General features: G+C 37.1%; 3 protein-coding genes across 3 annotated transcripts; 1 reads left to right on the top strand and 2 right to left on the bottom strand.

The window, feature by feature from the left end:
• Nucleotides 1-684: 684 nt before the first annotated feature.
• Nucleotides 685-33,195, bottom strand: sotv (exostosin glycosyltransferase sotv). Its single transcript, XM_071589143.1, has 11 exons — nt 32,524-33,195; nt 28,528-28,776; nt 25,507-25,713; nt 24,345-24,537; nt 18,210-18,349; nt 15,902-16,127; nt 12,101-12,284; nt 10,159-10,325; nt 5,320-5,463; nt 2,186-2,314; nt 685-1,150 (listed from the first exon to the last, which is right to left on the bottom strand). The coding sequence occupies exons 1-11, from the start codon at nt 32,868-32,870 to the stop codon at nt 929-931; spliced, it is 2,208 nt and encodes a 735-aa protein (XP_071445244.1). The 5' UTR covers nt 32,871-33,195; the 3' UTR covers nt 685-928.
• A 12,588-nt stretch (nt 33,196-45,783) lies between these two features.
• Nucleotides 45,784-54,744, bottom strand: atms (RNA polymerase II-associated factor 1-like protein antimeros). The gene is made up of 9 exons (XM_071589180.1): nt 54,536-54,744; nt 54,330-54,422; nt 54,064-54,264; nt 53,842-53,977; nt 53,586-53,729; nt 50,525-50,628; nt 48,418-48,660; nt 45,863-46,095; nt 45,784-45,818 (listed from the first exon to the last, which is right to left on the bottom strand). Exons 1-9 carry the CDS (start codon nt 54,595-54,597, stop codon nt 45,784-45,786), a joined length of 1,251 nt encoding a protein of 416 aa, XP_071445281.1. The 5' UTR covers nt 54,598-54,744.
• A 980-nt stretch (nt 54,745-55,724) lies between these two features.
• On the top strand, nt 55,725-58,006 carry LOC139691362 (uncharacterized). Its single transcript, XM_071589146.1, has 2 exons — nt 55,725-55,900; nt 55,998-58,006. Exons 1-2 carry the CDS (start codon nt 55,873-55,875, stop codon nt 56,291-56,293), a joined length of 324 nt encoding a protein of 107 aa, XP_071445247.1. The 5' UTR covers nt 55,725-55,872; the 3' UTR covers nt 56,294-58,006.
• The last annotated feature ends 2,942 nt before the right edge of the window (nt 58,007-60,948 follow it).

Genomic DNA, 60,948 nt, shown 5'->3' with positions numbered 1-60,948 from the left:
TATTATTTTGATTAATATTATGAGAAAAATGAAAGAAAATAAAAAATACATGCAATCATTATTTAACACTATTGCTGAGGTTTGGCCAGCATGTGTGTGGTTACAAATAAAAAGTTAAAAACTAAATGTAAAATTTTGTCTGAGTGACAGTTGTTTCTTTCATTTAATAACAATGATATTATTCATAACATCATTGTTAATAAATTATTTATTACACAATAGCAGACCCATGATATTCCACTATTTTAGTTTTGCTAACTACATCCTTATCTTCCCACCTTCCATATGTCCAATTAGTGGAAGCAATTGGTGCATTTCGCTAGTTTCTGCACACCATGGCCCACTTATTTGATAATCGTAGTTCTGATTGATGGAACAACCACATATGACTATAGAATAATTGAATAACTCATCCTAGTCTATTTATCATTAAGTTTCATTGCTCTTTTTCCATCTTTATCTAAGTGGAATAAAAGTATTCCTTCTCTAAGCGAGCAAAGCCATAATTTACATCCTTCATGGCAATGGATGAATCTAAATATACAATGATTTCCTTATGCATTTTTCCATATTAATTTTGATTCATTGCTTTGGGATGCACAACGTTAGCATCCTCTATAGAGTGCAGTTATTGTAAATCAGGAGGTTCTTTTTACGATCAAAGTTAAAAAATATAAAACAATATGTATGTACCAATTTATTTTTTACTCTTAATCTGGACACCATAAATTGGTTGACATGGGAAATAATTACTCTGTCCCTCACTTTTGCCTTCCACTAAGTGTTTAACATATTAGTGTTAAAATCGGGTAAGTTGTTGTTAGTTCATCTACACTCTTCCCGAATAGTAGACTGCATGATACTTGTAAAGATACTGCTCCGCATACTTCACTGAAAGTTAACACCACGTACTACTGATGAATTCTCTTCAGAGGCTGCCAATATCATTAAAACGTTTCAGTTTCTCGGGGAAATTGTCCCTATAGAGAACAGGGTCAGCACGAAACTCAACAGACTGCAGAGGCATGGAACCATACAACGATGCAAATCGATCGATGCAACGAGATCGCTCCAGCATATGATTGAGATCTGCTGACAGCATTTCAGTGTTTGTGCACTCTGGACATTTGAATTTCTTCCTTGGAGTCACCTGATGTTGGAACGGAAATTAGCATTATATGAGATATTTTCGGTTAGACAAACATTGTAATTGATTTTGACACTTGGATCATATCTGTACTCAATGACAGTGCTTGTATGCTGAAAACATTACCAAAACAGAAAAAAACTGCCTTTAAGTTGAGTCTGGCAATTGAATTCATAGAATCATTTATTTTGTTATAAATTTACCATAAAGACAATATATTGCAAGTATTTAATTGTAGGTAACAGGGCAAATGCTTATTTCTCATAAATGTGATGCGTACCTGTACAGCAACAGCACATGATATAATGCTTGTAGGTAGTAATGTAAAGAAGTTTTACAACATTTTTTTTGTTCATGTAGCAAAAATGTAGCATAAACTTTTACATTGCATGTAGTTATAATGATATGGTATTCTGAATAAGTTGCTTACTAATCTCAGAAAAGTAATTTATGCATGTACCATTTTTTTTAAAATGTTGATTGCTGGGAAAATGAACTGTTACTATTATTACATACATAATAATTAGCGAATGCAAATATTATCTTTACCCAAAAGTTATAAAAATTAAGTAATTGGAAAAAAATGTAGGATGCTTCATAAATGCATACTGTTACTTGATTGTGGCAATCGCAATATAATGAAACATTAGTAAAAGGAGCAGTTTTCTGGTAATAGCCTTAAAACCTTTTTTGTGAGTCTATCATAAAAGAATGATTACGATGATGGCAAACATAACTTCTCATTTATAAATTAAATTACTACTGATAAAGGATTGACCAGAAAAAAATCTATTAGCCAAGATGAAAGTTTCATTTAAAGAGCAAGCTTTACAAGTGGAAAATTTCTGGTAGGTGACAAAATTCAAACTTCAGGAGGAAGGTTGGTGAGGAGAGGGCAAGCTGGAAGTCCCAGCCATCACTCTACTCTTGAATGACTAATTTTAGCATTACAATCCTACATGGAAAATTAAAGGTTTCCATAAGAATATAAATATATCACAAAGGAAGAAAAGAGAAATGTGATTGCATCTCAAGTACCTTGATGGGAGCCTTCCCTGTCACATTGGCCACAAGGAAATTCATGGCAATATCCTCGCAGTTCATGTGGTCATCCACCCAATCCCGTATGTTTCCAGGCATCGATGTTGTGTACATGTAGCTCCAATACTGAAATTATACATGTTTGTCAACAAATTTCTGGGCGCTAATTATCTTCAGTGAATCTACCTCAGCTTGATAAAAACAGTCTCAATTTACAATATGTAAACAATTTCACCAAAACCACACGAAGTGAAGGTGGGAAAATTATAACTTCTACAGATGAAGACTTCTGTTGGAATTAAAGGCAGCATCAGTGGTGAGGAATCACAGGACAAAACTGCACATACTTGGAACAAGGAAATCATAAACCAAAGTTAAGCCCCTGCTGAAATACTAAAAAACACACAAACAAGGGAAACACTTATCTTCTTACTGGTAGCAGTAGTATTTAGGGGAGGCGACCGACAGCTTAGGTCATTATCACCATTAGGGATTGACAGGAAAGGATGAAGGGTGGAGAGAAACCCGGTGTCAGCATTAGCCTACTCTTTATGAAAGGTGCCAAGGGGTCCGCAGCTTTACATCCCATCCGACGGACGGTGTACTCAAAGTGCCCTCCATAAAGCACCTCAAGTAGGGATCGAGATACCACTGAAAAATATTCAACACGCCGGGATTTGAACCCGGGACCTCAGGGTGAGAAGCCAGTATGATAGCCACTGCACCATCTTGATCTCCCTTCTTACTGGTGGCCATATATTGTTTGTTGAGGTAACGGAATAATATTTTATGATGATGGTGCCGATGATGACAAAGATGCAGATACATGATTGCAGTAAAGGTGGGATAGAGATATCTAAAGATGAAGCACTGTTCTCCATCAGCGGAGAAATACCAAGGTATTCTGGTGACAAGAAGACTGCATTGGCTGGCCGGCAACCTTAGGCTTCTCATAGACTCAGAGATGACAGCAATAGTTTGGGGGGGACATACTGGTTCAAACAATTAAGAGGTGGCAGCTGTCGGGTGGTGGATCTTGATAGCTCCCAGACTCCAAAATGCCAAGCAAGCACATAAATTCCCATCAAACCCTAAGAAAACATGCACTACAAATGTGCTAACAAAATGGAGCAAACCAATAAACACAAATTCACATTAACACTGAGCAACTGAAGGTATAGTCCCACACATACCAGTACCAAAGTCACTCCAGTTAAAAGAAAAAGATCATCATGAAAACACTAAAACAAGGGAGCTTGCTATGACACAATGGGTCACCCCAGTCGCCGTTCTTCCCATTTCTTTACATTATATATTGATTTATAGATCAGGTTTTTATGGCCACTTTAGATTTTTCCAGAAGCACCAAGTATATTTCAAAATTTTATTACGTTGTAAGTGGTGGAAAATGACCATTATTGTCAGTGTACAAAAATATCTTCCCACCTTTACTCCTCAATAAATTTTGAGATATCTTGATTAAAGAATCAATTAAAATTTCATATGTCTAATTCTAAATGAATTTATACATATTACCATCATAATTACTCAGTGTTGCATTATGGCATAGTACTAGCACATGGCACAAATAGCATCTTGGTTCATTTCATTTAAGTTCTGAGTTCATATTAAAACTAAAACACATGGAACTTTTCCAAATATGTTTTGAGGTATTACACATTTCACTATGCTATGGCATCATCAAGTTTAAAGACTCAACTTGGAGTTTGAGTATATAAACATAAAATTTGAGGTGGGGATTTTTCATGCATTTTTTTAGACATAATTGGTGTTAATTGTTGAGAAGACCATTCGGGAATGGCATGCTGGAAGGTTTTCTTGAGTGGGCGTGAGGGGTTAGACATCGTTGAACTGAAAGGTAGTAGGGAGGTCTATGGGCAGGAGGAGTTGGAGGGGGCAAGTTGCTGTTTGCCCAACATTTAATTCCAACATTTTTTTTTGCCGACCCCGGTGGTGGCGGGGTAACGTCCTCGTCTGCCATTCCAAGGGTCGCGGGTTCGATTCCCGCCTGGGTGAGTTTCCCTCCATCTAGGGCTTGGGTGTTTGTAAATGTGTCCATTGTTATCGTTGTTAATAGTTCGATGTAAAGGCCAAAATGTGCTGTTTTCGGACTTATACTGAATAAATAAATAAATTTATTTTGCAGAAAGTAGTTGGGAAGGGTGAGGAAATGATTGCTAATTGTAATTATCCATGGGTCGATTACGGAGAGAGAAAAGATAGAACTGTTTTCATTGTCACAGAAAATACATTTTACCCTTGGAAAATAAAAGGGGAGAAGGAGGAAGCAACACCTTTGACATAAAACTGCAAATTTCCAATTTACAGTTTGTAGGTCGGCCAATATCCCACAGGCAAAGTCGTATTCTGGAATATAATTCAAGCCTGTAAAATAAATTATTACAAAAACGACTCCAATTATGAATGGACAGACAAAAGTCCCTTATAGATGATTTAAGATCAATTTGTAGAGATTTTTTTCATCGTGAGAATGATGTATATTGCCTTTTACGGAAGTTATTTTCTGAGTGTAATTAAAAAAATTCCTCAAATACATTTATACCAGGCATATCCCTGTAACACTAAGTAAAAATTTAACACATTCAAAAGATAAACACATTGAACCAATAAATACTGTACCCATCTATTGAATGCTTGGCTCATTATGCTTGGGCATTGAGTGATTGTTTAGCATGTGAAGGGAAGAATGTAAGAAGTATGTTGTAAATGATAAAGAGAGTTCTACAAACATGCATGGTGATGTAACCAGTCACAGTAATCCCCATACATACTTTTCCATTGTGATGCATGCATACATCATATTTATTGGTGTAACATGAAAGAAGTGAAAAGATCACTCAACTAATATACGATTCAAAATATCAAAGGATGCACTTGATCAATATGTGATTATTCACTCACGTAGTAAGCCATGAACTTCCACATGGTACACAGTGAATTACCATAACGAGAAATCATAATTCAGCAGGAATGCACCCTATTTTATTTCAAAGGATCTGAATAATCCTACATCCTTTAAAATAATAAGTCAATATAAGAAGAATCAAAAGAATGCCCATATGAAATGTATTCTCTGGAACTTTTCTTACTTTATGATGAAATGCAGCACCGGTGAGCACCATGGAGATGTGGTTGGTCCATTCAGACTCATATTTCCAACTGTGACTAACATTTTCCCATACATGGGTTCGAGACGGGAACCCAACAATGCGATCAGGAAATTCACGCCAAACCTAAAAAGAACAAGAAATGAAAAAATGAGCAAGTAGCCAGAATCAAAATGAACCAACATGGCTACCAGGAAACTATCTCGGTAGCCATCTTACTCACAGAGTCTCAATTGCAGGAATTTTATATCCCACCAAATTTTGGGATTGTATGGTCATTTAAAAGGGGTTCTTGAGCAATATAATTGGCATTAACCTAATGATGCCATCATCAACCGTAATTCAATCTTAAGATTGAAATACGGTTGATGATTTCAATCTTAAGATGAAATCAGGTTTACTGCAGCACTTCATTCTTCTCTGATCAGTATTAATTGCCTCACACCCGGATAGCTTTCCTGCTTTATGGCCTTCTTAATTTTTCATTTGTACTTGTGTCTTGGTCTTCTTCACAGGATCTACCCTTCAATTGTTTCTAATTAGTCCATTTTGGTATATTACAAGAAGCGAAAGAATTATTTACCGAGAGAAGGGAACTGAAATTACCAGGAATATATATTGAAAATCACAAAATAAATACTCCATTTCTCTGAAATAGTCTCCTCCCATTTCTAGAACTTCTGTTTTGGAAAAAAAGATTTAAATATCACAACAAAACTAACATTTATAATTCTAGAAATGTTACCACCATTTTATTTAAAAAATATAATTATTGCTCCATATACTTCAATCCATGCCATTTTTATTACAGTCCAAAGTTCACAGAGGTAAATTAACAACTAAAATATACATACTACATTAAAAAATAATTTCTAAATCATATGGTTGAGTGCTGAACTAATTATCAATCACAATAAACACTTGAATGACCTTCTTAAAGGAAACATATCACATCACAGCATCAAATGAGATAACCTGGAAACTAGAATTGACCAATAAAATGTTTACATTATCAAGAACACTTGGGCTGTGACTATTTGAACAACTATAAGACATAAATAAATGAAAAAAAGAGTTATTCACATACAAGTAAATTAGGTGATTAAAATTATCACATCATAAAATGAAAATAGCACTGCTGCCTTAACTCTTCAAGAAAATCATTCCATACTCCTGCAATATTGATGTGATGTGTTCCATACATGTCTCAAACATGCTTTCATGCACAAACAAACATCAATCTATCAATATTCATGTATGTAGTCCAACTAAGAGAATAATAATATTAGATTTTTACGACCTATGACCCAAGACTTCATCCAAAATTAACTGTACTTGATAATAGTGTTAACATACTCTTGATTGCTTATTTTTTGATCAAAAATATGGATCTAAATAATCTTTTCTATTAATGCTTTGGGTTGAAAGTGAGAGAAGACTATATTCAGAGAATTAGAGTAAAGGTGAGATAGGATAAGACTTTACCGCTATGTGGTTTTCAAAACTCTCAATCAAGGAAATATAATGCATATAAATTGGAGTTATTAAGTCCTGGATACAGAGAAGAATTGAGAAAATAAACTGATAAGGGTGGAAGACAAACAAAAGAAAAGTGTTGGGGGGAATTTAAGCGAGGCAGAAGAAGTGGCTATGGGAAGATGACTGAGAAGCATCATTTAGGAACCCATACCAAATAAAATGATAAGATACCGAGACACGGTGGGATATTGAAGTGAATGGTAGAAGGGAGGGTGCTGGGCAAACTGGAAAGATGGAGGCAAAGAATGGGTATTTTTAATGACATGAAAAGGGGTATAAAATATGACACAATGCTCTAGAATTTCCTAACAGGATGGCCAGCATTTGGATGGTTTTGATTCCAGGTTTTGTAAGAATAGTAAATAAGGATTTAGAAATTTCCTGAATTATTAGTACATTCACAAATTAATACAAATAAAAGTAATAAATGATTCAATATAATTTAAATAAGTAAAAAATAATTTATTAGGTAATTATACCTGTAGATCCCCTTGACTGCCCTTGATGAAAAGCCAAGAGATAACATTACCTCAGGACAAATACTATTAAATAATGCCAGATTTGGCTTGGGCAAGGATATATGGGTTTTGTGTACGGTAAAAGTAGAATGCCTGTACAGAATAACCCCACATTATCATTTATACGTTAAAAATGCTGTAGAACTTTATAAATGAATAAATGTCTCAATGGAGGCAACTCTAAATGAAAGAAAAGTGGAAAGGGGCTTTCTAAATGGCTTATTTTTAAAGAATACTCCAATTAATCTTTTTTATAGAAAAACGTCATGTTTTCATTTGTTAAGATGAGCCAACAGAATTTAAGTTATTAGTTCCACCCCCGCAGAATTTACCATAGGGTAGTCTGGAATTAACCAAGACATTACATATTAACCTCAAGAAATGTTAAGGATATTTATTTCAAATTCAGTAAAAATGCTCAAGAGTTTGTCACATCACCTTTGCGTTACTCTTAATAGGTTTTTGCCATTTTAAAAATTCACCTGGCTGTAACACTCCTCAGTATTTAAAACTAGACATTCAATGCCAGATTTTGTCTGTTTGGCATATTATACATGGGAAGGCCCAGAAGTACCCAGCCTGACCTAGAGATGGCAGTAATTGTTTGAAAAATATCACTGAATTAGAAAGTATGCAATCTATAAAGCATATGGTTCAAGTTTGAAGATGCCACGTTGTTTAGTATTTGTTTGGCAGCCATCAATAGTGAATGTTTTCAGTGAATTTGGGAAAATGGAGAAAATTGGTCATCGTTAGGTGATACAATATTTTATTTGAAAGGCCTCAGCCCAACCAAGATAAAAACAGAACTGGATTCTACTCTGGGTGAGTCTGTTCCTTTGTTTACAACAGTAAAATATTGGGTAGCAGAGTTTAAACGAGGCCGTACGAGCTGTCAGGATGAGCATCGCATTTGTTGACCAAATGAGGTATTGACTCTAGAAACGGGTAAGAAAATCCACGAAGTGATACTGGATGATCGTCGACTGAAAGTGCATGAGCTAGCAGACATAGTTGGCATTTCAAAAAGTGCAGACCCTCGTACATTAACTGAAAATTTGGACATGAGAAATCTGTGTGAAAGATGGGTGCTGCTTTTGCTCACACTCGAGCAAAACCAGTGTCATGAAGATGTTTCAATTGGGTGTTTGGCAAAGTTTCACAGCAACAAAGCAGAATTTTTGCGCCATTTCATAACCATGGATTAAACATAGATCCACAACTTCACACCCGGGACAAAATAACAATCAAAACAACGGATTCAAAAGGGAGAACCATCTCCAAAGAAGGCCAACACCGTTTCATCTGCAAGCAAGGTCATGTTGTCGGTTTTTTGGGATGCCCGTGAGATAATATTGTTTGACTAGCTTGAAAAGTAAAAACTATCAATGGCGAGTACTATGCAAATTTATTTGCAATGTTTGAACGAAGAAGTAAAGCAAAACCGGCCACATTTGGCTGAGAAGAAAGTGTTGTTTCATCAAGACAATGCACCAGCTCACAAATCCATTATCGCAAAGGCCAAAATTGATCCAATAAAGTTTGAATTACTACATTATACACCCTTTTTACCAGACTTAGCCCACTCTGATTATTTTCTGTTTGTAAACTTGAAAAAATGGCACGGTGGTCAAAAATTTTCCCACTGTGAAGAAGTGATGTTGGCAGTTAATGGCTATTTTGAGGAGCAAGACAGTTGTTATTATAAAGGGGTATCAAACTTATTGAAAATCGCTGGGAAAAGTGTATAGAGCTGAAAGGAGATTATGTTGAAAAATGAATACATTTTTTCCAAAATATTTGTGTTTTCTTTGTTGGGTCGGGTACTTCTGGGATTACCCTCGTAATACATATACTCGGAGCAGTCAAATGAAAACCAAAAACCTGCCACAATACACATTCTGCATGAAAGGTGGCAACACTGTTGTTACTTAATGATACTGTGATTGATGTGGTAGGAAAACTGCATAGTGGCAACTCACAGGCACACATAGTTTTTGGGTCGTGTCCTTGTGGTTTGCGCCCTAGTTGTTGCAGTGGGTGTTTGGTTTCCATTTGACTGCCCCTCATATTTTGCTTTTGTCACACTCATTTTTACACTATTTTATTGAAACCAATTTCACCAATTAATTACATTTGAGTACTAACTGTTTTGGACATTTTCCGTTTTGGAATCGATATCATTTAAAATAAGAGGTGCTTAACATATTTATTTAGGAAATTAGCACGAAAAAGTGGAGTAACTGCTGTCATGGTCCATTTTGCTAATTATGACATAAGAAGGACGGTGGAAGAAATGCATGTATTAAGCACATACAGAATAATAAACCCCATTAAATACTGCATGCCAATGCAAAAATTTTAGTTTCAATAATTAAATCTCATAAACAATTCAAGTAAAATAACAATCCTTATAGATTTTACGCAAAAAATTGACTAAAGAATTCATCAAGGCTAAAAGCAATGAAAGATTTTATTTCAAGGCATTTATTATAGCTTATACACTTTGAGCAAGAATTCTATAAAAAGACTAATTTCCAAGGCATAATGAGGCCTGGTAATATCATGATAACACTACCATGTGAATAAACCTTCTGGGTAATTCAGAGTTATTCATATTTTATCTCCAATAAATTATTCCTTTTGCAGGATTCCTTTGAAAACTTCTTACAAAGGCATACCAAAAAACGACATATCTCAATGGAGCACTGCCTCATTTACAATAGTTTATGATGGAAAAAAATGCCAGAAAGAAATCTCTCACCTCATAACCAAACTCCAACTCATCAGCCGTGAGCATGACAATGTCATCATCAATTGTGAGTATGGCTTCGGTTTCTATTTCTTCGTATGGATAGAATCGGTTGGAGAGTAAATTCGCCCTTGTGCGGATCACTTTCAAAGGCTTCCCCACCTTTGGCCACAGCGATGCTGCTTGAAAATAAATTTAAAAATAATCATTATAATAAATTAATCGGACTGATAAACCGCCACTCATCAATTCACAACATCATCTGTTTCTTTAACATCCACAATTCCCTTCACCCAAATCACCTTTCTAGATTCCCAAATTTCCACGGAAAATTCCTCACAGCAGTCCACATCAAACCCACAAACAAACAACCATATCTCCACTTCAATAATTACCATCCTCTACATACTAAACAATGAATCCCATGTTCTTTTTCTATCCAAGGCCACCATATCTGCAAAAGCCTGACTCCCTAAATTAATTCCTTTCCAGGCTTCATGCCTCTATCATCTGACATGGTCATCCAGACTCCCTTAACACAAAAAATACTTAAACAGTCACACAGCCATAAAACGTCACATAATAGGAAAAATGACACTCTGTCCAGTAGCACAATCTAACTCCCTGGCGTGCAATCTCTGAATTTTATTCTTAGAGATCTTTACACCATCTTCTCAAATAGCAAAACCACCATTAACCTTCTTCCAAATATTCCTCTGTCAAATTTAAATTTCCGGCAACTGTCAAATCTTTTTAAAACCAACAGGCCTCTTTCCAAATCCAATCAAATTCCCAAAATCTTTCCAACTCCATGCAATTGTGCCATGCGCAAAACCTGCTCCATCATTGTTAAAAATTACCTTCTGTAACAGCACTTTCTTAAATACCTCCTGTATCCCTCAACTGCTTCCCACATTTCAAAAAATGTCATTTATCTCGTACAATTTAAATGCTGCTTGGCTTTAATATTGGCCAATTCACCACACCCCTCATTATTAGAATTAAATATCACAAAGCATCCTGTAACCCATTCCTTTGATCCCACACCTCTCCCTACCTCTGCTGTCTACCAGCTGCGGTGTGTCCATGTGGTAGTAGGAATTTCCCCTTCTTACTTTTCAATTCTTATTTGCATGTCATTGGATAGATTTTTACTAAATTCTTAGGTGCATTGCATGTGCATGCTAGTTGATAGTATATGTATTTGCATGCATGTAAGTTAAAAAGGCTTTTGCATGAATACATTCGCCTTTGTGGGTATAGCTTTGCATGAATTTGTTGGTTTTGCATGTGGTTTTATTCTCTTTTACTTTCTTCAGGTGACCTCGCACCCCCTGCCACATGCCCCTGCAGCAGCTTGCGGGGTATTATATATGCAGATGTGGATGAACCCATCCGCCTCCCTCGTGGTTCCCAGACATGCACCTTCCTATGGCAAAACTTTTGGTTATTGTTACAAGGTAACTATTACTTTCTCCATTTCAGCAACAGCCACACTAATCCAATTAATAGCAATAGAATTAGCTTGCATCTGCCTTTTTATATTCTTCCAACCTTCTTAACTTTTCCCTTTAACTAGCACCTTCCGCTCCTATTCCCTCAACAATCAGTCATTCATAATTCACACCCCTCTGTTTCTATTTACCCTTCCCCCAACATCCCCTTTCTCCTAATCTTCCCATCAGTTACTCCTCATACCCTCATGAAGGTGGCTGGAACCATTGAAATACTGAGTCTAAGTGTATCTCTCTGCATATATAAAATACCTCCTGAGAGTAAACTCATTACATGTTAATCTATAGCAAATCATCCAAATCTTAAAATAAAAAAAGAGTAATTAATCTGAAATTTTAGGGCAACGAATGATTGCTCAAATATGCAATAAAAACGTTAGTGAAGGCAATAGCCATTGACGTTACGAAAATAATTGCAAATGCGAGGCGATTGCATTTACCATGGGGTGGAGATTTGTGCTGGTTGTTCCATATGACGAGAACTTTCGTTAGTGATGGAGCTTTGACCAGTTTTTGAATCAAAGTGAAGAGACTCTCTAGACGATCATATGTCAGTACGACTGCTGTGAATCCTTGTTCTCGGGGTGCGGTGACTGGCAAGAATAGTGGTGACTTAGGTGAAACCTGTGAAATGAATTGAAATGAATTTTTATTAATTGGAAAAATGATAATTAAAATAAGACTGGTCAATTGTCACACAGACTCAGGAGTGGGCGCCAGTTAGAGAGTGAGAATGGGCAGGGTTAGGAAGAAGAGTTGGACAGAGATTTCCATTATCACCCCTGCTGTACAATGTGTAAGTGGAGGAAATGGTAGAACAGGCATGGAAAGAGTTAGAAAGAGGAATGAAATTTAGAGGGGACTTCATTAAATCAGTTAGATTTGCGGTTGATCAAGCTTTAGTTAGCCAGTCATTCAAGAAGTTAAAGCCATTGATGAGTGTGTTAGAAAATCACAGTGCTAGGAATGGGATAGGAATCAATGAATAAGAGCAATGCAGTTGAAATGAAATGAAATAATTTACTTTGTAATTCCACACACTTTATTTAATAAACACGACTCAGGTTTTGACGTTGAACGTCATCATCGGGTGGTCGGGAGAACAGAAGGATCAAAAAATAAACAATATTTACAAGCCAACACAATATACTGCCTTATTGCTTTTTGGCTATGATTCGTAAGCCAAAACGAGGCAGGTTTGTGTGTCCTTTTATTTGCTACTCAAAGTAACTGTCAGCAAATCAAATATAAACAAAGAAGAGAATGTAATGAAATAATTGACTTTGTAATTCCACACACTTTATTTAAAAACACACGACCCAGGTTTCGACGTTGAACGTCATCATCAGGTGGTCCTCATAGAAGCACGCTGGCTATATATACCTTCTGATCATAGGAGGGGGGGGTTGGTCAGAGAGGGAGGTTGGAGGGGTAAAAAGGTTACAATGTAGCTGGGAAGAAAAGAGAATTACATCTTTTGGTGTCAATTGTTGACTCGGAAGAGTGGTAAGTCTAGGAGTGGGGAGTGGGAGGGATACAAAATTTCGTTGGCAAGTTCATCTTTGCAACGGATGCATTTCAAAATTTCCAACTGCTTCAAAGCATCAAGCATTTGACCTTTATTTCCGAAATGAATAATTTTAGTCACAAAGTCACTTTTGTGGTCACTTTCGATGAGGTCCTTTGCAAAGAGGGATGTAATGCTCTTAATTTTTACACATGCTTGGTGTTCTTTAATTCTTTCTTTAAATTTCCGTCCTGTTTGCCCAATATACTTTGCGTTACATTCTGAGCACTTTAATTCATACATTCCACTCCTCTCATTTTTGGGGACTCAGTCTTTAGTGTGAGAGATAGATAAAGTGTGTGGAATTACAAGGTAAATTATTTCATTTCAATATGTTATACAAATTCCATAAAGTTACACCTGAGACAACAAATGGCAATGCAGTTTTAGAAAAGGAGGAAGGATAAGTTAAGCATTAAAATAGGAGGGCAAATAATAGTGCAGCAGGAAGAGTTTACCTACGTTGACAGTGTTTTGAATGAAATACTCAAAAGTAGTAAGGACATACACGTTAAGATGAATAATTGCATCAGGCAAATAAGTTTTCATAAGGTTGGGATTGATGACAGGATGTTAAGAAATGATTAGCAAAAACTTTGGTATTGAGCATAGTTTTTCATGGCCCAGAAACACTGTCATTAAAAAAAATTATACACAGGTTATACAGGACCTGTTTTATGTATTGGAATGACGTTGGCGTATTTCCATCGAGGAGGGTAGGTTCCCATAGAAAAACAGTGATTGAACAAGAGGGCTGAAGGTTGTGAGAGGGATGAAGCGTAATTGCGAATAAATTTAGGGTTCAGACCATCAGGGCCAGGAAAGCGGTGGATGGGGTATTTTGCAGAGGTATTGAAAAACTTCCCCAGACTCTGTCAGTATGTGGATAGGGAATGATTTGCATTAGGAAGGAGGGAATGGACAGAGGTAATACTGTGGTTAGAAGCAGGCTGCAGGCAATCATAAAAGAGTTTTGGAAAGAGATTGAGTCTCTCTGATTCCGCGACATTTTTGGTACCAGGGGAGTGCTTTCGGGATTTGAGGATGATAATGGTGCTGATTGATAAAGGAGCAGGATTTTTTGGAACTAGAGGAAACATCAGAGTAGGCTCTGCGTGTAGTTTTTGAGGTCACAGTGAATGAGGAATTTGGAATATCGGTGGAGATCAACAAAGGATTGGTGGGTTTCCACATTTGGGATGACCATATGGAGGTACCAAGCGTGATTTTTGCTACCAAGAACATGTATAGTATCCTGTTTTAACCATGAAGGGAATTTTTTGGTCTTGGGCTTAACTAAGGGAACAAAGTCTTTTGTGATGGCCTCAAGGACAGCGTGGAAGAAGTGCACTGCTTCTTCAGGGTATAATGAGGAAAGGACCCTCCAGGGAATAAGGTCGAGGGAGCGGTCGATGTCCTCCCACCAAAACTTTGACCAGGCAAGAAAAGGCTTAGGTGGAGTGTGGGGAGCATCGTGGAATTTCCAGGAGCCACGGAAGAAGAAATGGGCATCAATGGACTCGTGGTCAGAGTTGAAAATATTTCGGCCAGGGATGATTGCCTTGGACATAGCGGTCGAGAGCAGGTAGTCCAGGGTTGCTGTATCACCGGTGCTAACGAGACAGTGTTGAGGGAGTTGGAGTGCATTTACAAAATGTTCAATAAAATATTTGTCATTGGCATTGAGTGGATGGCTGTTTGTGGGAGATTTACAGGGAATAGATAAATTAAAATCACCCACAAGAATTGCAGGTCCCAGATTTATGGCCTGACACACTGAGTCGAGAAAACTTTCCAGCACACTCAAGTCATTTGCGGGAGGACGGTAAAAACAGCCAATGAATATTTTGATGGGATTCACATCGAAGAAGGATGCCATTGCCAACACAGATGTCTATGTTGAGGATCTCCCTAAATCCTGCTTTTTGGATGGCCTAAAAAATTTGGAGAAATGCAAGGAAGGGTATCAAGCTACTGGGAGGTCATGCTGAAAATTTAAAAAAATTAACTAAAATAATTTGTTTTTCTATTTCTTCCTAAGGACTTATTGAACATTCTGTGTGAGTAAAAAAGGATAAGATTAACCCAAGTGAAATTGATACTGGAAATAGAATTTCTTTTAAATTATCATTTGAGAGAAAAATGACCATAGAGCAGAACTTGACCAAGACTGTAAAAATGACAAACTGTCAGTGCTGACAGATATGATTATTCACACAAGAGTGATCGGTTGCCCTTTGAACATACTTTGATGGATGGGATTTCTCCATGCCCAAACAATTACAGTATTTTCCCATCGATAACGTGCACGTTATCTATAGAAAAATGTTTAGATGACCGAAAAAAATGATGATGCACATTATGCAATGAAAATTGAAAAAATCCAAACATAAATGTATTTTTACACACACACATCCAATATAGACGTATTTTTAAACACTCTATATATAATTTTTACGTGCATATATATATATGTAAATACAGATGCGCAGCATCTATACACGTTCAAGATAACTATGAAGTCCTGGGCGCGTGGTATCTATACAAATTCATGACAACTACAAAGTTCTGGGTGCGCGTTATACATAAGGTGAGCGCCATTGATGGGAAAATATGGTATATCCATTACACATTTGATGCATGCACTGAAAAAAACAATTCTAAGGCAACATACTGGAGTGGGTGCCACATTCCAGTGGCAGTAGAGTCTCCCGAGATGAGGGAGGATGCGGTCTGTGATTATGTCGAGGGTGGTGAGGGCAACGGCCTCTGCCGTGGCCATGTACTGCGAGTGGAGCCACCGCACTTGTGCTGCCAACTCCCAAGCCCTCTCCTCAGACACCCAAGACACCCGATCCACAGTCTCACTCAGTGCTGACTCAGGAACAAACAATGCCGCCCTGCCAATGCACACAGAAATGAGCTAATGCCACTCACACAGAAATATGTGTTGCAACATGTTTCAAAGTCATTAACAAATGTGAACGGGTATGACACTGACAATATTTTCACCAAGTACATAAATGTTTCTGCAACACTACACAAAGAGATCTGGGTAAAAAATGAATGGTGTCATAGGATTATTATGGGGAAATGGGATTATTGCTTTATCAGTTTGTACCATTTCCACAATTATAAAATAGGTTTCAAGTGTCTTCCAAGTAGCTTCAAATCTCATTTTTTATAACCATGAGTTTCTGGAATTGTCACTATACATCAATTCTGACTAAACTAAATAACATGTAAATATAGTAGTATATTGGTATGTATGCATATGAATGCATACATATTATATTTTTCTAAAATTTTTAAGTTTATATCTAACGTGACATTCGTGTAGGTGTGAATTGCATGAAATCTCTGGACAAATTGATGAATTATTATTATCATAGAGGGAGAAAGATATTTTTAGTTTCTCAAATTTTAATGAACGCTCCACAAATGCATGTTTTTGTGATAAATGGTTTAAGAGACCAAAGCTTTTTAGGAATTAGGATTCAAATAAAAAAAACCATTTCATTTCTAGGTGGAAGTTACATGAGGTTATAACTACGGTTTTTTTGATCTTGATGCACTTAGTGCCACTTGCCCTTGACTAATACCAGATGCTTCCACCATAAAAACATCATCTACTGTGATGGCTAATGGATCCATTTCAGGGACTTATTACTTAAGTTGAAGTTATTGAACCTGGGTGATGATCATCATACAGCGACTTAAGTTATTGAATCTGGATGACATACCTTTCATAAGAATCAGGGCTCATTACATAGCTACTAAAGTGAAAACGTGTAGCATCAAGTTAACTTAAGAAGGCTGTAATGTAGTTTTGCTAATGAAGATATGTGCATTTAAGGATTTCTCGTGCATGGATCCATATTTATTGATTTTGTCAAGTCTGTCTTCAGACCTGAAAACACTAACTACAACACCACCACTACCTGCAGCAATATACACCTACAGACCAGAATAAATCCAGGAAGTCATGGATACTCAATAACATGAATTCTGCTCGTACCTTCTTCAAATTACATGTAGGCTGTAGAAAAGGCAAACACTGACATAAAATTAATCTCTCTGGAAATTTATCAGAATTAATGGACATGCCAGAGAGTGCATCACTGTTTTTTCATCAAAAGCCAAATGCCTGTGCTGTGCTTAAAGTAATGATGGTGTTGATCAATCATATGATAGGAGCCATCATTCAGTCTCTCTCTGAAGAGTGCTGTTTGCTGAGCCTTCAGAGGAGCATTCTTTAAATTCAGCACATCTCAGTTAGTGCAAGGAGCAATACCACATGTCAAGGGTACAGATTGAGAACATATATATAAGAATATATATAAATATATATAAAATTACAGAAATAAAAAATTGCAATTTATTTCTATACATTGGTACTTTTTAGATAAATAAAAATTTGTCTCACACTTCCATTAAGCAGGAAAAGATTAAACAAAGTCAAGGACCATAATTTAGGTTTTATGCTTAACATAAAAATGTAATAAGACCAAGATTCAAGTAGTAGTAGTAGTTTTTAGGGGAGGCGACCGACAGCTAAGGTCATTTGCACTATAGGGGATGGACAGGAAAGGATGAAGGGTGGAGAGAAACCCGGCGTCGGCATTAGCCTACTCTTTACGAAAGGCGCCAAGGGGTCCGCAGTTTAATGTCCCATCCGACGGACGGCGTACTCACTCAAAGTGCCCTCCACAAAGCACCTCAAGTAGGGATCGAGATACCTCTGAAAAATATTCAACACCGCCGGGATTTGAACCTGAGCCCTCAGGGTGGGAAGCCAGTACGTTAGCCCCCGCACCATCTCGAATCCCCCAAGATTCAAAACACCCATGTTGACGAATAGGCAAAATTTCACGCCACACCAGGGTTCGATTCCTCTGCCACCCCTTCCCTTTTCAGGGGTGCCTGGATCTAACTTGCGCAAAGTATTTCCAGGGACCAAGACAGCAAAAGAGGGCACTTACCTATTCCAGTCAATCACATCATGAAAGGGCATGAGGTATGAATCTGCAGCCACAACTGGTATGCAACCAGCAGCTGTTGCCTCAACCAGTGCAGGCTGACCTAAACGAGCCCCACGTACCACCAGACAAAACGTTGATGACTGAAAAAATATTCAAACACATCACAATTAAAATTACAGTACAGCTTCATGGGAGAGTTTCCAAGTCTCCCATTCATCAGCTTATCTACAGTGATCACTTATTTTTGCTAAAGCAAAATGCATACATTACAGGTTTTGCATTATTTCCTTGCATGAAATATACTACTACAGGGATCTATGAGGTGAAAGCCCTTGGGTAAAACAAGGGTTGCCCAGAGATATCATTTACATTTGACTGGGGATTCCTCCAATCTAAACCCGAAAACTCAATGCACTGGGCTACCATTCCATTCTGAAACTTAATAAGCCCAACATTGTTTATAGAGCAATTATTCTCCTGTCTTTACTTGTATGCTCCACAATATGTACCACCCATGAAGTACCACATCAGCTACAAATTCTGTCCCAACAGTAGTTGGACTGAGTTGATTAAAAAAATGTTTTACCAGAATCAATACATTCACTCTAGAAACTCTTCAAAGTGGCACCCTTGTGTGCCTTCATGCCTCGTATGCCTTCTGGAAGGCGGTGCCCAGGATACCACCAAGTTCCCTCATCACGGCCTGTTGTAATGCTTCCACCGAGCCGTGTTGACATCCTTTCAGCATGGATTTGAGGTAAGGAATGAGGAAGAAGTCTGGTGGGACATTGTCTAAAAAAATTTGGATTCTCACTCACATGGTCAAGTAGCTCTTAGTAGATCTGCATGTGAGTTTCCTTTTGATTGTCTGAGAGCACTTGCAGCACCAACTTTGCATACACCTTACTCATGCCCATGTTTTTGCTCACAAGTCAATGCACATCACTTTCAGGGATACCAAGTTTATCAGAAACCATGGGAACACTTAATCTACGATCCCTATCCAACAAAGCCTTCACTCTTGCAAGATTTTCATCACTTTTTGAGGTCAAAGAGTATCCTCAACGTTCGACGTCTTCAACATCTTCTTTACCCACTCGAAAAAACTTGTGCCGCTCAAAAACACCCGATCTACGCATGGTGTTATTACCATAAGCTGCCTTGAGCATGCCATGAGTCTTCTTCCCGGTTTTCCTAGTTTTGATGGCAATATTTGATGGCATAGTGCTATTGCAATAACCGGTTCATGATGGAGCGTAATGATGTCACATTATAGAGGTTTCACAAATGAATTTTCCCCACTCAACAAAGGCTGGGAGCCAAATGCCCCTGGCCTCCAACCTTTCCTGAGACTGCCCTCCCTCAAACCCAGCCAAAGAAACTGTAGCCTGCTCATCTGGAAAAAAATAAGTCCCACTACTTTTGGAACAGAGCTTGTATAGCTGTACTCTCATTCCTTCCCTCCGACTTTCATGTTTTACCAAGCTAGCACGCCTCTGGAGAATTTCATTTATATTTTTTCTCTCTATTTTTCTAAATGTACTCATAATATTTTACTTAACATGAATAGGTGACCCTCATCATAAATGCTACTAACCATTTCTCAAATCAAACACTGATTCTGTGCTGAACCTTGCAATGACTAGGTTTACTGGCTGACCGTAGCAACACAAATAAGACTGAAACACCTCCCTGCCTACTTCAGTTCCTACCCCGAAATCATCCCATACCTAAACTAGCATTTTCTTATTTGCTTACATACTCATATTAAAACAGATATACATTAGTACTTTTCCACATATTTTTATTGGCACGATGCATTTCTCAGTGTTGTGGTATCATCGACAGTTGGTAGGACCACATTTGTTGCTGTTTTCATCGACTATGCTGAACTCTGGTGGCTGCATTGAATCAGCAAGGTCACTACAAACATTATCATCACCACTATCATCTATTACTCTAAATATTTTCCTCTTTATCACAATGTCAGACTCATTGGAATCGGAAATCTCTTGACCTCTCACACACACTCATCACTTGGACATCTTTCTCTGAAAAATCATCATTGTTTAGCGATAACAGATAATTTACCAAATCTACTTTAAATATTTCTCTCCAAAGGATTTTTGTTTGCCATTTTAGGAGAAAGTAGGGAAATTTTCTATATAACCATAATTTTTTCAGTCCATAATCCATGCATCCTAGTGATCACAAAGTAAGAACCTAACTGATTCCCCTTGAATAAAACAGAAGACATTATCTATGCAAAAAATCTCAACATATGCCCTCCCAACCACATGCTAGACATTGTAATCTCCTCTGTCATAGTATTTCTGACAATGTCTCCCCATACCTTGAGTCACCTGATGACATGCAGTCTCTCGGATGGATAGCAAGACAGAGCAAAGTGTTTATGAAGAAATTTGTTCCCATAGTATGATCATTGTGTTTATCTCTTCATCTATCATAATATTCAAGGAAGATAGCTTTATTTGAAGCAATTCACGCAGGTGAAACTTAAAAATTATAAAAAGTCACATTTCTGACTTACTAGTGCTTTGTAAACATACACACGTCAAATATGGAACATGTCCCTATGTCATATAAAATAGGTCATAATACATAGGAACAATAAAAAATGCATTTACAATAAAATAGAGAATACACTATTTCAAATTATACCACAATAATAAATTAATTATTCATCAAAAAAGTATTTAGACATTACAATTCTATTTATGGTCTATGCTTGAGCAAACATATTAGCTTGTGGCTCTTTTTGCCCAGAGCAAACGCCATATATTGGTCCGTGGCACTACGAGCCTTAAAATAGGGAGTCATAAACTGGAACAGAAGCTATCTTGGAAAGTGTTTTAGACCAGAAGGGTCAAATTGTCAGGGACATAGGAATAAGAACACATTAGGCAAAGAAGCCTTCACAAGGAGGAAGAAATTATTGACAGGGAGGTTGAGTAAGAATGTTGAGAATGGATTCTTTAAACCTTTTATATAACTCGAGGTTTCATGCAGTGTAGAAAAATGTTCATTGAAGCTAGGAAAGGTGGATGTGGAGCATATTGATTGGCAATGTTTTGTCGAAGACTGTGATAGAGGGGAGAATGTCTGGCAAGCAAGGAAAGAATAGGATAGGGATGTTACATATGTTCTCGGGAAAAGTTCAAATGAAACTTATGCAATGATTTAAGAGGTATTAGGCAATGAATCTATGAGTCTGGTACATTCTTTTCGTTGGTACAACTGCTTTCTGCATGGACATACCTGAACTGATGAAGAACAGAGAAGTGGATGACCATTGATGTCAACAAATGACACCCATAATGAAAACTTCGTTGCAATTTTCCACAGTTAAAACTTTATTGCCGACCATGGTTTCGATACACTGTATCATCTTCAGGTGAGGAAAAGTACAAGGAGAAGGGATATATATACAAGTTACAAGAAGGGGTGGCAGGGGAGGAGGGAGCGGGGGGGAAGGGGGGGGGGTTTGTCATAAAAAGAAAGGCAGGAAAAACCAATGGAACCCCCGAAGTGCGGGAAGCTCACTCTTCGGGGGGAGGAGGGGGGGGAAAGGTGTCGTCATAAAGGGCACTGAGGGAAGTTAATGGACAAAAGTGGGGAGGGGCAAGAGAGGAACTGAATGTCGTTAAGTAGCTCTATCTTCTGGTTTCTCCGTTGGATAATCTCTAAACTCTTGAGAGCGTCCAATTTCTTGCTCTTTTTGAATTTGTGCAACGGCTTAAATTCAAAATCCGGGGAATGGTTCTTCTCCAAGAGGTGGGTGGCAAATATGGATGTGGTGTTGCCTAACGTATAACATTTCCGATGCTCCTTGATGCGTGTGGCGAAATTTCGTCCAGTCTGTCCCACATAAGTCGCATTACATTGGCACTTTAATTCATAAACACCACACTGTTTTTCGATGTCAAATTTATCTTTGTTTAAGCAGAGTGCTTTGGATATGGAAAAAGGGGTGTAAAATGAAACACGGAATTTATCCTTGGGTAGAATGTTGGCAATTCTATAGGACAAAGAGTTTGAGAAGGGGATTTTGCACCATTTACGCGAGGGGTTGGAGTATGGCAGGAGGGTTGTGTGGAGCTCGACGGCACTTTTTCTCAGTTTTTTCCTTAATAGGGAATCAATGAGGTCGTCGTTGTAGCCATTCCTCTCTGCAATGAACTTGATGGTGGTGAGTTCTCGGTCAAAGGAAGTTTTAGGCATTGAAATGCTAATTGATCTGTGAAGCATGCAGTGGAAGCTTGCCAGCTTATGGGAAATGGGATGGCAAGAATCAGAAGGAATCACTAGGTCCGTATACGTGGGTTTCCTATAGATGGAAAAGACATGTTGGCTCTCTTTGATTTCAATCCCGAGGTCCAAGAAATTTATTGACTGGTTCACTCCCATTTCCATAGTGAAATTAATTGAATTATGCCTGTTGTTTAAGAACTGCACAAATTGGCCCAACTGCCTTTCACTACCACACCAACAAAATAGTATGTCGTCCACATACCTATACCAATAGACGATGTTATTAATAAGTTTTTCGTTGGAATCAAACAACTTTTCTTCAAAAAAGTCCATTGCACTGAATTTAAGCCATTGCACAAATTCAAAAAGAGCAAGAAATTGGACGCTCTCGAGAGTTTAGAGATTATCCAACGGAGAAACCAGAAGATAGAGCTACTTAACGACATTCAGTTCCTCTCTTGCCCCTCCCCACTTTTGTCCATTAACTTCCCTCAGTGCCCTTTATGACGACACCTTTCCCCCCCCCTCCTCCCCCCGAAGAGTGAGCTTCCCGCACTTCGGGGGTTCCATTGGTTTTTCCTGCCTTTCTTTTTATGACAACCCCCCCCCCTTCCCCCCCGCTCCCTCCTCCCCTGCCACCCCTTCTTGTAACTTGTATATATATCCCTTCTCCTTGTACTTTTCCTCACCTGAAGATGATACAGTGTATCGAAACCATGGTCGGCAATAAAGTTTTAACTGTGGAAAATTGCAACGAAGTTTTCATTATGTCTCGATTCCACAATATCACGCCTGACTCTTCACTTTTCGTAAATGACACCCAGGTCAACAGTGTCAGTGATATAGTGTTAACTGTCAGGAAGATTGCCAATGAAGTGGACTTTAGTGTTGGATTGTGTTTCACCATTTGGCAGAAACTTTGGGCATGCAGAACGTCATGTCCAGATTTGTGCCACGAGTGTTAATGGATGGTCAGAGGCAAAAACGCCTTGACATCAGTCAGGAACTGCTAGATCATTCCAATGGCGACCAATACTTCTTAAAACCAATCCTTAGAGGCAACCTGGGTTCATGGTTATGATATAGAAGCCAAAGCCCAGTCATCGCAGTGAAAGGGGCCAACTTTCCTACGGCCCAAAAAAGCTTAGATGTTGGATAAAGGTGATGTTGATTTTTTTCTTCAATTGGGAAGGGATTATTCATTATGAATGTCCCCTAAGCACGAACAGTGAATGGGCAGCACTACATAGAGGTTATGAGAAAGTTAGGACATGGCATGTTGCAGAAGAGAACACAAATGTAGCAAAATAAGTCTTTGTGCTTTCATTATGACAATGCCCTGGTTCACACATCATTGATTGTTACAGAGTTTTTGGCCAAAAACAGTACACCGGTGACCCCCAAGCCACCCCACTCTCTGGATCTTGCTCCAGTAGACTTTTTCCCATTTCTTAAATTGAAAGCCACCTTGAAAGGATAATGATTTGAAACTAATGAAGACATCTAAAAATTTTATACTGCAGAATTAAAGGCTATTCAGAAAGAAGCATTCCAGGCTTTCAATTTGAAAGCCAGAAAAAGCATTGGGAGCATTGTATTGACAGCCAAGCGCTGTATTTTGAAGACCATAAGCATGGTTAAAGTGTAACTAATAAAATCAAGTATTTATTCTAACAGTCTCATCCTTTTTTGAAGTCCTTGCAAAATAAAAAATATCCTTATTCCTAAATCCCCCCCACAGAAATTTACAGAAAATATTAATTTCCTGTTCAATGAGATCAAGATTAACTGTTGGTATATTGATTGCAACATGCACTTGACCATAACTACATGAGTCATTTAGTTATGATTTTTTCTATTTACCTGTAACACTTGAGGATAAAGATATCTAGTGTTCTCCGCATGACCAAATCGACAGCGCACAGAGTGATTCGTTGGTGTATCCGCGCACAAACCGAGAAGCAGGAATCGAGTGGGGTGACGCTGCGCCAGATGCAGCAGCTCAGCATCATACTCAGGGTGTAGGTTTATTTGGGCCGATGCAAGAAGCCAAGCTCTAGAAAGTGAAAAATCAGAATGCACAGAGACACTTAATTATCCTCTTACTGCAACTCAATACAGTCAAAAGATAACATTTATGTCAATCATGCTGTAGTTAATGCTTGCATGTGTAAACTCATATTCATAATACACAATCCATTAAACAAAGTTGCGGCGAGTACTTTATGGAAAGAGCTTTATTACTTCACCTAAAAATATTTCCTTTATCCCATGGGGCATGTGATGGAATTTTAATAATTTGTTTATAGGCCAGTGAATATTTTATTACTTATACATGACAAAAAATGCTTCCTTAGTGGTCAAGGGGAAGGGTTTAAATATAGAGGGTTTCAAAATCCCAAATAACAAAAAAAAAGAATAAAAATCACTCAAATAGTGTCCAGTGCCATATCATACAATGCCAACCCTTCAATCAGTGATTGGGTGTCAAGCCTTCATGTCTGAAAATCAAGCCTTCATGTTTTGAAATTTCTACGGCCACTTCTTAACTGGTGATTTTTGGAACTTAATGCATTTCCTATAATCAAAAAGAATTCCATGGCAATAATGCCAGAGGTTGGTTGGATCAATTAGGGCAGAGATAACCTCACACAAAGCTTCACTGTGAGTGAAAATCACACATTAAAATGGTATTAGGAGGCCAGTTCCTTTCCTTGAGCTGTACCAGATGGCACACATGAGCCAGAATTCAAATTTGGCTCCCAGCTTCACTTTTTCGATTAACACATCTTCTTGGGAAACTTATGGCAACGTGGGAAGGAACTGCACCCCCTTATAACCCTAAACTGAAGTGAAAAAAGGAATCAAGGATACAAGAGAGTGGAAGAATGATATTAAAAGGAAGTAAGTTACCCAAATCATTGCCCAAAGTTTATCCATAACTAACTGATATGGATTAAGTGTGACATAAAACTAATAATGACCAACTATTTTCTTTAAAGAACAACCCCCCCCTCTCTCTTACCTGGAAGAAGTAGGATTTTCCTTCATGTTTTCAGCCAGAGGGCTCAGCACTGGCAGTGACACATCATATCCTGGGCGATATGTCCATGAGGAGAATCCAGCCCCTGCCACTATGGCATCCCCAAGATCCAATTCAACCACTGAAGAATAATCCGGAGGTGATCCAGGGACCATATTAAATATTATATGATTCGTGCCATTGTTCCAGCTATAATATAAAAACAACAGTATCAAGGGATGACATGAGGATATATGTATTTTATAAATATTGGACAGCAATATTTTACTGCACAACATAATTTTTTTATTTAATCTGCCGAATGCCTTTTCAAAATTTATGAAACAAACAAATAAATCATGTTTGTACTTATATTGTCCTCTCTACTAGTGAAATCATTTCTGCTATGGCACCATTAGGGCCTCTCCCCTTTTTGAATCCAAAGTGACTATCAACTATGTAATCCTTTTTACTGCTCTCCATCCTCTTATAGATGGTCATGAGTGAACCACTTCTGCTGCTAGTGAGATTAAACTTATGTTATATAGTCCTCACATTTGGCTGACATTTCCCTTTTTTAGGATGGGATCTGACAAAATCTTCTGGTCCATCCCCCTCATAAATACCGAGAATTAGTCCATAAAAACTCCTCCTCCTACGTTTTCCAAAACCCATAAGTAGTTTTGCAGGAATGATATCCACCTCCACACACTTTTTTCCTTTAAATTACCTTAATGCCCTTTCTACCTGGCCTTCAAGTATGCCTGAACCCAAGCTGTCTTCATCTACATCATACATATCATCTTTTTATGTCTAAGCTCGGTGGCCTAATGCTTTTACTATATATTTTGTCTATACATACTTCCAATTTCTCTTCAACCATTCCTGGTGCAATTGATAATTTTCCTGACTTATCTTTGATTATTTGGATAGATTTTCCCTTCTAACTTCCTGGCTGTGTGTTTACCTTCCACTACAGCACATCAATTTCTCAACCATTTGCATCAACATATCCTCACACCTTATCTTCCACCAACCTTCTTCCACACTAGTAGTTTCCTACCTCAGTTAAGTGTTCATCTCTTTGTACTTCCTTCTGCATGAGTCTTTATTTATTTAACATTTTCAATTTCTTTCCCCCAACTATCTTTCTCATCATTTCATCATCAATCCATGCTTTTCTAGTCCTTTACCTATAGTTTTGTTTGTATCTTCGGATATCTCTATTTCATACATTCCCATTTTTCTTCTACCGTCTCCTGGTTCTCCATCATTTTTGTCCCAGTCAATTCTTCTATGCTCCCTTTCTCATCTTTCTCCCTTGATATATCATTATAAATATGATGCTACACTTCATTAGTGCTATTATTATGATCGGGATACGAATCAACTCACGGCAAAATGTGTACAGTATTCATGCTTCTCCTAAATCTGTGCCTAAACATTATATAGTCTAATTGATATCACTCTGAATCCTGGGGCATTACCCTAATATATACTTTCATTTTTTTGGTGTTCATCATTATTAAACCAAGTGTTTATTATGATTAAACACCATCTCCTGCATAATGCCAATCAATGTTTTATGGAATGAATAATTGAGACGGTTTCCGATTGCCTTCCTCAATAGTGTTTTTAATGTGACACCATCACTCAAATCACCACCTCACTGGGGTCAGACGCCTTTACAGCTGCCTCACTGAGGAACAGATACTGAGTGGACTACCTTATGTCCGGTTCCTACCCTTCAACTAATCAGGCCTGAGTGACCCTACCAGTAGCAATTACCTCTACAGGTCATCCAGTGCACAAAACCTTCTGACATGTCATGTTTGTAGTCCCTAGGGAGGGCAAATACACATATTTATCATTAAACTCCCTTCATTCTATCTAACCTGCCCATTCTTCTCCTCTCCTACCTAACACTCTCCCCTTTTTATCACAGTGGTCAACATTCCATTGCCACTCAATATGACCTGCATACACATTTCCTGCCTCTGAATGTCTCTCAATAACCATCCTACCTTTCCTAAAATTAACTGAACTTAATTTGCTTTTCCTTTACTCCATTCCACTTTTCTATCCTGCTCCACACCCGCATGTCAAAAGCTTCAAATATATACTTATTCTTTCACTTATGCAGTCTTAGACATGATCAGGTTTCAGGCAAGTTACATATGCTTCCAATTATTCTGTCTTTGGTAAAATGTTCATTATTAGGTTCAATATATTTTCAAATACCTTTAAAAATTCAAGAAGCATAAAAATACATTTTATAATTTTAATTCCTTTCCATCAGTGACTTAAATTACTTCTATGGAACCATGTGTATCCTTCCATTTTTAAATCCTAACCCATCTTTCCCTAAGTAGTCACTTGATCTCTTCTCTATCCTTTTGCTGATAATCTGAAGCACTGCCTTAGCCAATGGTAAAATGAAAGTCACGGTCTGATATTTTTCACATACTGCTTTACTTTATTTTGGGTAAGAAATTAATACTGATTTAACAAAACCTTCTGACTTAATTCTTCCCTCATAAATGCTATGAATGAGCTCAAAGACTTCTTTTTGAGCCACTTCCAGAGGGAATGAATAGCAAACAAGATTAATAACAGAATAAATAGAAATTATTATACATGGAAAACAACTCAATAGTAGTGGCATAGGAACTGAGTACATTATTGCATAAAGTCTGATTGAAAAAAATTAAGAATTAACCACTCCCTCTCAAAAAAAAATTGTCCTGATAAACATTAAATCCAGAGGAATTATTCAATCCTGATGAAGTTCCCCGCAAAGAACATGGACCAGGGTTCCCCAAATCCTCTTTATTTTAAAATTGAATGCGACAATGTACAAAATGAATGTGACCACCAATACGGACAGCGGTAAACGGCAGATTACTAAACCCATGACAGGTGATTAATCCATAGATATTGCTGCCATTCTACCAAGAATCAGATGCAGAGTACTTGTCAATGCTTGGTCATATCAGCTGGTTTATGACAAAACCTTGAACTCACAATGGAAGGGAAGCAAGGGCCTGGGACACCTCCCTGGCACGAAAGTGATTTTGGTTGAGGGTGTCTATGGAGGTGATGAACAAGCAGGCCTTGGAAGGATCCGATGTATGGTACTCGCTCCTCTGTATGGCATCAAGCATGCGAAAGTACTCCCGCGAGAGGGGTGAGGCACCTCCACCCACGGCCACTGGGATCCCATCCTCATCCACAAAGCGCACCAATGGGTAGACATACACTGGCACTCTCGCCCTGCAAGGTTAAAATAAATTCATGGGTTTTATCCAGGGTAGAAATATTGGAAGACAGGTGTGACTCCTGAAAGCTTGGCATGCATTTCAGGTTCCATGAGGATGAACCTATACAGCATCAAGCTGCATATTCTCACACAGGAGTTTCTCCATTTTGTGTATTTTGAACAAAAGCCACTCTGAAAAACATCAACAGTGACTAAGGTCAACCATGTAAACCTCTCTTCAAAAGACTTGGTTTATTAAAAGTACCCTGTATATATATAGTTAATGTAATCTTGCTTGCAAAGGGTAATATTTCTCAGTACAGGTCCAGCCACGATTATCATAATCACTATACAAGGACTTGCAATGACCTACACCAGCCATTTGTCAGAAAACACAATGATACTGCTCATGGGCCTAAAGCAGTGGGCTTAAGGTTATTCTATAAACTTTCCCATGAAATCAAATATGAAACAAAAGTACTATTTTCAAGAAAAATCTGTTCAATCTATTAAAAAATAATATGTTCTATTCTGTGAGTGAATATCTGGAATTGTCAGTACACATGAATTCTGACTAAACAAAATAATATGTAAATATAGCAGTATATTGGCACGTATACATATGTATTTATATATATCTTTTTTTTCTCTAAAATTGTGAAGTCTATATCTGACGTGTCCTATATTTGTGTACGTGCGAGTATTCACCAAAAATCCAGACAAATAAATATTTTATTATTATTATCAAGGCTAAGATGCCCATTCATAATTAAAACTTTTAATAAAAGCAATCATTATGGAATGACACAAACAGCTACGTTAATTCTACTATTTTTTTTAATTTACGACCCTGGTTTCAATACAAAGTATCATCATGTGTACATAGTATCATCATCAGGTGTACAGGGTGTTATCATCATATCACCATCATTATATATTGAAACCTGGGTCATAAATTTAAAAAAAATTAAGTGGCATTAACATAGCTGTTATTTTTCTTTCCATAACGGATAAGTTCCACAAAGTTAAACCTGATACTATGGCCTTCAAAAGTTATCATATTTTTAGATATCAGTTGATATCTGAGGTTATTCTTCCCCTTTGAATATCAAAATTTTCTAGATTCTCAAATCAAACTATTTTAGACTTTGATGGAAGTATCTGAATTCACAATCGTCCTTTTAACCAAGCCACTATATATTGTAGTCACATTTTTCCTGTAGCATTGAATAATTTACATTTCCTATTAATACTTATTAAATAACATTTTTCAAAAGTTGAACAATTCCCCTCAGCAAGAGATGTTCTTGAAAGCTAAATAAACATCTTTCATTATTTTAGTCACGTTTGAACATTGATGTTTTACATGTGCAATATGTAACTCTTTGAATCAAGTAGATACTGTTTATGATCTGAATTAGGTGCATCGTAATAGTGAGATGCATCCTCACAAATTTCTGTCTTTTGCATGCCTTTTTATATTGCTCTTATATTATATCACCAAACTTAGTATTATATTGACATTTATAATAATATATTATGTGCCCATATTACTAGGAATTTCTACGTCATAAAATAACCACATACACTAAAGGACTCCTGCATTTTTAATGATCATAAACATATCCATCCAAAGAAAGTACAACAGGACTAATAAGTTTTTCCTGGAACGTTTGTCCATGTATTAAGGAACACTAAATGCAAAATTTTACACCTAAAACACCATTGCCTTCATCAACAAATGGTCTCATTTTTCATACATTAATTTAATGCTGCGATAATAATTCACCAAAACAGAAATAAAAGATAGTTCTGAGATTTGCACTCAATGGTTTGTGATGTGAAAAAGTTGTAGAATTTTTCAATAAAATTTGAGTCATGAATGAAATACTAAATAAGCCACACCTGTGCTCAGCGGTTTTGCCTAAACTTCAAATATCATATTTCAGATTCCATGTAAGAGGCTATAATTTTACAGTTTCTGTTCCTAATTGGGGTTATTGAGAATATCACGGAATTCTAGTCTGGTGGGTTAAGGTTTTGTAAAAGTGACTTTGATTAACCCTAGAGCATCCCAAGTACAAACTATTCCATTCTCAACTAATGATTAACTACAATTCGATGGAATTAACTAATGAAAATTAGGTTTGATTCTTATCTAAGGATTCAATATTTCCTGAATTTTCTCAGTTTCTCAGATCAACAATGTTTCCCAATTACTTTCCCAGACAATTCATTTAAAACCTCCACTAAATATACTGCACTCAAGTGACAAACCCTCAATCAAAACTATAAAAAAACCAACAGATATAATACAGATACCATTTATTTCTCCAGCATATGGTGTGAAAATCAGAAAGTCAGTTTGCCCAAAGTTGTTGACAAACTTAAGATGACAAACATTACAGAAAGAAGCACATAATATACTTGCTTTTTTGAATCAACTAATTCTTAGTATCATTATTAAGTAATCTACCGGTTAAGGTAGGTTTCGGATGGACACAACTACCAAAGAAATATTTTGTTTCTCCTGACAAAACACAACCCAACATCGTACTCTACAAAAAGTCCCTCTTCATCTCTGTGTTCTTCCTCCCTCCCATCATCCCAACCAACATACCTATCCTATTCCTGCCCTTTTCTTGTCCACCTGACATTCTCCCTTCTATCACAGTCTTCAATATCCCACTGCCAATCAATATGCTTTTCATCCATTTTTCCTGCCTTCATGTGATTTCTCCCAGCAATCCCCTCGATTCTTAATATGCAATATAAATACTGATTTAGTATTCATGTAAGAAACTGGAACTTAAATTAAAATTAACCAGGATGGTAATGAATGGCATTCTCAGGGGGATATACTAAATTTCAAGCAAGTCAGCCTTTCAGGAGTCATCCTTCCAAAGAGCAACGCCTAATCGTACAAGGTGAATATTTGCTACTGTTGAGGTATTTACATTCGATTTCAAATCGAACATACAGTCAGATGCATGATATTTTCCAATTTTGATAGAATTTATTCAATAAAAATCCAACAATTGTATTGGGCAGAATTCCTATTTCTCCGTAATAATCATAATAATATTTTAATGTCAAACTAGTGGCCTGTTCGCAGGATGGATAACCCAATAACCTGATTTATGAACTACAAATGGGTACCATTGGACTTTGGTAGTTATATTCTCATCAATGAAACCAATACTCAGGTTGTTTTCTGCAGGTTTGTTTGTGGGCAAGCATTTGACTGAATTTAACATCAACCTATTAAATTAATTTAAATGGCAGTTGGCCTCATTATAGGTAAATAATATGAGTAAAAATAGCCCACTCTCAACATCGACATGCCATAAGGCCCTTCGCTCTTGGTCATCCACAAACATTACTTGCCTAATCAACCATACAACATCCATGGAAGTAATCAATGTATATGTAAATCATACCAGTCTTAACATCTACCTCGCTTTACTATCTTATTCCACAGGACTTTGTCTGTGGATTTATTCTAAAATAAGTAGTTAAATATTCACTTTACTCGTCCCACAACATTTAGAATAAAATGAACAATGCATGACCTCCCTTTAGAAAAAAAACCCTTTACTTTATTGAAATTAGAAAAAATGGAATATTTGTTGTTACTAGTCATTTGTAAGATCCATGTTATCTAATAAATATATTATAAGCTTAAATTATAAGTCCCAACGCAATGTCGCCGGCAGTAAGGCGAGTTTCCAATATGCAATGATATAAGTTTAATTTCAAACCTGCCGTCCTTTTCCCAACTATGACCACACCGATACACATCAAAACAGTTGTGATGACCACAGTTGGTATTCATAGGTTTGGCGAGCGGTAAAGTTCGGGCAAGTCGCACTTCTGGAGGTGGATGAGAAAGTTGGCCAGCAAGAGGTGACAATGGAGCATTAAAACTTCCATGAGGGAGTGAAATCGTTGCGGATGGTAGAAAAAGATGAGATAGGGCAACTATACACGCCCATACTACAAGGAAAACCAGTAAAACAATGAAAAAATGACGAAATCGTAGAGATAATATCCATATTCCATGATAGCCTGACTTCCCTCCTTGCTTGATGCTTCTTACAGTCATCATTTTTGTTCACTCGCACTAATGTTATCACTCACGGGTTTCTTAAGGGTACGGACAGAGCAAATAAAATTTCGCACTTTTTACAGTCTTCATGGCAGAAAAACATGAAAACAGGTTTACAAATCATCCAGTCGGGATTGTGTACGTTACCGCAGTTATTCATTTCTTCCCTACAACTTAACTGAATTCACAATATTTACGAAGTAACACATGCGCACGCACAAACTTGCATTTTGTTTAATCGTATACAGAAGCAACATTCACAGGTTAGGTTGACCGTAAACACAGTGTTTTCAAACATCTAGTTCATAGTCTGCAACTGACGACACTCGCGCATTCCCCCTTTCCATTGTCTCATCATTACAGAAGCTCACCATATGCTATAATTTGGCGCGGAAGTCAAATGAAAAAAAGAGGTCAACAGTTTCAATGATGTCTGATATTCAGGCCATCGATATAATTCAACTCATCGGAAACATTAGAGAATAGGTATAGTAACTACAAATTTTCCAAAAACTTATGCGCAAAAATTACGAAAAAAAATATTTTAAATGAAAGTGTGGGGACAAGCATGATAAAATCTCCTGAAAGGCATCAATGGATTAATTTATACGTGGCTTATGAGATGATCGTGTTTTTGCGAGAGGTGAATGATGAGGGGTGAATTAATGGCATTGATTCACAGAATAATACGATATGTCAACCCATACAAAGGCATTGGAAACACAGTATAGGTCGGCGCACTGAGATTAGAGACAGTATGGGTTACTTATTGTGCGTTGGGCTAATGAGGATGTCGCCCCTCAGCTAATACAATACATTTTATCTCTCCCAATAAACTCGGAGGCTCCAGGCTTTCAACCTTAAGTAGTATGAAAGTATCATAAAGCACAGAAAATGGTTGCTTCTAATACAAATTTCAATAATATGAAAATAATGACAGAAAATAAGCTTCACACAAAGATTTAACATGATAATAACCACATTTGATCTTAAGAAACAAGATTGCCACGCAGTATTGCATTAAAATCGAAGTCATGAATTACACTTCAGAACATGGAAAAAAGGGAGCTAAAAGGTGATTTGGCCCACCTACAACCAAGAAGATAATGCAAGAATAGAGAGGGAAGAAGAAGCTGGATTTAGTGAATGCAGGTATGAGTAAACTAATTCCCTTTCATGAGCCCCTAAATGGCCAATGCTTGAGGACGATATTAAATTACATGAATGTAAAGTATGAGATTACTGTTCCAACAAAACTAATTTTGATTGAAGGAAGAAAATTAGGGATGGGTATGTCTATAGCCGATTTTTTGGGACTAACTCATAGTATGAGATTCCCGAAGAGGAATAGTCTCTGCAAAGCTAAAAGTGAAACTATTATAATGTCTGTTTAAAACTATGAAATTGGCAATGTGCTTCATGGAAGAGGTGACATTGTGCAAGAGGAAAGTGGCTACCTCAGATAAAAAAATTGCTGAAATGATTCAGCAGCAGAGACAACAAATTTCTGGTAATCTATGATGATTAAATTTTCATAAAGCTGCTAATTTTAAATTTAATAATTTATTTAGCCCTTTTGTCTAGTTTCAGATAGGAAATGAAGGATCAAAGCATATGGAAATATTACTTCGTTATTTTGCATGGACATGTGAGGCCTTGTAACCAAAAACTGTAATTAACCAATAAATTGGATTAATAACTCAGCTTGTATTAAGTCCTAAATCAGGTGAAGTTCATACATTAGGGTAGCGGTGTAAAGTTTCTTTTTATGCTGCTTTACAGACAATCTGAAACCTGAAAATTTAGTTTGGTCAAGTATTCTCAGCTGGGTAAATCACAGTGTGTGCAGAGCCACCCCAGAGTTGAAACCAGGACCGGTGTCTGAGCGGTGCAAGATCCGGAGATCACTGGATGATAGTGGCATTACAGTAAAATATTAGGAAAAGGAAAACAATAAATCAATAATATTGTAAAAAACGAAAGAATACGTCCAATAGTGTAGCTATTAGTGCAAGGAAACTTGGCTACAGAGCATTATCACAGTCTAGTGCAAACCCTATGGTTTGAGAAGCCTGGTGTTGTTCATGTTCAAGATTGTTAAGAGATGGCAGGGTCAAAATGACTGAGTAGCAGAGTAGTTTTCCTTCATTAATAAATAAATGTATGACATTACAAAATGCATATAGATGTAAATGAAGGGAAGCAAAATAAAGATCATTTTTTAAAAATTAACTTGGATGGATTTTCGGCTTGAAAGTTTAAAGGCTGTTTAAAGGAATTGGATTGCAATATGTCGACTACAGATAGTCAGTCAGCCAAGGAATTTCAGTATTTGCTGAGCACATTAGAAAATCATAAAATTAGGTATGAGATGAGAAGCAAAGAAGTTGAACAAAAGCTATTAGGTTTTTTGCAAAGAGAAATGCCAAGTTAAAGAAAGGCAGATGGTTACAGGACGCACATTAAAATCCTATAGTGTAGACTTGGTAAACTACCAAATTAAATATATATTAATTTCTCCTCTTACAATAAATGATAGGCAATGATTATCATATATATTATCATTAGCTGGGCAACATTCAACTATCTTGCAGGATTCAACAATATCATGATTATATTCTGTGTCATAAACTGATATCAGTCGATCAACTGCAATCGATTTAAATATACATTGGACATGCGTTGAAAAATTTCATAATTAGAATGTGGGAATCAAAGTGATATCAGTAGAAAAAAAAATTTGCTGTGCAAACTGAGTTTTTAGAAACCTCAGGTGTATTAAAGTTTGCATTAATTTAACCAATCATATTGACTGCATGTATTTCAATGACAGCTTTTAACTTTCAAGCAGCAAATCCTTCATTAAATGAAAATGGCATACGCAGAAATATATGACATGATCAAAACCCACAAATGTACTCTAAAGAGCAAAACATGCTAGTTAGTAAGGGTCAGGCAAGTTTCAATAATGCAGTGACATATGTATTTTGAACAAATAAAGCTTTTTCTATTAATATCAGGGCGTAACCCAAAATCAAATACGAGACTTATAAAATTTATTTATTTTCAGGCTCCTTAATTAGAAGTGTTAGCTTTGCCTTAAAGGGAGAATGAGTGCATTTTGTTTCATGGTACAAAGTGAACAGGCTGGGATGAAGTTGTTTACTCCTTGATAAGATAACAAACACCATTTATCACTCATCTTTCAAGGTGACCCTAATTTCCGAGTATGCTTAGCTAATCAACAGGGGGGAAGGTTTTGAATTCCAAAGAGTGCAACACAGAATTTTATCTCATATTGAGAAACCCACAGTAGAGAATAGTCAAACTTGATGAAGTAAAGACAACAAAAACATTTAAGGACTAGCTACAATACATAGAAACACATCAGAGCAAAGTGAACAGGAATGAATAAATTGCTAGAATTATCTTGAAGTTATATCAGAAACAAAGCAACTGGCATTTTGATCAACAAGGTACACTAACTTTTGATGAAGATGAGAAATAAATGTTTTGAATGGAAATAGCTAAAACCAACAAGATTACAGTTGTATAAATATTTACCAATCTAAATTTAAACAAAAAATTGAGTTTCCCTCTAATCATATTGAGATGGTAATTATCCTTACAGGAAATATTGAAACCTGATAAAAGGATGAAACCTGATTTTCATTAGTTAATTCCATCCAGTGGTAGTTACACCATGGAAGAATATTAAATTTTAATAATGCTACAATGTGAAAGCTTTCCAAAGCTTTGTATATTCCAATCTTTTTCATACCTCAAAATAAACAAGACAACATTAAAATTTAAGCAGTGACTCTTTATTCTTGATAAAATGCAATTGTAAGATTTGACATGGTTAAATTGAATGGCTGACTCAGTCTTCATCATTGTTGTCTTCCCGATCGCTCTCATCCTCATCGTCCCTTCCACTCTCCTCATCCCCACTCTCCTCCTCCCCGCTCTCCTCATCCTCCCCCCCTGCCCTCTCACCCCCACCTCCACTTGAGGACGCCGGGGATGCACTCCGCGATGATGCCTCGTCCTCTGAGCCACCGCTTCGCTGCTGGGCCTTGCCTTCTCTTCCCTCCTCCTCCCCACTGCTCTCCTCCTCTGCAAAGCAGAAAACAATCAAGTTCACTCTTCAGCATGCAAAAACACATGCATACACAGATCCAACCACTATCACCGGAGGGAGGCATTGAAATATTACATCAGAGCACAAAGAACAAATGTCACATTTTATTTGAAAAGTTCTAAACTAACTTGCTCCAATCGAAATAACAACAGCTATTTCAAGAAAAAAATGGTCATAAATCCTACAAGTGTGGCTAGAAACTATTTATTTAGTTGTATTAATATAATGCACTAGATTAGTGGTAATTTTTGCTTAATTTCAGGTGATGAGCAAGCATAAAAAGTATTATTGTGCGAAAAATTTAAGAATACAATTTACATGAACTATTCCATTTAGAAAATAATATTTTTATTTATCTATTTTGTATTAGTTAGGAGCATGCAACCTTGAAGAAGCGTACAATTTCCATTTACACATTTTATTATATCCCACATGGGATATAGCTTGATGAAAGAATACTTTAGCCTTCTTCAATGCAGTGTGTGGCAATGATGTGTTACAAATAGACAGAATTGGTAAGTTATATGAGAATACCTGCAATTTACGAAGGCATTTTGTTTCAAACGGTGCAAGAAGTGAAATGAATAATTATGAAAGCCATATATTAGATGGTTCATGATTCCAAGATAAGGATAAAAAACGTTTTTTTAAAGTTTTTGTACCACACCGTTTCCTCAAAGTTATTTAACCAATTCTATAAACTCTAGATTAACATATATTTGAGTATATTTCCTTATAATGTAGACTCTATTGCAGATTAATGACTAGAAATAAGTTTAAAAGCGTGATGGCTTACATTAATAAAAATCATACTCATACTGGAGAGTGAATTCTACTTGACAAGAGTTCTGCAAATTCTACAACAGAGATTTTGAATTTTTGGAGACATATCAATGAAATGCCCACTGTATCATTAGGCCTTATTGTGTTTTTGAAGGTCAGGAAATACAAATGCATAAACAACAACTACTACAAATGCTACATATTCAAGCTCATTTTGAATAATAAGCCACCATGGCTCCACTGGAAAATGATATTTCTTTCGGACTTAGCTCTTAAAAACAGCCACAAGTTACATCAAGGTTGAAAATAGTTTGTACTGATCAAGATATTCTATTTGCTTACTTCATAATATAGGAGAATAACAGTTGGTATAGAGTGTCAGATAGAAAATATTCCTTTTATGGCATCTTTATTTACCCTGAAATTTTCACTTAGCGAATTACATAATGGTAGCTACTCAGTTTTACTGCTGTATAAGCGAAAATAAATTTCAAATCGGACAAACCTCATTTGTTTTTAAGGAAGAAAACAGAAACACACCCCAAAAATAAATAAAAAATATAAAATAAATCTGAGGAAGAGCTAACTTACATGCTCATTGTCAGTGATGAAGGAGATATTTCCATCAAACTGACTCAGTCTTATGTTTGGTTCTAAATTAACCATTGCATTGATCTAGTACAAACAAATACCATTAATGCCCACCTATCTGATTACTACCCACTTCTTTCTACAATTGCTGTGTCTACATCCAAAGAAAGTAAAAAATACTACAAAAGGTATTTCTCTGATCAGAATATGATCGCCTTTTGTGACTTATTAAATTCCCATGACTGGTCCGATTTGTTTTCCTTGAAGTCCTTTGACCTTAGCTTTGAATATTTCTAATCCACCTATCTACATTACTTTGAAATCTGCTTTCCCCGTGTCCTGAAGCATACAAAAAACAAAAGCTCTTCTGTTAACTACAAAAGTCAGTGGGCCTCTGATGAAATTCGTTGGCTTTCAAAGAAAATGAAAGATGCCGCAGTGTATTACAAAAGTAAATCAAATCCAGCAGATCGCCAAGAATACTCAGTACTCAAGAAAAGTTATCGCCAAACCTTACAGCATGCCAAAAAATCTTTCAAAAACCTTAGACTCACCAATGCAGACAATAAATCTAGAGAGATTTGGAAAATTATTAACGAATCCAAGGGTCGACATCATGTACAAGATCTTCAACTGCAGGACTCCGCTGGTAATGCTATATCAGATTACTCTAAAATGGCCTCCATCCTGAATGATTTCTATCTATCCCATCAAAATCCCACAGTTTCAGTCAATTCAGCTAATTATTCTCAAATTCCTAACTCATGCCATTCATTATATATATTCCCATGTTCAGCCATGGAACTGACCAACGTCATCAATAAATTACCTAACAAATTTAGTCCTGGATTAGATGACATCCCAGGGATAGTCATAAAAAGGTCGTTTAATGCTATTAAGGATCAGCTGCTGTTCTTAATTAATGAATCCCTAAAAACTGGAATTTTCCCGAGCCCTCTTAATTCAGCAAAAATTGTGCCAATATACAAAGGGAAAGGTTGCAAAATGGCAATGAATTCTTATAGACCAATATCCCTGTTAAACCAGCTGGGGAAAATATTTGAAATAGTTTTTTATCAACGTCTTGTATCATATCTTGAGACATATAAGCTATTATCCACATCTCAACATGGATTTAGGAAAACAAGGTCCACTACAACAGCCACATATCACATGGTGAATCAAATACTTTCAGGATTGGATAATAGAACTGAAACTTTAGGATTATTTTTCGATTTCAGTAAAGCTTTTGACTTCGTCAATCATCAGTTACTCCTATATAAACTGAAATGCTATGGTATAAGAGGCACGCCCTACAAATGGATTGAATCTTATCTAAGTGAACGGCATCAGTATGTTGAGCTCTCAAGAAATGGCTCCAAATTTGTTTCCCCTGGTAGAGAAGTAACACTGGGTGTTCCCCAGGGTTCTGTACTTGGTCCTATTTTATTTTTAATCTATATCAATGATCTCCCAGACAATCTTAAGCTCATTAAGGGGATAGACCCAATACTGTATGCTGATGATACAAATATCATTGTATCAGCCTCCTCAGTAGACAGCTTGACAGAAAGAGCAGCCGAAGTAGCTCAGATTTTCAATGAATGGTGTCTTCATAACTTTCTAAAACCCAATATAAATAAGTCCAGCCTGATTTATTTTACTAATAAAAAGAAAGTTTCATCTGCAATCTCAGTAGATGTAGAAGGTGTGAGCATTCCCCAAAATTCCAGTACCCAATTCCTGGGAGTAATCCTGCAGAAAAACATGTCTTGGGAGGAACATATTTTCAAATTACGCAGCAAGTTAAGCTCCCTATGCTTCCTTATTAGAAATATTAGGTATTCTGTAAATTTAGAGGTCCTTCTATCCATTTACTATGGTGAATTTTATTCTCGTGTTACTTTCAGTATCCTCTTCTGGGGTTCCTCTCCCCATGTGGGCATAATCTTCAAAATCCAAAAGAGGATTATACGCATTATGAGCAATGCTCCTTGCGATGCACCATGTAAACCTCTCTTCAAAAGACTTGGTTTATTACCAGTACCTTGCATATATATATTTAATGTCATCTTACATGCAAAGGGTAATATTTCCCATTACAAGTCCAACCACAATTACCATAGTCACTACACAAGGACCTGCAATGACCTGCACCAATCATTTGTCAGGACACACAATACTGCCCATGGGCCCAAAGCAATGGGCTTAAGGTTATTCAATAAAATTCCCCATGAAATCAAATATGAAACAAAAGTACCTGTTTTCAAGAAAAAGCTGTTTAACCTTTTAAAAAATAATATGTTCTATTCTGTAAATGAATACCTTGAATTGTCGCAATGCATCAATTCCGGCTTAAACAATTGATATGTAATTATACTAGTGTATTGGTATGTATATATATATATATATATATATATATATATATATATATATATATATATATATATATTTATATATTGTATCTCTTCTATTGTGAAATTGTGAAAATTATATTTGACGTGTCCTATATTTGTGTATGTATGAATATGCAACAAATCTCCGGACAAATAAATGTATTATTATTATTATTGCATGCCCCAGAATAATCCAAGACAGGGACAAGACTCTTTCCAATAAATACCAAACATCGATTTATAAATCCAATAAAACATAGTTCATCACTTAACATGAAGGAAATTCTGTTGATGGCATTGAAATTTTAAGTGAATGCCAGCACGTGTGATCAATATATTCAATAATTTATTTAGTATACATAATAAGTCAATAGTTAGAATATAGTCAAATTTATTTATGAGAGATTTATCAATTTTATTCATATTTGCTATACTTAACATATAATAAATGTTAGAGACTAGTATTTATAACTTGGATACAATTTTGAAAATTTAGGGATATTTTTTGATTTTTGGCCTCTGCAATGTCATCTTCTTGAAAAATAATCTAATAATCCTGCTCGAAGTGTCATTTGAAAGGAGGGACCAAAAACTTGATTAGGGCAATCATTAATCCAATCTAAATCGACCCATATTTTCTACAATGCATTCATTAGTCCTACCCACTGAAATCTACCAAATATCTTCGAAATCTACAAAACACAAACACATCCTTTCTGTATTTTACAAGTATCCTTGTATATTTGCCCTTATTAGTGATTTCATTACTGCAATGGCATCACACATGTCTTCACCCTTTCTGAATTCAAAGCAATCTTCTCCTGAGTAATCATTTGCCCTGCTCTCCACCCTCTTATTAATAATCCTAAGAACCAATTCAGCTGCATGCAAAATCAAACTTGTTCTGTATTTCTCAGATATGTCTGCCTTTCCCTTTTTTGCAATGGAAACTAACACTTACTTGATGAAATGTTGGATGAATTAGTCCATAAAAACTCTTCCTCCCACATTTCCCAACAGCCTTACATAGTTCCGCAGGAATTAATTCTACCCTACATGCTTATCTAATTTCAATTTCTTTAATCCACTTTCTATCTTGGCATCATCTATGCCTGGACCTAAGCTATCCTCATCTACTTTCAATGTCTAAGTTTGCTGGCCATATGTCTTCACCATACATTTCCTCGATATATTATTCCCATTTTTCATAAATCATTTTTGGTTTAATTAATAATTTAACTGATAGTAGCAATATTCCACTGGATATTCAGTGGAATAGGTCTACTATCAGTTATTCATTATGTTCGATTTCCACCACATCACGCCTGAAACTACTCAATTTGTACATGTATCTTAGATTATTTGCATAGATTTTCCCTTCTTACTTCCTGACAGTGTGTTCACCTTCTTCTACGGAGCACCAATTTCACCCTTCTTTAATTTCCATTTCCTCATATTTTGTCATTCATCAATGAGCTTCTTTTACTCCATTAGTGTCCTACCTCAAATTATTATTCAACTCTTGTTACATCCTTCTTTATAACTCTGTCTTGCATTCTTCCATGTTTTCTCTCATTTACCCTGCTAATCTCCTCATCAGTAATCCAAAATTCCACATTCTTTGCCTACATACACACACTAATAGTGTACAAATACTGCAATAAAAACTGTAAAACACAAGCGCTTTACAGTTATTGATACACCTTTTTTTATATGTTCCCTTTTTTTGTCTATTGAACTCCTCCTCTCTCATTATTTAATCTATAGCCTGCTAATACTCTCTTCTAACTGTTCCGGTTATTGCTTCTGTATTCTATTTCCTGAACCGTTTTCCCAGTTTCATCTTTTTGAAACAGATGCTACACTTAATCGATATTAAATTATAATCTGAATCTGCACCAACTCCTAGAAAACTGCCTTGAATGAACAATGCTGTTCCTAAATCTGCACCTAATCATATTATAGTCCAATTGATATCTCTCTGAATCCTTAGGCATTTTCCATGCATATCTATGCCTACTGTAGTGTAATGCCTAAACCTAGTGTTTGTAATAATTAAAATCCTCTCCCCTGCACTACTCTTAATGTTTTCTATGTTGTGTTTGGATTCCTAATCACTACAAAAATATTCCCTCCAGGAACACTTCTCCAGGAATTATTTCCTCTTATCATATACCCTGTCGACTTCTTCCTCCTAATGATTGCCTGGTGGCATGTAGACCTGAACAATGACCAAGTTCCTTGGTTCAGACAAGGATATTATTTTGGACATCAAATCATTACAAGCTGACAAAGTACAGCCTATTGGTCTGTATCATATGTGAAGTAAGCACCTGACATAAATGGAATTTAAAAGAATGCTGGTAAATAAGGTAAGCTGGAAGATAAAATTGTGGCTTCAGTGGCACTTTGAGTGCACTCTTCCACAGCAGCTTTTGATTCTGTACACTTTTCATTTCTCTAATCCTTGTTTTTCTTGGCGTCACATTTGTGCTCACTCACCTTCCCTGCCGCCTCTCTCTTCCTCTTCTTCCTCGTCCTCCTGGCCGCCTTGCTGCTGCCTGCCCTTGTCATCGCCTCCGTCGTCGTCACTGTCTTCCTGCCCATCAGCATCGTCTTCCTCCTCATCCTCCCCCTTGCGGTTTGCCCCCTCTGTAAATCCAAACAAGAAAGAGCTGCATGAACTTAAATTTGCAATGATATCCATCTTCACATAAAATATATCAATGGTGCTAAAATGATTGGTAGAGAAGGACTAAAATAAAGACCTAACTACTTGAGAATGGAAGGATTTATTGTAAATTGGAACATATTTTCTCATCGAACTAATAAAGCTATCAACCCAGGTGCTTCAAGAAAATATACTCGGGGTATGGCGACATTAATTAAGGGAGCATTCCTGAAAATCAAGGCACAAATCAGACCAACATGACAAAATGAAGCACTTTTGATGGTGAAAAGGAATTTTTAAATAGATTTTCAGGAATAAGGCTATACGATTCTCCCCAGTAATCAATTTCAGTCAATAATCACATTATCAAACATTTGCACATAATAAAAATTCTATAGCATCCCACATATAACAATAATTGCTATCCTACCAGAAAGGGTAGGTTTTGGATGGACAAAGACTATATGATAGTACAGCGATCCAGACTTAACTCTGATTGTTTGCATGGATTTTCTCTTCTCACTTCCTGGCTGTGCATTCACCTTTCTGTAAAGTGCACCAATTTTACCCTTCCTTTCTAAAATTTCATTAACTCACGCTACAACATCCATCACCCATCTTTTGCCTTCATATGTAGTTTCCCACCTCAGTTTATTATCCAATTCTTGGTACTTCCTTCTTTCTAACTATATATTACATTCTATCATTTCTTCTAACATATATATTCCTAATTGTCCCGTCAATAATCCATCCTCATCCTTTTCCATTAAGTTTTTCCACAGTATTGTTGGCAGATTTTGATATTACATTTTTGATATGTTCTCATTTTTCTTTTTTTGTGCCTAGCTTCCATCCCAGCACCCATGATCTTCTCTATGACCTATAGATACTCCTTTCTTATTGTCCTGGTTACTGCTTTGACATTTCATTTCCTCAATTATTACTCCTGTGTTTTCCTCTTGAATCAAATGCTACACTTATTAGTACTAAATTATGATTTGAATCTGCTCCTGGGAAACTTTGTGAATTGATCATGCTGTATCTAAATCCATACCTTACCATAAAATAGTCCAACAGATCTTTCTAAAACCCCCAACATTTTCTATGTACAAGTTTACATATGCCTACTGGGATGTTTACATCAAATGCTAGTTACAATTAAGCCCTGTCTCCTGCAGAACTCCATTGATTTCTCCCCTCAGTCATTTCTTGTTCCTAGTCCCTTACCTCACAGCTCACTCATCCTTCACCTACCACTGCATTCCATTTCCCCATCACTAACGAATATTTCATTCCAGGAACACCCACAATTATTTGATCTAACTTGATCACATACCCTGTCGACTTCTTCCTCCCAATGATTGCTTGGTGGCATGTAGATCTGAACAATGACCAAGTTCCTTGGTTTTGCTTTTACTTTTACTATTCCATCACTCAATTGCTCTATGTTTACTGTTTCTTCCCATCTTTATAATCAATATTATTGCCACCTCATGATGGCTCTCTTCTCCTTTGCTGTATATTACCCCACAACTATCATTCCAATAATCCCTGCAATCCCTCCTTAACACCTCACAAAGCCCTAAAACATCTATATTTCCTCTTTCCATTTCTCGCTTTATATTCTCTTAAGTTCCCTGCCCTCAACATCATCCTAATATTTCAAGTTGCTATTCTAATCGATTTGGTTCCCTTATGCATCTTCTGTGCTCCTGGCATTGATTTTGTTTTGCGTAGATTGCATTGAAGGAAGCCTTGCCTCTCCTGCAGTGGGCTGCATTTTGTAGTTTCCATGACTGACATAACTTTTATAGCACCAAAAGAATTGCAATATAAAGAGTAATGCCTAAGGTATTGTTATTGACCCATAATTTACAAGTGAATTTGGTCATTGATAGCAAGGCTTACATATTGTACCCAAGGTGAATGGTAAATTTTACAAGTGCCCTATTATAATATTCATGAATATGCTTACATTCTTTCTGGCTCAATTGTTTTCTTATTCGAGAATTTTTCTGCTTTAGTCAACACTTTGGTGACAACTATTAAACGTCATTGGAGCAAATTCCTTATCATCCACAGAATTCCCCTTTTTTTGCTTGATTATGCTGGGAGAGACAGCACTGTCAGAGCACCATAAAACCCAAAAAATTGCCATCAACTTGAAGGCTAGATGAATGGTTGAGAGTAGAGCTCAATTTGTGTTCTAAACCCTTTGGTGGGACAAAATTCACTTATCCAGAGCCAACTCAAGTTTTTGTATTCCTCAAATCAAGGCAATAGCCACTACGGGCCTTAAAAGTCACATTTTCAATTCATAGTTTTTCAATGTTAACTGAAGTCATCTTCTGCAGCAACTGACCATCCTGACACAATGAAAATTAGAGAACATGAGGGTGCTCTCTCTCACCTCCATCTCCCTCCCGTGCTGACTCCTCGGCTGCCCCTCCACCCTCACCCCCCTCTTCTTCCTCCTCCTCCTCTTCCTCCTCCTCTTCTTCCTCCTCTCCTGGAGGCTCCAGCTGCTTCTCCCTGTACCTCTGCATGCGATACTCCTGGGCCGTCAATGGCCGGTGGCGGACAATCAGTCTGGTGTTATTTGGAGGCTGTCCGGCCTTCTGACGTCTCTTGCTCAGACGCACCCTGCCGCATTCCGGGAAAGGGGCAAGAGGCAGATTTTGATGAAAAACAATCAGGAGAAATATGGCTTGGTATTCACACTCCCTATTTAGTCATTATTATGAACAAATATTATGTTAGGCAATGTTAGGGTCAATTAATTGAATGGTGGGGACATAGAGAGGTCTTTAACGTCAACTTATGCATTCATCCAACATTTGAAATCAGATGCAGACATATTTAAGTGATGGAAAAAATATAATATAGAGGAAGTCTATTTATTAAAAACAGTTTGGAACAAACAAAGGATATCATGCAACTGATGGAGAATTTAGGATGGGAGCTACTCGATGACCATTATCATAACAAAATATATTACGCAGGACCATCAAGTAGATAAATAAAAATTATGTAAATTTGATGCTGACTTCAAGGTAATAATGATTCTAAACCCACAATAGTTCAATATTATAGGGAAGGTCACCATGAGATATTTCAAGGGAAAATCAATACAAAATTTCCTTCTCACACTCCATTTCTAAATCTCAAAATTAAAGAATATTAGACAAAACTATTTTAAGCACTCAACATGGCTATTAAATGATCACCCCTTGCTATGCACCCAAATAACAACTGGCAGAGTGTTGTGCAGCATTGGGATTTTCAGAAAAAGAGTACAACGCAATGGGATTCATCTCCAAAATATTTGGGAGGGCCACGATATTAATCATGAACTGTTTTTAATGCAAAAGATTAACCATTGGGAACTTAATGTGCCTACAATTTTGTATTTTTGCACATGAAAATAATCTCCACATCTTGCCTTCCTTACTCCACAAAGTTCCATTTCAAACCCTTCATCGTCCACCCTCCTACTGGTAACCCTGAGTAGTATAAGGTCAAGTAGAACTGACTTTTATCTCACCTATGTCATCCACAGACCAAAAATGAATGGTAGTAACAAAATTGAATATTAGCACCCAGAGATTTTCTGAAATTTTGCTCACTCATATTTCAGCATCAGCATCAATGCTTTTGGCTAATATCTATTTCTGTATTAGTTACATTTGAATAATTTCTAACAGATTTATTAAATCCCATTTCTCTCGCAAAAGGTATGAACATACAATTGAAAGGTGTGCACTGCAATGGGTAACTTGAATTATGCAAAAAGGTTCATTGGAAAATTCACCAATGCATTCTTAATAAAAAAATCAGATTCGTTTGTGCAACTCAAGAATCTGAAAATATTTAAATAGGCATTACTTTTTTACAGCTCAGCTTCACCTTTTGATACAGGGAGGTCAGAGAAGTTAAGCCATAAAATTTCCTCACTTTTCCAGGGGCATCAAAAAATTCCTTGACCCCAAAAACCATCATGAATTACGCACAAAAACTAGGTTTAACTTGGTTATATAATGAAGGATTTTTAGATGAAGCTGTTTTTCCCTGACAATGACGAACCTTGCTTGAAGGTTATTCCAGTTTTCCCGTTCAAGGCTTTGGCAGAATAATATAGAAACCTGGAATAAGAATCTCCGAGAAAAGTAAATTATAACCCAAGATAATCTACATCTTATTCTCAAAGCTGCCATGAGGGCATGCGGTTGGGAGTGTTGTATTACTAGCATTTGAACACTGGGTGATTAATGGCATTCAGGATGTTCTAACTGCTATACATAATGCTTCCCACTGTTCTGGCCTGTGCAAGGGAAAAACAACCACCGATATCAATTAGATTGGCAGCCAGTCTCCCTGTGGTCTCACCTACCAATTAAATGCCATGCAAAAATTAATCCATCTCTGTACCAGCAATAAACACCACTGATTTGTGTTTATCTAAAAGATTAAGCTAAACATGCAATCTCTGTGCTTTCAGGGTCTCCCAACCTAACGAGGCAATCCAATAATAATGTGATGTATTCATACAGACTCCACATGAAACTGGCCCTTCCTTTTTAGTTTAAGAAATGGAGGACATGAAGTTTTAACTAAAGTAAAAAAATGTCAAAACAAAGGTTGAAGAAAATAAATTTGGGATCTTTATGAAGTTAAATTACATGAAGTACTTTGACCAAATAAAAATATAATTATTTTTACCTGTACTATTTTTACAAGCAGCATGTGCATATTCTTTCCTAAGAGTCATCAATTTTGTTAAACTTCATTACTTTCCTGGATTTCCCTATCACTGACCACCCACCACTAAGCAGTACTAATCTGCAACAAAAAATATGCTTCCTTTTCATTGCCCCCAATATTTGCACTCTGACCCATTTGTGGGATATCCAACCCTGCTCCACCAAGTGACAGCAATGTACATCTATGGCCATGGTTGGGACATACCTGGTCTCCAGCTCATTGTAATATGCGCCATCGGGGTGCACCACCAGAAAGTAGTTCTCTTCGTATCCCTTAGAGGCCTTGCTCTTGACGTTCCAGTTGTACTCCCTCGCCATCTTGTACTCATACTCCTCCCCATCCACGTACTCCTCACCCGCCTCAGCATCTCGACGCCGCTTGACCAACGTATCTTCCGTCGGCAGGAAGTAGGCCACAAACTGCTCCCCACTCTCATCCACCACACCCCTTTGAATGACAAAAACACATCAGCCACTTCAGCACTACTGATTTCGTCGTGCAGACAGCAACTTCAAACAAACATGGGCACACTGGATGAAATTTCGGGGGTTTCGCTCTGCAGAATCAGAGGGGAGAGAACCATCTCCAATTTCCACTGAATCCTACTTGATAAGTTCATCTATTTCATATGTACATGTGCCATTTCATGATTTTTTGGTTTTATTATACAATCCAATTCAAACATACATACAAATGGAGTTTACACTTCTATTGTACAGAGACATGCATTATAAGAGCATCAGAGAACATAAGATTATAAGCTATGATGCAGTAGTAGTTATCAGGGGAGGTGGCAGACAGCTCAGGCCATTTGTGCAATTAGGGATGGGTGAGTGATTTTGATAGGACTAGGATGTTCAGGGAATGGAGAGAAACCTGGAACTGGCATTAGCCTACTCCTAATGAAAGATGCCAATGGGTCCACAATTTAATGTTCCACCAAACAGATGGCATACGCACTTGAGGTGCTTTCATCAAAGCACCCCAAGTAAGGATATGGATAGCACTGAAAAATCTCGCCACCACCAGGATTTGAACCTGGAACCCATGGAGTGGGAAACCAGTACAATAGAAGCTATAGAAACATGATGATACAGAAAAAAAATTGAAAATGAAATGGATAGATACATTGGCATATAAACAATAATGTATTTCACTTAGTGAGTAAAGAGAGAAACCTCTTGAAGACATTTACAGAGAGAGGGAAAATAATTACACACATCCTGAGATGATCATTTGCACAAGAAAATAACTGAAGGAAATATGGATGAAAGTAAGACTATATGGGAAAACCTAGGGTGAATTGAAAGAAGTCGGTGATGAAGATGTTAAAGCACGGAAATACAAAAGATATTATCTTCAAACAAGTCTACCACGCAGGCCTCCTACCTGTATTTTGTAAGATAGTTAAAAGACCCACCACAAACCAATCCTCCAGACTGGTAACCTTTCATGATTGATAAATCAATCTAACTTTATCTCAAGATTTATCAGTGTTTAACACTTGACACAAGAACCATTATGGTTGTCAAACCTTTAATTGAGAGCAAGAATGAAAACTTATATCGTTCAAAGATAATGAGCATTGAATACTAACTTCAATTTAAACGTCTCAGCTGAGTGAGCAGACTTGAAAATTTATCTTATACTGAATTGCGATGGTCCACAGTCAGAAGGTGCATTATGCAAATGGTTTTTAATTATTGTAATATGTAATCAACACAGTAAACAATGTTTTCCAAGAACATAATGCACACTTCTACCAGCCTTCTCCGTCACACCATCATTTGTATGAATGGCCAACATTACTGTTAATACTCTTTGTAAACTCCATTCTTTGGAAGAAATAAATTCAGGTATATTAAGAGATATCAAATTTAATATCAAGGATATAAGGCATCATGTGCAGCTGCAACCGTATGCATCAATCAATTTATCACCACAAAGTTTCCAAAGGAATGATTAAATGAAACTCGACCATTATATTCACAATTTATTATCCCTAAACCATGGCTTAACAGGTAACATGATGATTCTACACCTCAGAGAAATCATGGTCGTGAGGGATAAAAATGTTGAATTGTGGAACAACAGAGTTAATATGACCATTCTTTGCAATATGGAGAAATTCAAAAGTTAGTATGGATACCATATCCTAAGCCTGGAACCATGCTTGGGAGTCAGAAAATTTTATTAAAAAATTGACAGCCATCCTATGCCATCAAAAGTTACTCATAAACCAGGAGATGAAATTAATCTAGGGATAACTTCTAAATTGGAGGGGGGAAAGGAAGATTGACCCTTGGCCTACCTGATCATCGCCTGGGACATCTCTTCCATTTGTGCAGGGACAGGTCTCCCGACAGGGGCTGGGTCGGAGTCGAAAATAACCTGGGCGCAAGGGTACTTCCAAACCTGTTGGAGAAACAGCAGGCACACACATTAACTGAGAAAAGGGGAATTTTCTATCTACCATGAAATTAAAGGCAACCAACTATAGTCGCAGTAAGGATATGGGACGAATCAAAGACATGGACAGGTGCTGTAAGTAATACTATTATATAAAATATATTTTCCGAGCATACATCTATTTCCTTTATTTCCATACTTATGAAATATTATTTACTGATTAATTATTATTATAAGTGTACCATCATTTAAGGTAGGTTTAGGATTGACCCACACTACACATTGTAACAAGAATACATTTACTTGGCTCTCCAAACAAAACACAACCTGACATTCAACAATATATTAAGTAATTCCTCAATTTCACATACTTCCTCCATTCATTCCGCCCAACGTTTCTATCCTATTCCTTCCTCTTCCTTGTTTGCCCAATGTTCACCCTCTATCACAGTCTTGAATATCCCATTGCCAATCAGAATGCTTTGCATCCATTTTCCCTGTCTCCTTAGGATTTCCCCAAAAATCCCCTCTCCTCCCTCCCTATGCCCAGCACTTCTCATTTTCTTTCCTTTCTGTCCACTTCACCTTCTCCATTCTTCTCCATACCCAAATTTCAAAAGCCTCCAATCTATGCCTATTATCCTGCTTCAATGACCATGTTTTGATGCCATACAAAACGATTCTCCAATTCAGTTTTGACAAGCTGGTTCTGGACATCCTTACTCAATGTTCCTTTCATGAATTCCCTCCTCGTGATAACTTCTTTATTTTTATCTTAAGTAACGACAACTCATTTTCATTCAAAGCACTTCTGAGATAAATACACTGTTCTACCAGCTTTAATTTATGAATATTTTAATATTTAACTAGGTTTTTCTCTATCTTGAAAAACTCATATTCTTTGTTTTGCTTTAATTTATTCTCATACTATACCTATCACAACGATATTCCAATGTACTCGAGCAAGTTTGCAACCCCTTGGCTGACTGATAAACTAAAGCTTGATCACAAGCAAACCTAACTGATTTTATGGATTCCCTGCCGACTTTCAATCCTATCTCCAGTTATCCCCATGCCTCCGTAACAATTTCCTTGACATAAATGTGGTCTGTGCAATAAATGCACGAACTGGAGCAATCTGGCGGCCATGACATGGACTATAGCCCCACTTACTAGCAGTGCTAGTTGCCTGAGACCCAATGAGCCGTCTGTGCTTGACAGATTGCCCAGCTGTGCATATGGTGACAGTTATGTCAGTTTCTATTGTCCTTGTTTTTACTGTTTGTTGATGTTGGAAATTGATGAAATTACGGGGGCAACAAATCAACATACAGTTTTTTTGGTGAAGTGTGGTAAAATATATCAAGAAATTACTGAAATGTTGACAGCTGTTTACGGTGATAATGCTCTGAAGAAAACATCCATTTTCAAGTGGATTAAGCATTTAAAAGATGACCGACAAAACACCACGGATGATGCAAGGCTGGGATGACCTTCAACCACCTGTGTTGATGACAACATTGATAGTGTGTGGTTCTTGTCCTTACCGAACGTCGAAAAACTGTCCGAATGATAGCTGATGACCTGAATTTAGGAAAATCAACCGTGCACACTATTTTAACCAAACATGATGGATGGATCCTTCACTATGACAATGCACCAGCACATTCAGCATCGATTGTTTGCCGGTTTCTGGCAAAAAATTCAATCACCATCCTTGATCATCCTCCTTATTCACCAGATCTCGCCCCGTGTGACTTTTCCCTATTCCCAAAATGCAAAAATGCGATGAGGGGACATCACTGGGAAGATCTGGACAATAAAGCAAGAAACAACGAGAAAACTAAAAAGCTTAACTGCCGAGGACTTTCAAGGGTGCTTTAAACTGTGGGAAAGACGATGGAATAAGTGCATAGCAACGAATGGAGAGTACTTCGAAGCGGACAAAATTGATGTAGCCTAAATTTTGCAAAATAAAATTTTTATGGCCTCAGTTTGCGTATTTATTGGACAGAGTAGTACATTGAAAAGCTCAGGTGATAAAGGGATAACAGGAAAGGAGATCCCAGCCAATTAATATAGTAAGGATGTAGGGTTTTTCCACAAAATAAAACTTTATGTACATCACGTTTTTGACTCTCAGAGCCATCTTCAGGTACAAGACCTATTATTGTCAAGTCTTATACCCAAGGATGGCTCTGCAAGTCAAAATGCGTGTTGCACAATAATGTTTTATTTTGTGGAAAAGTGCTCCATCCTTAAAAGTGTACATCTGTTAATTTGTACGTCTGTTGTAAGCTGCTCATAACCAGCAGGGAAGAGAGACATATTGGATTATAAATTGCTGTCACTGTAAATGTTTCAAAAGATTTTGTAATTGACAATGTTATCGTGGGCAGAAATTTGTTTTGTAAATGGAAATGAAGGGAAATGTTCAACGTGGATACATAGCCTGATGGTAAAAAACATTTCAGGGTAAAGGTGACATCTCCGATACCATTAAGCATGGCACTATCCACTACCCCTTACTGTATTCAAATCGCAATAGTATTTCAATTTTCTATGCTATTTGGATTGTTAAGTTGGCATATTATGAGCTTATAAAGGGAGGAGATGCAGCGCACTTTTGTTCAGAAGTAGTATTCGTCGACCACACTACTTACAAGGAAAGGCTCTCAGAAAATAATAAGTTGTTCTCTACTCACTCCATCTCTTTCAATGCACAGCCATACACTCAAGCAAGCACCTACTTGGTGCAGGCACCAATACCTGCCTGCACCAAGAACAAGGGCCGTGAACAAAATAACGTTCAAAAGTCTATGCTGCGGGCTGGATGTAAAGGCACCAATACTTGTAATGAAGGAAGGGGCCAGTCCTTTCAAACACATTAAGACCGACTTCCAACAACTGTTTGCGTTTAATGATCAGCAAGTGAAAATTATGAGGTACTAAAATATACTGACCTTGAAGTCCGGATAAATCGGTAGCACATCCACTGGGACAACATTTGGTTTACTATAATGCTTTTCTATAGGCTTCTGGGTGTCCGCGAAAGTCTTTTCAATTGCTTTAATTTGACTCTCTCTGTCCATATACAATGTTTCAACCTAAGAGACATCGGATTCAGGTGTTTTAGTACAAGAAACTGGGGAAAAAATTAACAAGTATTTGACGCAAAATGGTGTACAGCCTACAAAAGTACACAAAAAGAGACGGTACCTTGAGATTTTTCTTGATGCTGTATCCAACCTTTGCCTCGACCTTGTCCATAGTTTGGGGCTGAAAGCGCGTTTGTTCTGTGGATATGTACTCGGTACGACGCAGCCAAGACACGCTAAGTGCATGATGACGTGATCTAAAAACAAGGGACAAGATGTATTTACTCTTTCCAAATATTGAACTCCCTACCCATTCCAGTGTCCTTAAAAAACTCAATAATACCTTTTAGAATTTTGCGGGGTCAAAATATCTTCTTCTAATAATTTTTCATCCGCTGGATCGAGGACTGCACCAAACGCAGCATGGTCACTACTGGAGTATGCGTCCCGATTAATAAGGTCTATTGTTACTCCTAAATCATGCTCCGTTAAGACTTCATACTTATAATGGCGTTCCAAGGATGTTGGATTATACTGTATAAAACTGAAAAAATTAAGGTTAAGGGGTGAAAACTAGTGGTGATCAGAAATTCAATTAATATTACTTACCGGTTAGACGCGAATGGGTATGCAATAAATTTTGGATCGAAAGGTATATCAGGAAGTGTGTTGCAGTATTTAACTCGGCATACTAATTCTGACCTGAAGTTTAAAGACCATAAAGAGAAAGACCATGTTAATGGGAATAACCATAACAAACAGAGGAGTTAGTTACCGTGTATTCGAACTCATCTGTACAACAACGAAATAATTACTTTCTTTCCCCGCTGCGAATTGGCCGGTTGTCTCTTTCATTCGTTTGTATTGTAGGAGGCATCCTCACAAGAGACAGATACTCAATCGCAAATAAAACTCATTAGAATAACAGGCACTACGTTCAACTGATCTGTCAACTTGGACCACTTACGAAAAGTTGGCATTTGTTTTCTGGTTTAGTTCTCTTTTTGTTTTCATACGGTCCAAGACTTACCAGATAAGACTGCTTCAGAGCAGAGATTTGCCAGAAGGGACGAGCACGCGAAATAGTTGTACTGGCGGGTGCTTGGCGGCGTTAGTAGTTTAAAGCGAGACTAGCAGTGAATGAACTTCATCTTTGTGCTTGAACTTAAAAAAAAATAAAGGTCCGTAAAGAGGACATTCAACCTGGAAACTTTCCATCGCATTCTAAAAAATTATTGCACAAATGAATGATTAAACTGTGGTTAGGATCTACCTAAAGTCGTACAGGGAGACCACAGTGTTTGTCTCATTTACATTAATTTCAAATTGCATCTTAATAGAAAGCTTGGGTTAGTTTAGGCTGAGTATGAACTTTGAAATTAAGTTTTTGAGTGTTTTTTCTACATAAATACCTTTTGTTAGGCGCCCTTATCTATTTGGTATGTGAAATTGTTTATATATTGGGAATAAGAAAATTAGTAAGTTCTGTTGATGAATGGCTACAAAAAGCGAATTACTACTGGGTAAATATATGTCAGATTGACGAAAGGAATTACAGAAATGCTATAACCACAGAGAAAATACTAAAATATTTGCAACACCAACCGAAAATAATATAAAATATAAGGGTGATAATTTTTACTGTTTCACTTTAGAAATTCACCTTGACACTGCCCAGAGTGCAGTTGGACTGAGAAAAACCAATGCATTTTTTCAGCGCTTAAAAAATGGAAGGTTGAAATTAGTTTTTATTTTTTAAATTCTAAAGCATCATAATTTTGCATGGGTCACTGGCAATAAGAAACAACCAATGACTTTTTTAATAAGAGACCCGGACGTCACCCTTTTCCACCACACTTTACTGCTGCGCCACTGTTGTAATTACTCGCCACGGGTACACATTATATGCCACAGGGAGTCCAGGGCATGTTTCCCGATGAAGATGAAACATTTGAATGATGGAATATGTAACTCGCGGGAGCATGCGCGCTAGTTTCGATCGATATCGTTGTTTCGAAAAGGTCAGAACGAATTATCCCAATACCTGAAAATTCTCTCCTTAAGCTCCTCATCGCTGAGAAGAATAAGTGAAGTGCAATTAGGATAAAGTTTTTCCAATTAGATAATATCGCCACCAAACAAGATATACACAATGCAAAACAAAACTGCCGCGGACATCAGTAAGTTGCATAATTACATTATTTACATATACATATACTTATATTCATGCATCCTTTGGTGAATGCATATTATGAGACTATTTTTAAATTGTATTAGATTACACTGCGGAGCTCACCGAGTCCGTGGAAGAACTCAGAGACCGCTTGGAGGCAATGAAACGGTTGATGGCAGAGCAAGGGCGAAGCGGCAGCGGTGGTGGTGGTTCCGGCAGCGGTTTTGATTCTTCATCAAGTTCATCTGGAAAATCATCAGACTCAATTATTGATGGCAGTTTCTTAAGCGTGGTTTTTGCGGTAGTTCTAACTATGATTTTAAGCGTTAGCATTTATGCTTTTCAAAATCTATATTACGCCATTTTGAAGAAATTTCCATCCAAACATACTGAGCTTTGAAATACTCGTTTTACTTAATATAACTCATTATTTCATGAATGTAGGGTTATTTTAAAAAGAAAAATATTCACTCAGTGAGATGTTATATTTTCATTTGCAGTCGTAGGGAAAAAGTTAAGTATTTGTTCTATTTATGTTGAATTGCCTACCTGTAAAATTCAAGTAACATGAAGTTAATAAACTGTATAGCAGAGCCGGTGTTCAAATCGAGACAGATATAATCCGGAAACTTTAAAATGGGAGGATTGCAAATTACAGATTCAGGACCTGCACAATTCTTACTAACGCCGTAAGATTGTAACGATTTTACCAATAACACTGAAGCTTGAATTTTATTTCCATATCGTGATATGGTGTGCCTAAATCTTTCTAAAACTAAAAAAAAATATGGTTTACATTTTCCATCGTTCAGACATATTTTACCTTTAAATGAAAATATCAATTAATCATTGCTTGCATTATATGTGATTTCTGAAGAGTGTTTTACTAAACTAACTGATTAGTCGCTAACCTTTGATGTTACTTATTTAGCTCATCGATATTGGCATTTCTAAGATGAAGACTTTTAACAGCTAGACAAGCAAAAGTAAGTTGATGTGTGTGCGTGCGTGTGTGTGATTAGCGGCAATAAGATGATAAACATGATCAGATGCGTGCGGATGGGTCTGGTTTATGAGGAGGTGATGAAAGTAAATTAAACGAATAGGATAAGCGAAATAAGGAATCAAGTCAAGTAGACAGCGTATTAAGAAAATGAAACAAGAGCTTGGTTGCTTAGGTGATTATAGGAAGCGGTTGCCCCCGCTCATCAGGTAACCGAAGCCGTACTCGAACATTTTGCAACACCGGGAAATTTTTCATTTCGGTGCCTCTAGAGTCCTGTGCTATTCGCTCGGCACGATCCGTCACCTTGTGTGCGAGAGACACACCTTACTATTGTTCTACTGCTGTGGAAGTGAGGGGGGATACACCTGTTTCGATTTCCCAATTAGAAAATGATTTGCAATAAATGCGATTCTCTCTTATCGCATCGAAATGGTGATCGAGTGATTTGTGGTACCAATCGAGAATGGGAACCGTAAAAAATCTTTTGGATCTCTTTAAATATTCTATTTTTTAACATATTTATTGCATGACGTGGGTTGAATTACTGTCGTTGCCAAAATAAAGTTTCTTTTGATACCCATTGCTCAATCTTTGCTCTAAGTAGAAATGTTTTTTTTTCTTAAAGTGTTTTCTGCTCAGGTCATTGAGTTCAACAGCTTCTGTACTTATTCTGACGATGTTCTAGTATTAAATGAAATATGTGGTGATACTACAAACAATAATTTTATATAACGAAGGAAGCAGCTGTAACATGTCTTTGGTAAATGTCAGAGTTTATGTTGAATGTTTCAAATCCTATACCCTTTTAAATCCAACAACTGTGGTTTTAAAGTAGGAAAGGGAAATTATTAATTTCCTATTTCACCTTCTATACTGTTGCAAGTGATTGAATGTCCTCCATTACTCGTAAACTTGTTGCTTATTACGTAAGTAGCCTAGTGCTCTTTGTGATGATTTGATCATGCTGAGGCATTATCTTTGTTTTACTTAGACATTAACAATAGTGATTAATATTTAAAAGTTCAGAGCATTCATGTTGTCTTCCAAACCCATTGTAAAATTGTGATTATGAAATGGCATTTAAAAATAAATATTGCGTTAAGATAATATTTGAACTAATTAAAAAATAACCTTTTACCCATTGGACTTATTCGCTGATAATGAGTTTGGCGCATTGCCAGACTCATTATCAGCGAATCCAGGAAACCTGTTGCAAATCATCAGTCTAGGGGCTGCTAGAGATAATATGATAAACATTTTCCGAAAATATAACTTAGTTTAATTTAATATGCTGTAGATGCAGTGTTACGAGAGATTTGAGAGAATAAAACAGGGAGGGTGGTTGAAAAATGGATGGTAGATGAGTTAACTGGAACGATAAGTAAGGAGTATCAGTTGGTAGCAAAGAAAACAATGAGTGAGGAGAGGGATACGGGCACAGTTGACGAAAAATGAATATATCAATCGGAAAATTATGGAAAGCAACAACGACGCTTTTGGAACAGTAAATATAGTATGAAAAGGACAATAAAACCTGGAATAACAGAAGAGATGATGAGGAAAATAGACGCGGGAAGGAAATAATGAAATATAAACACAGAATTAGGTAGAAGAAAATGCAAAGAGATAAACAATAAACTGAGGTGGGAAATTAATAGGGCAAAGAATTGTGTTGGAAGACAAGTTGCAGTGCGAGACTTTGGACAGTTCACAAATAAAGGGTGATATCGGTGCGCTATAGAGGAAGGTAAACTCAGTGCCGGGAAGAAAGAACGGAAAAACTGTAATAACAATCAAAGAAAAATCAGTAAAAATATTAGTTGCACCAAAGGTAAGCAAGAAGAAATATATAGATACAAAGACATTAGACCACAAAGTTTAAACAAAGAAAGAGAATGTGACATACCGGTATATTAGGATAGTTTCCCCAGGCTTAATCGATGACGGGATAGAAGGGGAATTGAATCAGATAAGGGTGTAGAGGTAGATAACATTCCCGACGAACCACTAGTGTGTGTGGCAGGGGGTGAATACACACCGGACCAATTTTGTTATGTAGAGATTTTATATTTTTACCCCTACCGCGGTCGGACAATATTATTCTGATCCCATATCGTTTGTGGAAAAAATGAAGTCCTAAATTTATCTGTTTTACACTTTACTTTTCTAATTTTTTTGACATGATCTCACCTACCGTAGTACGATGGGGGTAAAAATACATTTTCATCACCATTGCTAAAGAGACGTCTCCTTCCAAATAATGAAAGAGATAACATGTATAATTTAACCTTCGCTCCGTGAGTGATTTCCAACCTAACTCTTCTAATAATTTTGATTCACTACTCATTTTATCATGACACATTTTCACAAATCAGGTCCCACTACGCTGCACGCCATCCAATTCGGATATCAATCCAATTTCATGAATATCCCATATACTAGTAGCATATTCTAAATGAGGTCTAACCGGCGAAAGATACCATTTCCCTTTGACCTTTTCATCTCATTTACCCAGTACTCTCCTACTAATTCTTATTTTCCATCAGATCAGTATCAGTTTGTATTCCAAAAATCGGAAAAGGCAATCATATGTGTGGACTATAGAACAATGTTTGATTTTGCACGCTGCTAAAGTGGAACTCAGTATCCTCATTAAGAGGATGGGGAGAAGGGAAAATGATTAAATGATTACGTAGGGGATGATCAGTTTGGGATCAGCAACGGGAGAAGCCATGTAATTTGCCATAGAATAAAGTGGTAACTAATAGAAACAAACACAGAATGCAATCAGACAGGTTTTATTGGTTTCGTAGGGTCCGAGAAGGCGTAAAATCGAGTGAATTGGGTGTAAAAGATGAGTATATTGCAGATCCTAGAGGTAGAAGATTGGAGGTGTACAGGTAGGCTACCAAATCGCAACCTGTACATGTCTCTGACAGCTCAGGTGCGACTTGGGGATGGAGATTCCGGATGGGCAGTGCTAGGAAGAGGAGTAAGAGAGGGTTGTCCATTATCACCTGTGCTGTTCAACGTTATGCGGAGGAAATGGCCATCACCTTCATCACCTCTTGATCCCTTAAGAACCGCTCAATATCAATCCAATTATTGGCGTATTTTTGAAAAATAAACATGGTTTGTATAAAAAGTATCGGGAATAGTTTCGGAAAAAATAGATTTATTTCTGATATTGCTAAAACGCCTCAAAGGTTTTCGAAGTACATCCCTTGAGTGTGGGCACACTTTTGCCAGCGGTTTTTCCAAGACTCGAAGGCTCTCTGGTTGGTAGATTCCGGAAGGTCCTTAAAGGTACACGTGCAATCTTCTTTGACGGCACTTAAGGTCCCATTGTGTTGTCTTTTGAGGGAGGATTTCACTTTTGGGAATAGGAAATAGTCTGCTGGTGCCAAGTCAGGACTGTAAGGGGGTTGGGGTATCGTCGCGATGTCGTTGCAGAAGGTCTTCGCAAGCAGACAATCGAGTCTGGTCATGTTCGTCCTTCAAGACCTTCGGGACGATTTTGGTGCAGATCTTTCGCATCGCCAAATATTCAGCAATAATGATGTGCACTGTCATCTGATACCAATACCAATACGATCTGCGATCATTCGCGCATATATATATATATATATATATATATATACATCATCATCATATATATATATATATATATATATATATACATCATCATCATATATATATATATATATATATATATATACATCATCATCATATATATATATATATATATATATATATATATATATATATATATATATATATAAAACCATAAACACAGTAATCAACCCGAAGGTCGGTTTAGTAGGTGATGTTAGAGATCACCCAGTACTAAGCCCTATACGGCGTGTGAAAATTCACACATCAAGGTAGGGGGGGCAGTTCCTTTCCCTGTGCTGGTTCTGGTTTCACAGGAAGACCTGGTACCCGAAAAATCACTTAAGCTTGGGTGGTGCTGCAGGTGCCCAGAGTGCCTTGCCCGGGAATCGAACCCGGGACCCTCCGGTCAGCAGTTCAGCGCTCTACCCACTGGA

Source organism: Hetaerina americana, unplaced genomic scaffold (genome assembly GCF_022747635.1).
Source record: "Hetaerina americana unplaced genomic scaffold, ioHetAmer1.1.p SCAF_33, whole genome shotgun sequence".
Classification (NCBI taxonomy): domain Eukaryota; kingdom Metazoa; phylum Arthropoda; class Insecta; order Odonata; family Calopterygidae; genus Hetaerina; species Hetaerina americana.
The sequence above is the reverse complement of the archived record's forward strand: the minus strand, read 5'-3'. Positions and strand labels throughout refer to the sequence as shown.

Bases quoted from the DNA above. Each gene is read 5' to 3' on its own strand.
- sotv (XM_071589143.1), bottom strand. From the start codon at position 32,870: ATGATGACTGTAAGAAGCATCAAGCAAGGAGGGAAGTCAGGCTATCAT. The intron at 5,464-10,158 runs GTGAGAGATTTC...TGTTCTTTTTAG, and splicing joins AGTTGGAGTTTGGTTATGAG to GTTTGGCGTGAATTTCCTGA. The intron at 1,151-2,185 runs GTACTTGAGATG...TTCCAACATCAG, and splicing joins CAGGGAAGGCTCCCATCAAG to GTGACTCCAAGGAAGAAATT.
- atms (XM_071589180.1), bottom strand. From the start codon at position 54,597: ATGCCTCCTACAATACAAACGAATGAAAGAGACAACCGGCCAATTCGC. The intron at 50,629-53,585 runs GTCAGTATATTT...TTTCTCCAACAG, and splicing joins CGATTTATCCGGACTTCAAG to GTTTGGAAGTACCCTTGCGC. The intron at 48,661-50,524 runs GTAGGCCAAGGG...TGTCATTCAAAG, and splicing joins ATGTCCCAGGCGATGATCAG to GGGTGTGGTGGATGAGAGTG.
- LOC139691362 (XM_071589146.1), top strand. From the start codon at position 55,873: ATGCAAAACAAAACTGCCGCGGACATCA. The intron at 55,901-55,997 runs GTAAGTTGCATA...AAATTGTATTAG, and splicing joins CAAAACTGCCGCGGACATCA to ATTACACTGCGGAGCTCACC.